Source organism: Urtica dioica, chromosome 2, assembly GCF_054948205.1.
Source record: "Urtica dioica subsp. dioica isolate 48M chromosome 2, U.dioica_male_clone48M_v1_H2, whole genome shotgun sequence".
NCBI classification, from domain to species: domain Eukaryota; kingdom Viridiplantae; phylum Streptophyta; class Magnoliopsida; order Rosales; family Urticaceae; genus Urtica; species Urtica dioica.
The window spans coordinates 37287713-37348660 of NC_142757.1; the positions used below are offsets into that span (position 1 = coordinate 37287713).

At 41.5% G+C, this 60948-nt stretch overlaps 2 protein-coding genes and 2 long non-coding RNA genes across 10 annotated transcripts; 1 reads left to right on the top strand and 3 right to left on the bottom strand.

Moving 5' to 3' along the window:
* Nucleotides 1-35416: 35416 nt before the first annotated feature.
* Nucleotides 35417-35842, top strand: LOC149404585 (uncharacterized). Its single transcript, XM_089607597.1, has one exon. The coding sequence runs from the start codon at nt 35417-35419 to the stop codon at nt 35840-35842; it is 426 nt and encodes a 141-aa protein (XP_089463723.1).
* A 3310-nt stretch (nt 35843-39152) lies between these two features.
* Nucleotides 39153-42109, bottom strand: LOC149404586 (uncharacterized). 4 transcript variants are annotated; one of them, XR_016295504.1, is made up of 5 exons: nt 41664-42086; nt 41098-41149; nt 40889-40998; nt 40395-40504; nt 39153-39398 (listed from the first exon to the last, which is right to left on the bottom strand). It is a non-coding gene; the product is annotated as an uncharacterized LOC149404586 (long non-coding RNA). The 4 variants fall into 4 exon arrangements; XR_016295502.1 differs by having other exon boundaries at nt 40395-40998; nt 41664-42109; XR_016295505.1 differs by lacking the exon at nt 41098-41149 and having other exon boundaries at nt 41664-42071.
* A 473-nt stretch (nt 42110-42582) lies between these two features.
* LOC149404587 (uncharacterized) lies at nt 42583-53432 on the bottom strand. The gene is made up of 3 exons (XM_089607598.1): nt 53395-53432; nt 52935-53286; nt 42583-42834 (listed from the first exon to the last, which is right to left on the bottom strand). Exons 1-3 carry the CDS (start codon nt 53430-53432, stop codon nt 42583-42585), a joined length of 642 nt encoding a protein of 213 aa, XP_089463724.1.
* Nucleotides 53433-57208: 3776 nt separating this feature from the next.
* Nucleotides 57209-60521, bottom strand: LOC149404588 (uncharacterized). Of its 4 annotated transcripts, XR_016295459.1 has the most exons (5): nt 59720-60514; nt 59154-59205; nt 58945-59054; nt 58451-58560; nt 57209-57454 (listed from the first exon to the last, which is right to left on the bottom strand). It is a non-coding gene; the product is annotated as an uncharacterized LOC149404588 (long non-coding RNA). The 4 variants fall into 4 exon arrangements; XR_016295457.1 differs by having other exon boundaries at nt 58451-59054; nt 59720-60521; XR_016295460.1 differs by lacking the exon at nt 59154-59205 and having other exon boundaries at nt 59720-60508.
* Between the last annotated feature and the right edge of the window lie 427 nt (nt 60522-60948).

Sequence of the window (60948 nt, forward strand, 5' to 3'; positions counted from 1 at the left end):
CTGGGGGATGGCGCTGAGTACTCATATCTCGGGGAGTCGACCAAGAGTTGTACCCGACTTTGTTGCCAGGCTATGAAGGCCTGAAGAATGCACCTTGACGGGCTATGAGGGCCTGGGGGTGGCGCCGACGTCGAATGAAGTGGTACCATTAGGATCCCAGACAGATGTTAAAACTCTTAGGCCGCCGGACGACTGCTGCTCGAAGTCTAAGGTTGATCTCTTGTCGTTCTAGAGGTTATAGCGGGGGATGTGTGTAACCTTAAAGACGACAAGTATTAGTTAGAGTATGCGCGCATCAGTCATGCTCTAGAACTTGTTAGATTTACATCATTGCATTCTTATGTGCCTGTTTGCACGTCACATGTTATAACATGGCATTAGTCGCTTTATTTTCTAGGTTAGACTCCCACTTACTGAGTCAATCGACTCATAGTTTTATGACCCTTGGTAATGTAGAGAAGGGCAAGACGCCGATGTGAACAAGGAAGTTGAAGATGAAGACCAGACGTGTATCTCTTGACCTTTGGGCTAATGGGAACTCACCCGGGTTCAAACCCTTCTATAATAATATCTATATTTTGTTGAACCCATTCCGTAAACTATGATCCCCAAACTATCCCTCGTATATATACTTAAAATTCGGGAGCTTGTGTATAAACAAGAGTCGCTATAAGGCGCTCTAATTCCTAAACTCTAAACGCGAAAAATTTACCCAGCTTTTCGTATAACCACTTGTAACACTTATATATCATCGTAATATGTTTAATATAAGCGTTATGAGTATTATGGGTATTTATTCTGATTATGTTGATATGAGATATATTGTTATATATATATGTTGATGTTGAGATCTGAGAGGTAATCCCACCGTCTCGGCCCGTGAGCCGCCTTTTCTCGCATTCTCGATGTTGTGACTTGGATTTTAACCGTGCCCTCTTCCATGTATAGAATTGAGCATGCATGGGCCCTAGATGAAACCCGTCTAATGCTGAGAATGTTACAGCGGCGGATCTCACGGAGATCAGACGCGCGCTGGAGAGACAAGCTGCCGACGCGACCCAGAGAGATGAGATGAATCAGAGGTTCGCGCACCAGCTAGAGGAACAGAACCGCACGATCGCAGAACTCTTAACGAGGCTGAGTGCGCCGCCTCAACCGCACCCAGCGCCTCCAGTTCCAGGAGAATGACTAGATAATCCACCGCCAGTGCCTGTGGATCCTCTTGAGGAGCTCAACTTCCATATTCCTGACGTCGTTCCTCCTGTGAGCGAGCCGGTATACGAGAGGTTTCGTGTCACGACCCGCGACCTCTCGTCGGCGGCTCAAGGGCCGAGACGGTTGGGGTTACGTCTCAGATCTCAACATCAGCATATATATATATATATATAACAATATATATCATATCAACATAATCAGAATAAATACCCATAATACTCATAACGCTTATACTAAACATGTTACGATGATATATAAGTGTTATAAGTGGTTATACGAAAAGCTGGGTAAATTTTTCGCGTTTAGAGTTTAGGAATTAGAGCCTTATAGCGACTCTTATTTGTACACAAGCTCCCGAATTTTAAGTATATATACGAGGGATAGTTTGGGGATCATAGTTTACGGAAGGAGTTCAACAAAATATAGATATTATTATAGAAGGGTTTGAACCCGGGTGAGTTCCCATTAGCCCAAAGGTCAAGAGATACACGTCTGGTCTTCATCTTCAACTTCCTTGTTCACATCGGCATCTTGCACTTCTCTACATTACCAAGGGTCATAAACTATGAGTCGATTGACTCAGTAAGTGGGAGTCTAACCTAGAAAATAAAGCGACTAATGCCATGTGATAACATGTGACGTGCAAACAGACACATAAGAATGCAAGGATGCAAATCTAACAAGTTCTAGAGCATGACTGATGCGCGCATACTCTAACTAATACTTGTCGTCTTTAAGGTTACACACATCTCCCGCTATAACCTCTAGAACGACAAGAGACCAACCTTAGACTTCGAGCAGCAGTCGTCCAGCGGCCTAAGAGTTTTAACATCTGTCTGGGATCCACTAATGGTACCACTTCATTCGACGTCGGCGCCACCCCCAGGCCCTCATAGCCCGTCAAGGTGCATTCTTCAGACCTTCATAGCCTGGCAACAAAGTCGGGTACAACTCTTGGTCGACTCCCCGAGATATGAGTACTCAGCGCCATCCCCCAGGCCCTCATAGCCCGTCAGGGTTCATTTCCTTTTGGTACCATCGACACATCAATTCTTTAGGGTTCGGGTACTTTGTAGCACTCAGAGTACACACCTATGCTACTTACAGGAGAGCGACTCGGGTTAAATCCCGAAAGAATTATCATTTCCATTTTATTCTCGTTAGTGTTTAAGTTGAAGACTCGGGATATGACTCCCGGTACTTCTACCCTCGGCTCGAATCCGAGAGTCTAACATGCTCTCCTGTCACCTCAGATCTAGCTAAACTCTACGGTTAGCAGAGAGATCTAACTACAACAAATTAGCAACGTGGATGGTTCAAGTTAGCATTTGAACATATGGGTATAAACCCAACTAAATTTTCCAAAAAGAGTGGCCGAAGCGTTAATCTTTGGTGTTTGTGTCTTTTAAGGCTTTTCATACTCTTTATTATTATTAACACGTAAATGCACGTAAACAAGATTATTCCCTTGGTAAGTAGTTGACTTATGTCTCCACACTTACCTGAAATAACTCGACAGAAAGTTCGACGACTTTAACGATGTCTTGCTTTTCACGTTCTCCGTGATACTTGACACTTGTCGAAACGTCAAAAGAAGAGTTAATCGAGCTTTAATTTCGATAACTCTATTCTTGAAAACTTCAAAATCCGGCTTCGTCGCCTTTGACTCGTCCGGTTCCCGCTAGTCTGTCCAAATCTGTCATCAAGCTACGGAATCCGACATCGAGTTAATTCCTTAAATCCAACTCCTATAAATTTCCAAAATTCCAAATCCGACATCTCGACTCAAAAATCCGAGCCCAACCAAGTCGACAACCGAACATGAAACCAAACTAACTTGTCACAAAATCCTTAGGCTTGTCATTAAATCCACATTTCAAATTCAATTCTCAAATCAATTCTCACGTCTCAAACAAGTCCAACATAAGCTCCGATTCGAAATCTAAAGCGTGGCAAATAATACCAAACCAAAACAATTCCGGAGATACAACGAGCAATCCTACAACCAAACGAGCTCAAACGCTCATAGCCATATTCAAACACAAGGCACATAATCGGGCTGGTTTGGACAGCGACTGAAAAATGCATCATAACTCGAGCTATACAACTCGAAATCCAACGATTCCAGTTTCAGAACGTAACTAACTTCCGTACCTTTCTAACGATATATTATAAGCACCTACATATGACCAGAATAGCTATCTCAAAAAACAGCCCGCAATATTGGGTCACTGTTCTGGAATTCAGCGGTCTACAGCTTTGAATACCAAATTTCAAAAATTCATAACTCTTTCAATACTCCACGGATTATTACGTTCTTGGTCATTTTAGAAAGCCCATAACATATACTTTCCAGGAAAAATACTAACAAAAATAAACTCATAACTTATCGGACTGCCCTTGTCCGTTTTATCACCCTATCTGAAACATATTCATTGTCGTCCAAAATCAAACCCAATCCAAGAATTTCATGCTCAATCATCAAATTCATCTCATAATCAACAAAAACCAAGCTCAAAGAACAATCAAAAAACCAAAATCTCAGATTTCATCTCGGATAAAAAACCCCCAATTTTTTACTCTATGAACCCTAGAATCAAATCAAACCAAGGAGATGAAATCATCACCTCAATCCGTGATATAAGCTTCCCCGGTGCGTCACCACGCCTTCCCCGACGTTTTCTCTTGCTCCGGCGTCACCGTGGCTTTCGGCGACCTCGATCTTCTCCTCGGTGGCGCGCGCGGAGATGGAGACTAGGCTGGAGACGGCTGGACGAGCGCAAGCAAGGATGAAGAGAGATGCAAGGGTGGTGTTGGGGTTGATCAGCCGAGAGAGCTAGCTTGGAGGAGATTAGATTTTTTATTTGTTTTCCTTTGTTACTTTTTGCAGGTGGAGCTCGCGTGAAGAAGGAGAAGAGAAGATATAGACGTGAAGAAGATAAGGAATCCTTGATGATGTGGCAACCTAATACTTATCCTCTTATCTACAAGCCAACCTCTTTTCCTTGTTTTCTTTCAAATGGGTCCCTTAAAAATCATTACAACCAAGTCTTCTTCATATATTTATTTAATTAAACCCATAACCGAAAGGATTATAATTATATGATTCGAACCGAGAATTTTCTTGTTCGTTCTAAATTAATTAAAATATAATTAAGGTTTCTCAGAATTAATTCTCGTTCTTGAGAATTTATTTCTTAAATTAATTTCCGAAATATTTCCTCGGAAATAATTTATTAGTCGAGATAAACTCGATAATTCTTTTATTTATTCCGAGATTTCTTCTTACCTTAATATATTTTAAATTAACTCGAGAAACTTATACGTCCATCATTCACTCAAAACATAATTGTAACAAACGGGAGCTCGTTTATTTTATTCAAATCCACAAGTCGAGCGTTACAAAATTTTGTATATTACAATTCGTAAGCAGAAGCCTCCGACGTTTGATGGCCATGTTGATCTAGCTGCAGCTGAGAACTGGGTAAAGAAGATGCAACAGATCTTCAATTACATGCAGCTGTCTGATAGCGAGAGAGTGGCTTGCGCTGTGAATCAACTGGAGGATGAGGCTAGGGGATGGTGGGAAGTGGTGGCGTCGTCTGAGGATGTCCATTCAATGACGTGGGTCCATTTCCTCAATCTGTTCCATGGGAAGTACCTGAGTGAAGCTAACTTGTCGAACAAGGTGCGCGAGTTTATGAGTCTTCAACAAGGTTCAATGTCAGTATCAGAATATACGACAAAGTTCGACACGTTAGCAAGGTTCGCTCCTTCCCTAGTCGCTACTGATCAGGCTAGGAAGATGAAAAGTACATGCATGGGCTCAACGTGGATATCGTGAGCCAAGTGGATAGCGGCGATGATGGACCTCGCTCTTACGCCAACGCCGTGCAAAGAGCTTTACGGATTGCTGGTTGGCGCGAGCGTGATCGAACTCCTGCACCGAAACCAATTGCTGCAACACCTTCTGAAGCTACTAGCCTAAAGCAGAGTGAATCAAGGAACAGATTCAGATCCCAATCAAGATGGGAGAGTCGGCCGCAGCGAGGAGATGGAATGAGGTCCCAACAAGGCTCGAGTTATCGACCTCAGGGAAGTTCTGGAAATCGATCACAGTCGGTGAACCGGAACAGAGGCCGTGAAGATAGCGGACGGTCAGGGCCGCCTAGTAAGAAGCCTAGGACCTCTGGAAGCAATCAGTCGCCCGTGTGCCGAAGGTGTGGCAGATCGCACGAGGGAGAGTGTTATGCTCGTGCGCTGGTATGTTTCAAATGCGGGAAAGAAGGTCATCTGTCTCGGGTATGTGAGAATCCAGAAACAAAGACCCCTGCACCCAAAGAGCAGCCGAGAGCCAATGCCAAAGTCTTCTCCATCCGTGAAGATAATGTGCGAGCAGGGTCGTCCACCGCTTTCACAGGTCAGATTTTCGTGGATTCCTTCTCTGCATATACATTGATAGATTCACGAGCCACGCATTCATTCATCGCATCTAAGAAGTCTGGTCAGTTAGCTGAGTATCAGAAGGAATTCTCGTACCCGTTCGTCACGGCTACGCCTTCTGGGGAAAAGTACCAGTCATTATACTGGTATAGAGATGTGCCAATCCGAGTTCATGATCGGATAATGAAAGCAGACTTGATAGAACTGGAAATGGTGGACTATGACGTAATCCTCGGAATTGATTGGTTAAGTACCCACCATGCAATCATAGATTGCCAAAAGAAGTCGGTTCTGTTCCAGAACCCAGGACTTTGGACCGCTGCAGTTCCAAGGTTCCTCTCGGAAATCGAGTTTTCCGATCGTATCGGCGCTGAAGGCCATGAAGATGATGCATCAGGGATGCGCTGGTTACCTTGCAAGCGTGGTAGACGTCATGAAGACGGTCAAGTCGCAGCTGCAGGAGATTCCAGTTGCTAGAAATTTCCTTGATATTTTTCCAGAAGATCTTCCAGGGCCACCTCCTCATCGAGAAGTTGAGTTCAACATAGAACTCATTCCAGGCACAGCTTCGATATCGAAAGCTCCATATCGTATGGCTCCAGCAGAATTGAAAGAACTCAAGACGCAGCTACAAGAGTTGCTTGACACAGGATTCACACGACCCAGCCATTCACCTTGGGGAGCGCCAGTCTTGTTCGTTAAGAAAGCAGATGGTTCTTTACGGCTCTGTATTAACTACTGTGGATTGAACCAAGTAACGATCAAGAACAAGTATCCGTTGCCGCGGATCGACGATCTTTTTGATCAACTGTCAGGAGCGACAGTGTTCTCGAAGATTGACTTGCGTTCGGGATACCATCAGCTGAAGGTTCGAGATGAAGACATCCCGAAAACTGCTTTTCGTACCCGATATGGTCATTACGAGTTCTTAGTTATGTCGTTTGGATTGACTTACGCGCCGGCAGCGTTCATGAACCTGATGAACCGAGTATTTGAGGACTTTCTGGATAAGTTCGTGATCGTGTTCATCGACGACATTCTAATCTACTCGAAAACTAACGAAGAGCATGAGCAGCATCTGGAACTAGCGCTAAGCAGGCTAAGGGAAAAACAACTATACGCCAAGTTCTCGAAGTGTGAATTTTGGCTGGAGCGTGTAGTATTCCTTGGTCATGTTGTCAACAGCGCTGGTATCATGGTAGATCCTGCTAAAGTGGAAGCCGTGAGGCAGTGGAGTCAGCCAAAGACAGTCACTGAAATAAGGAGTTTCTTGGGTCTTGCTGGCTACTATAGGAAGTTTGTGGAAGGATTCTCTAAGTTGGCCATGCCCCTTACCCAACTAACCCGTAAAGGACAGAAGTTCCTTTGGACCGAGACCTGTGAGAAGAGCTTCCAAGAGCTCAAGAACAGGCTGACAACCGCTCCAGTGCTCACCATTCCACAAGGAGTTGATGGATTCGCTATTTACTGCGACGCGTCTAAGCAAGGTTTGGGCGCTGTTTTGATGCAACATGGGAATGTCATTGCTTATGCCTCGTGACAGCTGAAGGATTACGAGACCCGGTATCCTACCCATGATCTAGAGCTTGCTGCTGTAGTGTTTGCACTCAAGATATGGAGACACTACCTGTACGGAGTCCATTGTGACATCTATACAGACCACAAAACGTTAAAGTATCTCTTCACTCAGAAGGAGTTGAATATGCGCCAAGGACATTGGATGGAACTCCTGAATGATTATGACTTTGATTTACATTATCATCCTGGTAAGGCAAATAAAGTCGCAGATGCGCTTAGCCGGAAATCTGTAGCGTCCTTAGCAAGTTTGGTTGAAACATCTCTTCACCTCAAGGATGATGTTCAGCAGCTAGAACTTCAGCTGATCACTGGGAGATTAGCTGCTCTCGGCGTACGTCCGATGTTGCTGGAACAGATCAAAGATGGTCAGTACGCAGACGAATATCTTCTTGGGAAGATGTTTGAGGCTCAAAATGGTAAAGAAGGTGACTTCAAGTTGGATGAGAACGAGGTTCTAAGGTGCAACGGAAGAGTTTGTGTACCATCCAACGAGGAAGTCAGAAAGAAGTTGATGGTAGAAGCTCACGAGACACCATATTCGGTACATCCAGGTGTGACAAAGATGTATCAAGACTTGAAAAATGTATATTGGTGGCCAGGAATGAAGAGAGATGTAGCTGAGTTTGTTCAGAAGTGCCTAACTTGTCAACAAGTTAAGGCAGAGCATCAAAAACCAGCTGGACTGCTGCAACCACTTGAGATTCCACAGTGGAAGTGGGAGCAGATAACGATGGATTTCGTGTCAGGTTTGCCAAAAACCACCGCTGGTCACGACTCAGTCTGGGTCATTGTCGACAAGTTGACCAAATCAGCTCATTTTCTGTCCATCAAGACTACTCATACCGTGGATAAACTCGCTGAACTCTACATCAAAGAGATTGTCCGTCTACATGGAGTTCCTAGCTCAATCGTCTCTGACCGTGATGGTCGTTTTACGTCCAAATTTTGGAAGAGTGTACAACAACATTTGGGGACGCGACTGAAATTCAGCACTGCATTTCATCCCCAAACCGACGGCCAAAGTGAACGCACGATCCAAGTGTTAGAAGATATGCTCCGAGCGTGTGTTTTGGAATTCCACAACTTGTGGATTCATTATCTTCCCTTGGTAGAGTTCTCGTACAATAATAGTTACCAAGCGACGATTGGGATGGCACCCTATGAAGCTCTTTATCGGCGAAAGTGTCGCTCTCCAGTTCATTGGGATGAAGATGGTGAGAGCGAGTTCATCGGGCCTGAGTTGCTCGAGCAGACCATCGAAGCGATCAAGAAAATTCAAGCCCGGATGAAGACATCACAAAATCGTCAGAAGAGCTACGCATATAAGCGTAGAAGACCTCTAGAGTTTGAGGCAGGAGAGAAAGTCTTTTTCAAAGTCTCTCCGATGCGTGGTGTCATGAGATTCGGGAAGAAATGAAAGCTCAGCCCGAGATATATTGGACCTTTTGAGATTCTGGAACGAGTAGGCAAGGCAGCGTATCGCCTAGCCCTACCGCCGTCTATGTCCGACCTTCATGATGTGTTTCATGTATTGATGTTGCGGAAATACATGTCCGATCCTTCACATGTACTGCAAGATCAAGAGGCTGAGATTTCGCCTGACATCAAATACGAAGAACCAGCTGTTGCAATCGTAGATCGTAAGGAGAAAGTCTTGAGGAATAAGACTATAACTCTAGTCAAAGTACTGTGGAAGAAACACTCCGCAGAAGAAGCTACTTGGGAGCTTGAGAGCGAAATGCAAAAGAAATACCCTGCCTTGTTCCAAGTTTCAAGGACGAAACTCTTCTAAGGGGGTAGAGATTGTAATACACAAACTTTTGTAACGCTTGACTTGTGAATTTGAATGAAATAAACGAGCTCCCGTTTGTTACAATTATGTTATTGAGTGAATGATGGACGTATAAGTTTCTCGAGTTAATTTAAAATATATTAAGGTAAGGAGAAATCTCGGAATAAATAAAAGAATTATCGAGTTTATCTCGACTAATAAATTATTTCCGAGGAAATATTCCGGAAATTAATTTAAGAAATATATTCTCAAGAACGAGAATTAATTCCGAGAAACCTTAAATATATTTTAATTAATTTAGAACGAACGAGAAAATTCTCGGTTCGAATCATATAATTATAATCCCTTCGGTTATGGGTTTAATTAAATAATTATATGAAGATGACTTGGTTGTAATGATTCTTAAGGGACCCATTTGAAAGAAAACAAAGAAAATAGGTTAATTTGTAGATAAGAGGATAAGTATTAGGTTGCCATATCATCAAGGATTCCTTAGCTTCTCCACGTCCTTATCTTCTTCTTCCTCTTCTCCCACGCGAAACCTGCAAAGAGTAACAAAGAAAAAAAATATAATCTCCTCCAAGCTAGCTCTCTCGGCCGATCAACCCCAGCACCACCCTTGCATCTCTCTTCTTCCTTGCTTGCGCTCGTCCAGCCGTCTCCAGCCGAGTCTCCATCTCCGCGCGCGCCACCGAGGAGAAGATCGAGGTCGCCGAGAGCCACGGTGACGCCGGAGCAAGAGAAAACGCCGGGGAAGGCGTGGTGACGCACCGGGGAAGCTTATATCACGGGTTGAGGTAATGATTTCATCTCCTTGGTTTGACTTGATTCTAGGGTTCATAGAGTAAAAAATTGGGGGTTTTTGATCCGAGATGAAATCTGAGATTTTGGTTGGTTATGATTGTTCTTTGAGCTTGGTTGTTGTTGATTATGAGATGAATTTGATGATTGAGCATAAAATTCTTGGATTGGGTTTGATTTTGGACGAAAATGAATATGTTTCAGATAGGGTGATAAAACGGACGTGAGCAGTCCGATGTGTTATGAGTTTATTTTTGTTAGTATTTTTCTTGGAAAGTAGATGTTATGGGCTTTCTAAAATGACCAAGAACGTAATAATCCGAGCAGTATTGAAAGAGTTATGAATTTTTGAAATCTGGTATTCAAAGCTGTGAACTGCTGAATTCCAGAACAGCGACCCAATATTGCGGGCTGTTTTTGGGATAACTATTCTGGTCATATGTAGGCTTATAATATATCGTTAGAAAGGTACGGAAGTTAGTTACGTTCTGAAACTGGAATCGTTGGATTTCGAGTTGTATAGCTCGAGTTATGATGCATTTTTCAGTCGCTTTCCAAACCAGCCCGATTATGTGCCTTGTGTTTGAATATGGATATGAGCGTTTGAGCTCGTTTGGTTGTAGGATTGCTCGTTGTATTTCCGGAATTGTTTTGGTTTGGAATTCTTTGCCATGCTTTAGATTTCGAATCGGAGCTTATGTTGGACTTGTTTGAGACGTGAGATTTGATTTGAGGAATTAATTTGGAAATGGTTTTGAGTGGGTGATTTATTTTATTGGTTGATTTGAGAATTGAATTTGAAATTGGTGAAATGTGATTTGAGATGTGATATGTGGGCTCGGTTTTTGTTAGTTGATTTTGTAGATAGAAATGTGGATTTAAGGACAAGGTTACGAATTTTGTGACAAGTTAGTTGGATTCGTGTTGGTTGTGTGACTTGTTTGGGTTCGGGTTGTTGAGTCGAGACGTCGGATTTGGAATTTTGGAAATTTGTAAGAGTTTGGATTTAAGGAATTAACCCTTCATCAGAATGCGCTATTTGATGACAGTTTTGGACGGACGAGCGGAAACCAGAAGAGTCGAAGGCGACGAACTCAGGAATTAACTCTTCTTTTGACGTTTCGACAAGTGTCAAGTATCACGGAGAGCGTGAAAATCAAGACATCGTCAGAAGTCGTCAAACTTTCTGTCGAGCTATTTCAGGTAAGTGTTGAGACATAATTCAACTACTTACCAAGGGAATAATCCTGTTTACGTGCATTTACGTGTTAATAATAAAGAGTAGGAAAAGCCTAAAAGACACAAACACCAAAGATTAAGGCTTCAGCCACTCTTTTTGGAAAATTTAGTTGGGTTTATACCCATAGGTTCAAATGTTAACTTGAACCAGCCACGGTGCTACTTTGTTGTAGTTAGATCCCTCTGCTAACCATAAAGTTTAGCTAGATCTGAGGTGACAGGAGAGCATGTTGGACTCTCGGATTCGAGCCGAGGGTAGAAGTACCGGAAGTCATATCTCGAGTCTTCAACTTAAAACACTAACGAGCATAAAAGGGAAATGATAATTCTTTCGGGATTTAACCCGAGTCGCTCTCCTGTAAGTAGCATAGGTGTGTACTCTGAGTGCTACAGAGTACCCGAACCCTAAAGAATTGATGTGTCGATGGTACCAAAAGGAAATGAACCCTGACGGGCTATGAGTAGAAGCAATGTATTGACAATGAGTTAACAAGTCACGTTGATTCATCCAAAAGAATCATGACTCAATTTGGACACTGGCCAGTTCATTTATTCACATTCTAAGGAACAAAGCATGAGGTGATGTACATTGCATTTCAGCAATCTTGTACATGAATTCCATATCTATGAGATCTTCACAAAGTTACTCATGAGATCTTCATAACTTAATACTTTACGAATAGGTCTTGTCTATATCACATAGTGAATCTAGAACTCTGACTTTCTCAAATGACAATACGTAAGCTATGAAATGACATGTCTCATTTTAGGATTGAGGTAAGCACGATGCAATTCATACGTACTGACTTTGACACATAAGAGGTTCAATGGTTTATTGTTATTTTGTCTCTAGAAGTGCACGGGTCAATTTAATACCTTCATAAGATACCTAGGAAGAACTATAGAGTCTTCAACTCACAATGTCCCATAACCAGACATCATAGATTCTCCTAACAATCATATTGAGATCAATAGACCTTTGATGCTTAGATTGTGAATATACTGTTTTAAGCAAACCATGAAGAATTTATTCATCCAAATCTATATTTAACTCTTCATTTGTTGTTAGGTTTGTTTAAGGACTAAAGACTATAGTTTATCATAAAGCTTCAAACAGACAAGGATGAATGAATGAACGTTTCAACTTTTATTAATTATTCAGTAGTTACAAGCTAGAGTCTTCGTGAGACATTATTACATCAAATGTACATAAATAAAGAATACTACTATTTTTGTAGGCACCATTGATAACACTTTTCACACGTCTCGGTCCAGAGGAACTTCTGTCCCTTACGAGTTAGTTGAGTCAAAGGCATGGCCAACTTAGAGAATCCTTCCACAAACTTCCTGTGGTAGCCAGCAAGACCCAAGAAACTCCTTATTTCAGTGACCGTCTTTGGCTGACTCCACTGCCTCACAACTTCCACTTTGGCGGGATCTACCATAATACCAGCACTACTGACGACATGACCGAGGAATACAACTTGTTCCAGCTAAAATTCACACTTCGAGAACTTAGCGTGCAACCGCTTTTCCCTCGGCCTGCTTAGCGCTAGCTCCAGATGCTGCTCATGCTCTTCATTAGTCTTTGAGTATATTTGAATGTCGTCGATGAGCACGATAACGAACTCATCCAGAAAGTCCTCAAATACTCAGTTCATCAAGTTCATGAACGCTGCTGGCGCATTAGTCAATCCAAACGACATAACTAAGAACTCTTAATGACCATATCGTGTACGAAAAGCAGTTTTCGGGATGTCTTCGTCTCGAACTTTTCGCTGATGGTACCCAGAACGCAAGTCGATCTTCGAGAAAATAGTTGCTCCAGCGAGCTGATCGAAGAGGTCATCAATGCACGGCGACAGATATTTGTTCTTGATCGTCACTTGGTTCAGACCACGATAATCAATACAGAGCCGTAATGAACCGTTTGCCTTTCTGACGAACAAGATTGGCGCTCCCCACGGTGAATGGCTCGGTCGAATGAACCCTCTATCAAGCAAGTCCTGAAGCTGTGTCTTGAGTTCTTTCAATTCTGATGGAGCCATACGTTATGGGGTTTTAGATATTGGAACTATGCATGGGATGACTTCAATATTCAACTCCACCTCGCGATCAAGAGGTAGGCCGGGAAGATCTCCTGGAAAAACGACAAAAAAATCTCTAACGATTCGAATGTCTTACGGCTGTGGCTTAACCGTCTTTATGATGTCTACCACACTAGCAAGATATCCAATGCATCCTTGATGCATCATCTTCACAGCCTTTAGCGCCGACATAACCGCGGAGTTTGATTTTTGAGATGAACCTTGGAACTGGAATTGTTCAAGTCTTGGGTTTTATGAAAAAAATCGACTTTCTCTGACAATCGATAAGTGCATGGTAGTTACTTAGCCAATCCATTCCAAGGATCACATCATAATCTGCCATCTCCAGTTCGATCAAGTTTGCTTTTAGTTTTTAATTTTGGACCTAAATCAGCACATTCTCATACGAGTACATCGACTGATATTTATCTCCGAAAGGCGTAACCGTCACAAACCGATACGAGAACTTCTTCATGCGATGACGGTAGATGATCCAGCTTGAACTTCCTCTTCACGGATAGAGAATACCCGTGCATTGGCCTTCGGTTGTTCTTTCGATATTGGAGGCTTTTTTGACAAGTGACCCACCTTACCACAACGGTAGCACATCAATGTGCGAGTATAACAGTCGCCCTCATGAGTTCCGCCACACCTTCGCCATGATTACGGGGTCCAGTATCACCGATATCAATGTGGCTCACAATATTCACGTTAAGTCTGTGTATATATTTCATCTTGCGAGCCTAATCTATAGGTACCGGGGAAGGAGCGAACCTTGCCAATGAATCGAACTTCGCAGTGTACTCTGAGATAGACATCAAACCTTGACGAAGAGTCATGAACTCACGTACCTTGTTCAATAAGTTAGCTTCGCTTAAATACTTCCATGAAACAGGTTCAGAAAGTGCACCCATGTTATTGCGTTGATATCCTCGTATTAAGCCATTTCCCACAAACTCCTCGCCTTGTCCTCAAACTGATTAACGGCACACGCCACTTTCTCGGTGTCTGACAGCTGTATATAATTACAGATCTGCTAGATCTTCTTTAGCCATTTCTCGGCCGCAGCAGGTTCAACGTCGCTGTCAAAAGTTGAAGACTTCTGCTTCCGAAACCTCTCGTACACCGACTCACCTACCGGAGGAACGACGTCTGGTATCTAAAAGTTCAATTCTTCCGGAGGAACCACATGCCCTTGTGGTGGCTTTTTGCGTCGTTCATCCTGAGCTAGAGGTTCAGGGTTTGGCTGGGGTGGCGCATTTAATCTCTTCAAGACATCCGCGATCTTGCGGTTATGCTGCTCTATCCGTTAAGCAGAGCTTGATTTTGATGCTCTTTATGCTCGTCTCATCGAGCAGCGTCAACTCATATTTTTCAGGATGCGTCTAATCTCTGTGAGATCTGCAGCTGGAACATTCTCGGCATTATACGTATCTCATCTAGACCCTACTTCCTTTTTATTTTCACATATAAAAGGATGGGCATGGTTGAGCGTCACAATCCACCATAACAAGAATGCATACCAATATGAACTAGCCTCCCAAGGCCTAGTCAAACGAGATACTTAAACACAAAACGCTAGTTCTCTTGTTACACACACAAAGCAACCACTCTCGTGGTTGACAAGAAAACGTCTATGCAACTGAGTTGGTCAGAGACTCGGCGGGATCCTCTTCGGAATCTCCCTCGTCATAGTCAACCTTCTCGTCATCATGCGGAACAACCACCGAAAAAGCAATAATCGGAGGTAAGGTACTCATATACCACATCGCTTCATGACGATGAACTCAGTCTGCAATTGCGAGACAACGTACAAGGGACAATCAGATACCAGCATCGAATATCGAAGCTCTGTGCAGCCCCCAAAAGTCGATACTTGGCTAGAATCTGTCGTTGAGCATAATGGAAATCGTTTCAAATTTTTTTGACAAAGCGGTCTCTATATTAGACAACCGATTCAAAGTCGAGCTGGTAGAATCCGTAAGATTGTTCCTCTCATTCGTCCCTCTCCCCTGGTCCGAACATGTATTGTATCACCTTCTAGAGCATCTCCCAATCTCGGTTGACATTGCCATCAGCGGTGAAACGAGTCCATCGACTCAACGTTTGGCCAATAAGGACGGGTCAACGCGATACCCGCACGGGAGCAGTGAAGCGTCGAGACGACACTCATCCACACACAAATCAGACCGGTCCACCGGCCCCTAAGTGATGGTCCCTCTCACGGATCTCATCGGGGAGGAGAGATCTAACTCCTAGCAACTCATCATGCATCATGTCGAACCTAACTCTAGACAGGTTGACTCTAAGTACAACACTATCACATGACAAACTCGTGACCTATACCGAGAACACGTATCCCAAGTCTACAGAAACGGCTAAACATGGGGCTATGATACCACAAAATCTGTCATGACTCGCGAGCGACAGCTCGCCCACGAGCCATAACCGATAGAATCTCAAACAATACATATTAAACAAGATATCAGAATACTTATATATGTTAAAATAATTTGCGAAAATCCGGGGAAATTTTTCGCTTTTATAACTTAGAGTCTTATAGCGACTCATATACAAATACGTTCCGGAATGTTTTAACAAAAGACACTAACCCCCGGTTAAGAAACCCCATAGCCCATAGGTCAAGCCAATACGCGCTCGGTCTCGGTCTTCAATCTCTTTTCTCGCTTACGAGCTTTTCCCTTATCAACATTACCAAGAATCGTAAAACTATTAGTCGATTGTCTCAGTAAGTGGGAGTCTAATCTATACAATAAAACGACTAATGCCATGTAACGTGCAAACAAACACATAAGAATTTAGAATGAGCACTAGATGCATCTAGATTCTAGGACTAGAGCATGACTTACGCGTGACGTCACACTCTATCTACATACTTGCCATCCCGCAAGGTTATACACTCTTCATTGTTATAACCTTCAGTCCGACAAGAGACCGGCATCAGACCTTGAGCAGCGGTCTTACGACGGCCTAAGTGTTTTAGAACAGTCTGGGATCCACTAGTGGTACCATCTCCGTTCTGACGTAAGCGCCGCTGATCTCTGGCGCAGTTAACTCGTGAATCGCGACCTTCACCCACTGCGCCCCGGGGCACCCAATGCAGCTCTCGTAGAGTCCCCCAGCCAGCAATGAGCTCACGATGCGCGACCTTCACCCATTTCTTCGAGTACTCGGTGCACGGACCGGCATGGCCCTCCAAACCCAAGTCGTTGACTTATGGGTACCACCGACATCAGTTTGTTTCGGGTTTGGGTATTCTGCAGCTAGCAGAGTACACGCTTATCTCATATACGGAAGAGCATGTCGGGATAAACCCTTAAATAACTTATTGTTTCCCTTTTTATGCTCGTTAAATATTTAAGGCTGAAGACTCGGGATGTGACTCTCGATTCTTCTACTCTCGATTGAATTCAAGAGTTTAGTGCTCTTACGTCACCTTTATTGTAACCTACTCCATAGAGTTAGAAGAGGAGTCTAACTATGCACATTGTAAACGTGGTTGGTTCAAGTTAGCGTTTGAACCTAACGGGCATACCTGAACTAAGTTTTCAAGCAAGAGTGACCAAAGTCTTAATCTTTAAGTTTATAAATTTTAGAGCTTTCACCTACCCTTGTTTACTAAGAAGTAAATATGCAGACAAACAGGGTTATCCCGTTGGCAAGTAGTTGACTTATGTCTCCTCACTTACCCAGAATAGTAAAACTGCTTGACTTGTGCGTCCCAACGCTTCGCCTCCACACGCTCCTCGAAAGAACTTGACACGTCGTTTTACTCGAGATTGGTAGCTCGTCTTTGATTTTTGTTATTCCTCGCATGTCGTCCCGGTTCTTTCACGTCGTTCTTGATGAAGGAGACGAAGAACAACGACTCAGCTTTCTTTTCCCGGCGATCTCTTCTTGGTCCGGCGTCTCGATGGCTCACGGCGGTGGTTGTGCATCTCGGTCAGAGCGCGCACACAAGATGGAGGCTCGGTGGTCACGCAAGGAAGAGGTTCAGTGTCTGGCTCGTGGTGGATGGTGAGGAAGACGATGATCAGAGGTGGTTTTTGGTTGCTTGGTTCGGTTGTTCGTTTGTTTTTTTTTTTCTGTTCGCAGGTTGGCTAGCGCACGGGAAGAAGTAGGAAGGAAGAAGATTGGAGAAGAAGAAAATTCATAAATTTATACAAGCCCAACTTTTTAGAATTTATGTTTCTGGCCCAAAAATCACCTTTTATATCATTTACGTCCTTCAACTTTTGTTACTTTTTAACATAATTATTTAATTAAATCAGTAGTCGAACGGATATTAATTATATTATTAAACCGAGAATTCTCTCGTTCTTTCTCGATTAATTTAAATATATTTAAGGTTTCTCGAAAATAATTCTCGTCCTTGTGAATTTATTTCTTAAATTAAATTCCGGAATATTTATTCGGTAAATAATTTAGCACTCAAGACGAACTCGATAATTCCTTTATTTATTCCGATATTTTCCATTACTTTAAAATATTTTAAATTAATTCGGTAAACTTATATGACCATAATTTGCTCGAGAATTTAATTGTAACAAACAGATGCTCGTTTATTAAACTTGAATTTACAAGTCGAGTGATTCAAAAGTTTATCCTTTACAATTTTGATGAAATTTTCGCTCCAATTTCCCATCTCAAAGTCATCAGATTATAAATGAAGAAGTGTATGCTGAATAGCGTAAAGGGGTTTATGGATTTGACTCTCCCAGGTCATGTGTACAAGCTAAGAAAGCCTCTTTATGGTCTAAAACAAGCACCTAGAGCTTGGTACGAAAGACTCACTGAATTTTTTGTTCTTAATAGCTATGTTCGTGGAACAGTCCGTTATTTATGAAGAAGCATGATTTAAGTGTTTGGACTACTCAAATCTATGTTGATGACATAGTTTTTGGAGGAATTTCTACCGATATGGTGGATAATTTTGTCCAACAAATCAATTCAAGTTCGGTTCGAAATGAGGCTGGTTGGAGAACTTACCTACTTCCTTGGTTTTCAAGTCAAGCAATTGGAAGATGGGATCTTTATTTCGCAAAGCAAGTATGCGAAAAATAATGTTAAATAATTGGTCTTAAAAATGCTCGTCACAAACGCACTTTGTCTGCTACTCATGTCAAGCTCTCCAAAGACGATAAAGGTGATGTTGTTGATCAAAGCTTGCACGTAAGCATAATCAATAGCCTTTTGTATCTCACTGCCAGCCTACTTAACACAACCTTCTATGTTGGAGTGATAGATATCAAGCAAATTCAAAAGTTAGTCATCTCACTCAGGTGAAGCGTATTATGAAATACATTGGAGGAACATGTGATTATGAATTACTATACTCCTTTGATAAGCATCTCCACATAAGTGTTATCAATATTTCCAAAAATTCTGCCCAGCATAGCAGGACGAACCACATTGATATACATAATCATTTTATGCGTGAGCTTCTTGAAGAGAAGAATATAAGCCTCGAGCATGTGCATACTGAAGAACAAGTTGCAGATATCTTTACGAAAGATCTCAGTGCGAATCAATTTGAAACTCTTCGATCTGCTTTTGGCCTTTGTGTGATCAACTTATAGAAATTACTAGATATGTTCAGTTTTATTCTTCATGAACCCATTTTTCTTGTTGTCCCATTCAATTGTACGACAACATTTTATATGTAACTCAGTTTTATTCATGGGCCCATTTTTTGGGTCACCCATTCGATTGTACTGCTACGCATATCACTTGTCTCATTTAGATTTGGGCTCATTCTTCTGGTTGGCCAAAGAAGCTATGTGACATCGTGTTAAGCTATTAGTCAGCTCATGCGAGAGACAGATTATTTTTCGAGGAGGTTAATTGCGGCTTCTTTCATGTTGAAATTTACACCTCAATTTCTCGATTTTACGCTTCCAGATTATGTGAATTTTCCGATTGTTTCTTTGCATATGTTTTCCTTTTTTATTCTTCTTTCCTTTCAGTTGTGCTTGTTGAGAGTGTTTGGAACACGACGAGGAATCAGACCTTCTCTTCCTGTGAAAAAGTTGAGGATAATGCAAAGAATGTCATTGAGGGCAAGACTAATGTCCATGGTGTTCAAATGAAGGGAATCGCCATTTGAAAAAGTGTTGATGGTAAGTCCCGAGGTGTTTCCTATAAAGATAAACCCTCTCGAGTCTCAAATCTCTTCGCGCGAAAGACTACAACGAAAAATTCTAAGAGAATGCCAATTTCAATCCCAAAACTGATCCGACAACCCTCATCGAGTGAGTCTTCTGAGAAGGATAATGCGCGTAATTTTCTTCCGGTGATTGTTGGGGTCCCCTTGCTCTTACCAAGGATTAGTCCACCATCTCTCCAATAGAGGTACCGCGTCTTAGGATTCGAGGTATTTCTTTTCCTATTATCTTTGATTCTGGTGATGTGATAGAAGAGAATTTAGAGAATATGAATGTTGGTGATGTTGATGCGGAAAACCTAGTGAATAGATATGAGAATGTTTGAAGATGTGACCAAGGATTCTAAGAACTTAGGATCGTTGATTGAGTTTTCCTAAGTGCGATAATTCATTAATGAGAATGCAATTGATGCCATACTCAATTTTTCTAATCATGTGGTTGGTCGCTCAGTTGAGAATCCCCATCAGTCTGTCTATCCTAATGTTGAGAAGGATGCCCCTACTTCTTCTTATCATCTTGCTTTTGAGGATGGTGTTGTGAATAATACTGTAAAGGTATTATTGAGACTGTGCATGTTTCTACTTCAAATGCTCGAAGATATTAGAGGAAGAGAAAATGTGTTTCTGAAGATGATGTTATGTTGTCTCCTCTCGTGGCTTCAAATAAGAAAAATAAGAAGATAGTTGGGAAAGAAAAGAGGAAGGATTTTGTGAAGAAGACTCATGTGGCCGAGTCTCCTAGGGATGATGTCGAGTAGGATTTTGCCGAAATTTTAGGAGACATTGAGGAAGAAGAATATGAAGATGAGTGTGCTGTCAAGCGCTCCAAGTTGAGCAAACAGTAAGCTTCAAAGAGATGTGTCAATGTAATCAAGTGGAAGTTTTTACCATCAACATCTTGTTCCTCAGAGAGAGCTGTCTAAAAAATCGTAGGCATGTAGTGAGACAACATAATAATATATTGGGTGCAGAAGGGTATTAGGTGCGACATGTCGCACCTAATAGTCGCACCTAAGCCCATATTAGGTGCGACGTGTCGCACCGGATACTCATCCGGATGACTAAAAATTTCACTAATGTTTAGTGTTATCGGTGCGACAATGTCGCACCTAATATGAATTTGTCGCACCCAATACCTTTAGGTGCGACAAAAGTGGCACCCAATGGGTTTCAAATTTAAACTTGTCCCCCGAATACCTCCGAAATTTTTCGGATCCGGTATTTCATATTGGGTGCGACTTAGTCGCACCCAATATGATTATTAGGTGCGACAATGTCGCACCCAATAGTTTTAGGGGTTTTAACCCCGAGCCTCTTCTTCTCTTTCACTCATTCGCTCTATCTCTCGCAGCCAGCCCCGCCCCGCGCTCTCTCTCTCTCAGCCAGCCCCCCGCCCGCGCCCCACCGGCCGTGACTAGCCTCCCCCGCCCCGCCGCCTGGACCAGCCCGCCGCCCGCTCCGGTACGTCCCCCTCTTTCTCTCTCTCTCTCCGTCTCACCGTCTCTCTCTCTCTCTCTCTCTCTCTCTCTCTCTCTCTCTCAGCCAGCCCCGTGCCCCGCCGGCCGTGACCAGCCTCCCCCGCCCCGCGCTCTCTTTCTCAGCCAGCCTCCCGCCCCGCGCCCCGCCGGCCGTGACTAGCCTCCCCCGCCCCGCCGCCTGGACCAGCCCCCCGCCCGCTCCAGTACGTCCCTCTCTCTCTCTCTCTCTCTCTCTCTCTCTCTCTCTCCGTCTCACCGTCTCTCAATCTCACTCACTCTCTCTCTCAGCCAGCCCACCGCCCCGCGCCCCGCCGGCCGTGACCAGCCTCCCCCGCCCCGCCGCCGCCTACATCTCACACTCTCTCTCTCTCTCTCCCTCTTTCTAATTTTTTTAATTAAAATAACCTATTACGTGCGACAAAGTCGCACCTGATATGAAATGATCCGCTTGGGCATTAGGTGCGACATGTCGCACCTAAAAGTGTCGCACCTAAAGGTATACATATTAGGTGCGACATGTCGCACCTAATACCTTTAGCGACGGACTTTTAGGTGCGACTTTGTCGCACCTAAAGTCGCACCTAATAAACTATTATGTGCGACTTTTGAGGTATTTGGTGCGACAAATAAGCGCTGGAAAATTTTCGCGGATTTTTGTGAATTTGGGTGCGACTTGTTGCACCCATAAGTTTGTTAATACTTTTGGGTGCGACTTAGTCGCACCCAATACTTTCTCCAACGTATTAGGTGCGACTAAGTCGCACCTAAATGACCTAAATTTTTCCGCGGCCAACTTTCCCTCTTTTTTTTACAAATATCATTGGGTGCGACTTTGTCGCACCCGAAATCACTGACACAAGTCATTGGGTGCGACTTTGTCGCACCCAAAGGTGTCATTGGATGCGACAAATTCGCACCCAAATTCAAATTTCTATATAAAAAGCTGCTCGGTTTTCATTCTACCCGAGCCAAACACCAAAACCCTTATTCTCTCTCTCTCTCCGAAACTCTTCTGCAATTTCTCCGACCACCACTAAACCCGTCGCCGCCACCACTCGGACCAGTCCTCCTCGGACTCTGAACCTCTTCCTCGCGCGACCCCCTCGAGCCAGACTCTGACCGAGACGAACAACCACCGCCGTGAGCCACCGAGACGCCGTGAGCCACCGAGATGCCCTGAGCCACCGAGCCACCGCCGTGTTCTTCGTCTCCTTCATCAAGGTAAGGATTCAAAATCCGAAATTAGGGTTTATGAAGTGGATTTGGGGCTTTGTGATTCTGAGATTAAATTGATGATTTTTGGATTGGTTTTATGCTCGGAATTGTGACCAGCCGCCCCTCCACGACCAACACCGAGCCGGCCAGTCCCGCTGCAGCCCCTCCGACGACCAGCTCCTCCGTGACCAGCACCGAGCCTCCGCTGCAGCCCCTCCGACCAGTCCCGAGCCTCCGCTGCAGCCCCTCCGACGATCGGTATTTTTCATAATTTGTTTAGTATTTTGATTAGAAGTTTAGTTTATAATTAGTTAGTTAGTTTATAATTGATTTGTAATGAATTAATTAGTTAGTTTGTAATTAATTTATTAATTGAAATTTGTGCTAATTAGTTTTAGGTTGTATAGTTTAATATTTACATGTTTAGGTTGTTTAGTTTTGATTAGTTTAGGTTAATTGAAATTGTAATTAGTTTAATAATATGTTTAGGTTGTTTAGTCTTGATTAGTTTAGGTTAATTGAAATTGTCAAATTAGTTTAATGATATGTGTTAAATTGTTAATCATGAAATTAAAATTAGTTATGTTATTGTATAATTTAGTTTTATTTCACACATTTTTTTTATAAATGAGTTGAGATTATTGTATTTTTGTTGTAAACGAGCCACGGAGGTTCTGTTTAGGGATTAGTTGATTACTAGGATAGTTTTGGATGATTTGTATATGCCCCAGACGTTGGCTGCTATTTTGAGCGCACTTCATTCCGAGTTCAGATTTGTGTACACGGATCCTGACACCGGCGAGGATCTGCCTGCGGATTGCTATCAGAATACGATTGATCAGGCTATCATTCGGAATGCCAAGATCAGGCGACGCAACCAGAAGTCCAAGCTATCAGAGAAGTTCAGGTTGGAGTTTTGTGGGAGCAAAGAAAACGCTAAGGCGGAATTACTAACCGGGATATAAGAAAGAGGATTGGGAGGCGGTGGTAGACGAGTTCGTAACTGACGATTGGAAGGTACGTAATGTATGATTGTAATAAATCAAAATATCTTTATCAGATTGAATAATGACAAAATTAATTATTTGCAGAAAAATTCTAATCGCAACAAGGAGAATTCGAAGAAGAAGAAGACGAGGTCGACTCAAGGATCTCTTTCTTTCTTGGCTCATCGTCATTTGAACGTAAGTTATTCTAATTTTGAAATACTTAATTTGAAATAAATTCAATACTTATATTTTCATAACAATTGCAGAGTAAGGATGACGGGACTTTGGGCTCCGCGTTAACGACGTGGGAGCAAAAACACCATAATAGAAAAAGTGAATGGACGACAAATTGGGCGAGAGGAGCACATGTAAGTCATATATGATAATTACGATTACGTTACTTACATAATAATTAATTTTTAATAATTTTTCTTATGTGTAAAGGCGCGGATAATTACTCTACTGGCGGATCTTCAGCGACAAGCAGAAGAGCAAGGCGTAGTCTTTAACCAGGAGAGCACGCGACGCTAGAAATTCTTTGGAACCGTCAAGATTGGTACGTTGGAATAGGTCCAGCGGTCCCGAGATCATCTTGGGCTATTGCTCAGGATCAGGTTGAAAGCTCGTCGTCAGGCTCAGGCTCGTCGCGGCGCCGTGTTCCATATCCAGTGGTTGGCGAGCTCCAAGCTCAGGTGGCGGCACAACAACTCGCTATGGATGAGATGAGGCGAGCCCAACAACAGCAGATGGAGGAGATGCAGCGACAACTGTTCGCATTCACGCAGCAGTTTTCGCCCTTGCCTCAGATGTCGTCCGGCACGATGCCACAGATGCCTCAGATGTCGCCCGGCATGTTGCCACGGATGCCTCAGACGACGCCGTCGCCTCAAATGAACTCGTCGCCTCAGACAATGCCGCCATCAGTTTCAATGGCAGATGCTCAGACGACGCCGCCAGCTTCAGCAGAATTCCAGCGAGAGCGTACGAGCGGCAGTGCACGAGGAAGTAGCAGGAGTTCCGGAGGAAGATTTGGCGGAAGAATGAGTAAATCACTCAAGGAGTGGTTTACAAACCGAGGAAAAGGAAAGGGAAAATAATGAACATTTTTTTTAATTATTTGTCGTACATTATACTAATTATTGTAATCGAACAACAAATGTTTAGTTTTTATTATTATTATGAATATTAATTAATGAATTTTCTAATTAATAAACTATTTAGTAAGTATTATTTGATTAATAAACCAAAAAAAAACTATCGGGTGCGACTATCCGCACCCGAAAACCAATAGTTTCGCGGGAAAGCCATTGGGTGCGACTTGTCGCACCCAAAAATTTGGCAGGTAGGCCAATGGGTGTGACTAGTCGCACCCAGAGGTTTGGCGGGTAGGCCTTTGGGTGCGAAAAGTCGCACCCAAAAGCCTTCCCGCGGACTTTTTCGCACATCTTTTCTGACTTATGGGTGCGAATTTGGGTGCGGAAAACCGCACCTAAAAGTCATGACCATCGGGTGCGACTTTTCGCACCCATCACCTTTAGGTGCGAACTTTCGGGTGCGAAAAAGTCGCACTTAAAGTCGCACCTAAAGGTATCATTGGGTGCCACTTTTGACTTTTAGGTGCGAAATAAGTCGCACCCAATGATGTTTTTTGTAGTAGTGGAAGCTTGAACGTTGAGAAGCCTGAGGAAGGTTGAAACGTTCGTCTCCCAACACAACACGTCTCTCTTCTTTCCTCGGGAACTCGAGCAACCACGAAAGTTTCTATCACAATAATCACTCGAGAAAGAAAGGAATTAGTGTGTGGGCACTTTTAAACACGACGACTCAAGAGCATCTAGAAGGAGCTTTTAGATGTTTCTTTATTTGCTCATGACAACATAAGAAAGGCCCATTAAGAATTTTCAAGTAAAATTCTATGAAATGAAATTAATCCACAAGGCCCAAATTATTCAACTTGGCCGAGTGGTTTAAGTCATCATATGACAATGTCAAAAAATTTATTGACATTTGTTTCATCTTATGTCTAGAAAGACAAAATTAGCCTTTAGACAATTATCGTAAAACTTGTCTCGTTCTTGTTTTGACTTAGCTTCTAGTTTAACTATTCATACTCGATATGATTTGTGACAGTGACCTCTTGGATCTAAATGAACAAAGCTTGAGCTAAAATACTTGGACTCAAAAGTTCACAAACATTTTCCAAGTTTAGCTTAATGTCAACTGACTCCACTAAAGAGTTGACACTGAGAATCTCTCGGTTCAAATGAATTTATTTTCTACTCAAGAATTCAACTAAATTGTGATGAGTGGATCCACTAAATATTATCTATTTTTACCCTTCATGAATATCATCAGCTAGTAGGGATTTACAAAAGTACCATTTTATCCTTCTATCTGTTATTTCCTCAACTCCTTTGTCGCTTGTGAATAAGTCAGAAACAATGTATTGACGAGGAGCTAACAAGTCACATTGTTTCATCCAAAAGAGTCATGACTCAATTTGGACACTGGCCAGTTCATTTATTCACATTCCAAGGAACAAAGCATGAGGTGATATACATTGCATTTCAGTAATCTTGTACATGAATTCCATATCTATGAGATCTTCACAAAGTTACTCATGACATCTTCATAACTTAGTACTTCACCAATAGGTCCTGTTCAGAATCACATAGTGAGTCCGAACTCTGACTTTCTCAAATGAGAATACGTAAGCTATGAAATGACATGTCTCATTTCAGGATTGAGGTAAGCATAATGCAATTCATACGTAGTGACTTCGAGATATAAGAGGTTAAATGGTTTGTTCTTATCTTGTCTCTAGAAGTGCACTGGTTAATTCAGTACCTTCAAAAGATACCTAGAAGAACTATAGAGTCTCCAACTCTCAATGTCCCTTAACTAGACATCATAGATTCTCATAACAATCGTACTGGGATCAATAGTCCTTTGATCTTTAGATTGCGAATATATTGTTTTAAGCAAACCATGAAGAGTTTGTTCATGCAAATCTACATTTGTCTCTTTATATGTTGTTAGGTTTGTTTATGGACTAAAGACTAAGGTTTTATCATAAAGCTTCAGACAAGGAAGAATGAATGAACGTGTCAACTTTTATTAATAAATAAGAAGTTACAAGCAAGAGTCTTTGTGAGACTATATTACATCAAATGTATACAAATAGACACTACTACCCTTCTTGTGGGCACCACTGACAACACTCTCTCCTTGATCGCTAGTATCCTTCTGTCTCAAAAGAAGGACATTATTTGTGTTGATGATGTGGTTGGTGCCCCTCCCGTTAAGTTGAACTTCATTTACAAGTTGTTTCATGGAAAACATAACCCTAACATTGTTAGACCATCTGGTGGGCCTTCTGTCGATGTTGATATGAGATATAGTGATGAGATGATTGTTGTTGCCCCTATGTATGGGGCTATGCGTAATCACCTCTTGAAGACTTTGATTCATGGGGCTCGCGTATCTTTCAAGAGATCATTACTACCTCTATAAACCAGAAGACCGTGTGTAAAGGCTTGATCAAGCTCATGACTACTAGTACTTGCACTGATGGTGCCTTTTTTTCCCAGCATGCCACTCCTGCTGATAACTTTGCCCTTGTTTATGATGAAGAAATTGTTGCTAACTTCGGCTCGTCCAATGACACTGAAGAAGGTGGTGCTACTGACTCTTAGTCTCCACTTATTATATTTGAATGATTATGGCATGTACTTTCTGGATATTTGCTTTTCTCTAGGTTGCTTGTGTTCCGAATTTATGTTTATGGATCTATACTTATGTTGCTTCAGGATTCTCTTCTGTGTATTCATACATGTGTATCCATCTGAATTGGTTTATCTTTGCTTTTGGACTGTTTTTGAGGCAATCACAAGGATAGGTAATTAATCTTGTCATTTATTTTTGAATTTTGAGTTACTAGTCTCGTGTGGCTTGTCAATTAATTTTTAACTAAGACTTTGGCTACTGAGTACTGCTCTGTAAGTGATTTACCTAAAATATATCGCCGGGGGGGGGGGGGGGGGGGGGGAGTTTATTTTTACATGTGTTATTGGCTTATTATATTAGCGGAAAATATGTCTTGCCAAGATATCTTGCAACATGCTCCGTGATATGTTGAGACATCTTGGTTGTTGTTTTTATAATCTATATTTCTGGGAAGTTAATTTCCTATTTTGCCAAGATTCTCTGCATAAGGCCTTCTTCGAATATTTTCTACGCGTGAATGGGTATGAAATCCCTAATTCGATTTCCAGAGATTGTGATCACTAGAAAAGAAACGCTATGCTCTTGGTGATTTTTGGTGCATTCTTTTATACAATCCGGGTTCTTAGACGTGTAAAACCGACGAACTGAGAAATGGATTGTGTGGTGTGTTGTGTATAACTCTATATGCTATTACTCATTTCATTGAGTGCTAGAGTTTTGGCCTTGAAGTGTGGATTAAGACCGTTGTGTACTATTGACTACTTTTCATACAATGAATTTCTTTTTCATGGGCAAACTACCACTAGAGTAAGTTACATTGCACTGAACTACGTTATCATTGTTTGTGTCATTTACTTTACGCATCGCTTTATACTATCTATTTATTGCATCAGAACAGATTGTCACATACATTGCATCAACAGTGTGACATTGTCTCTCTCTAAACATAATATCATTGTATATTTGTGTGTGGGCATAACTGAATCAGTGTCATTTAAAATGGATTTCCAAACCACAAGACTATTTGAAATGTATCAGTATTGAATCACAAAGATCAATACTGAGTGCCAACAGAGAAGATATAGTGTTTTAAGCAAAAAAAAAACTTGAGGGAAAACATGTGGTTTGGCCGGCCGATCCATGGGAAAGCCATTCATAGCCTTGATTTGGGAGATTGGCTATTAGATCATAGGCCACAAAATGTGGACGATGATCTCCACCACTTGAGCCTTCAGCCCCTACTATTTTTTTCTTGTCACTCACGGCTACACTTAAAATTTAAATGCTCACTATTATTATTTATTATTATTATTATTATTCGTTGAATTATTTATATTCCAATTTTAACAAAAATTACAAATTGTCTTTTGTTTTCCGTTATCTAATTAATCCAGAACTATTAATTCCCCCCTTGTGAACTTGTTTGCGCATAAACAGAGTGTTTTAGTATAAGAATAAAAGTTATGTAAGTCGCACTTGAGATGCACTTGAGATCAACATTATGTAAATAAAAATATTTAACTACAAATTTGGCAAAAGTGTCTTCTGTGTCACATTTCAAAGTTCAACCATGTCGGTGTAAAAAAAATAAACTATAGGGACTAATATATTGAAACATTATAAATTCAGAGAAGAGAAATGCAAATAATTATAACAATGCTCAGGTATTAGTAGTGTTCCCTTAGTCTTTCATGTCTGCTTTAGGCAATCTTGTTAGGTGTTTTAGGTATTTCCTTTTTTCTGTTACATACTCATTTTTTGATGATTGGTACTATATTTGTTTGTCCATTCGCTACCTTAGTTATAGAAACGCTTTCTATTACACGTGTGAATAATGTGGGGGAATAAAGAGAAAATATAATTTGGGGACACGTTTTCTTCATAGTAATAAGAACCTTTTGAGACTATAATGCAAGTCACATATCTAGTAAGCATAAATACAATGGAACAAAATGTAATGAGCAGTCTTATCTTCTTTTTCTTTCGTCCAAAAAGCAATAAAAATTCTTTGAGTTCAGCTAAAGTTATATTAGTATTGTAGGAAAAGTAACTTAGATATTTAGATTCCAAACAAAAGAAAAAAAACGAAAAAAGAAAAAGGCGAGAGAATACATATGGCTAATTAGAAACGAATGGTCCTACAAATTCTCAAAGAACATTAAGGATCGAATCAGCATTACGTGTAGTTTCGGCAAATGTTTGTCCAATTGTTTTAGACTTGGACTATAGCGAACATTATCTCCAATACTTTACCTCGCCAGATTAACAAAAGAGTCCGATCTATGTATACTTGGGTATGGATTAGGAAACGGTTTTAAGAAAAGTATGGATAAAGAAACCGTCATTTTAGCTTTATCTATAATACATTAGAATACAAGACATGAATATCAACGTAATCAACATAATTTAACGATAAAATATATTTTTCCTGATTGAATATACGTTAATTACTTAAACTTTAAATAATTATAGTTATTTATAACCATTACAAAAGGCGCATAAGTTATAAATAAGGAAAAATATCGAAACACCAATCAACTTAAGTATTTTTTTATTTATCTCTCTCAATTATCGATTATATTTGTTTCAAATGACAACAAATATTAGCAATTTTACAATTTATTATGTACACTTCGTGTAAAAATATGTAGTATTTATATATAGTGTATATAAATATATATATATATATATACATTATATATAGTGTGTATATATATATATACACACACTAAGTGCTATAGAATTTGTAGTATGAGAAAGTTGATGCTATCTTGTTTGGTAATTATGTCGATAATGATTATGGCTATTATAAGTTTATTTCTTGTTTGATAAAAATGATATAAATCCGAAAAACTAGTTTTTGGTAAGCTAATTTATTGTTTGGTATATTATTTTTATAACAATCAGTGCTGATAATAGCTACTCTTATTTATTGATATTGATATTGATATTGTCCAGCAAAAGTTAAAAATTTCAAGCCTAATTTAAATAAATATATTATAAAAAATTATTAAAAAAAGAACTCACTTAAAAATCAAATAAAACTTGTGTATTTGTTTTGGTTTTGGGTTTTAGCAACAATGTTCTTGATGATTTTCAGTCAAAACTAATTAACTTGCATTAAAAAAATCAAAAAATTGGCCGCTTAAGCCACGGAATGTGTAGCAATTTAAAATTGGTCAACCTCTCGTTAATATGCTGTAAATAGTCATATTGCTTACGTGACAGCTTATTAATTAAATTATGTTTACACTTTTGCCCTTATTTAATTCGCAGAAACCGAATAGGGAAGTTTTCAAATTTGAAATTTGAAATTTCTTGCAGATTTTGAAAATTAATAGCCCATTTATTGTTATGTTTTTGGAAGTTTTTAGCGTTGACTTTAGGTAATTAGTATCTATTTTCGTGGCAATTTATATGGATAAACTCTGTAAATATATTCTTCATTTATTGATATTATTTTGTCTTCCATATATTTATAATTTCCAGAATTTTCGTGCTCAAAATATTTTCAGAATTTTTTTCAGTTCAAATACACGATTATACTGTAAATAAGCTTCGTATTTACACGAATATACTGTAAATAAGCTTCGTATTTACACGAATATACTGTAAATAAGCTTCGTATTTACACGAATATACTGTAAATATGATTTCTATTTACACGAACACACTGAAAAAAAAAAAAAAAAAAAAAAAAAAAAAAACTGTTCTTCGCAGAGTCCATAATATCGATCGGGACCTTTGGACGCAGATTCTTCTGTTGGAATTGATCTAGGGTTTAAGAAAAAGATTAAACGCTTCGGGAAGCGGCGGAATTTTAAAAAATTTCTTTTCAAGTAAAAACAGTTTTTACTAACCTAGACAAAGAAGCAAGTACATGTAATTAAAAACCAATATGAGCTAAGAGTTTACTAACCTTTCTTGAAGCTTGAACTTTGAAGAAGCTTTTGGAAAGTTTGCAACGCTCGTCTCCCCTCGCAGCACGTCTCTCTTTCTTTCCTCGGCACCTCGAGCAACCACGAAAGTTTCTATCACTAAATCACTCGAAAAGAAGGAATCAGTGAGTGGGCACTTTTAAACACTACGACTTAAGAACGAGTCTCGAAGTCGCAGAGCTAAACTCTAGGTCAAGTGAGGACCTAGGTGCCAAAGCAAGAAAAAACGAAAATAAACTAGAGAGAGAGAGAGAGGATTTTCGGCCAAAGTTCTAGAGAGAGAGTCTCTCAAATCTCTTAAACTTGGATGAATGAAATGTGAGGAAATGAGGCTCCTATTTATAGGAGAGGTCTCACCTTCAATAAGGTAGTTTCCTCTTCTATAGAATATCACATATTCATGAGCAAAAATCCTTTATTTCCCATTCCATCTTGGGCGCCCAAGGCTGCCTCCTAGAGGCTTGGATTTGTTTCCTTTTTTGTTCCTTGGCTTGCCCTTTTCTCACTTGGCCGAAATTCCCCATGCATGTGTGGGAAATTTGTTTCCTCTTTTTCTTTTGGCAAGTATCTAAATACATTTATGCACAAAATAAACTCTCCTATTTCTCTATAGGGTAGGCGCCCATAATCTTCTAGAAAAGGCTTCTAGAATTTTCTTCACTTGTTCATGACAACATAAGAAAAGGCCCATTTAGAATTTTCAATAAAATTCTTATGAAATGAAATTAATTCACAAGGCCCAATGATCAAGTCATGGCCGAGTGACATTAAGTCATCAAATGAACTTGTCAAAAAATTTATTGACATTCATTTCATCCTTTGTCTCAAAAGACAAAAATACCCTTTTGACTATTTTCGTTCTTGTTTTGACTTAGCTTCCAGTTTAACTATTCCTATCGATGTGATTCGTGACAGTGACCTCATGGACCCAAATGAACAAAGCTTTAGCTAAACACTTGGACTCAAAAGTTCACAAACCTTTTCCAAGTTTAGCTTAATGCCAACTGACTCCACTAAAGAGCTGACACTGAAAATCTCTCGGTTCAAATGAATTTATTTTCTACTCAAGAATTCGACCTAATTATGATGAGCGGATCCACTGAATATTATCTATGTTTACCCTTCATGAATGTCATCAGCTAGTCGGGATTTACTAAAATACCATTTTACCCTTCTAGCTGTTATTTCCCCAACTCCTTTGTCGCTTGTGAATAAGTTGGAAACAATGTATTGACGAGGAGCTAACAAGTCACATTGTTTCATCCAAAAGAGTCAGGACTCAATTTGGACACTGGCCAGTTCATTTATTCACACTCCAAGGAACAAAGCATGAGGTGACATACATTGCATTTCAGCAATCTTGTACATGAATTCCATATCTATGAGAACTTCACAAAGTTACTCATGACAGACTCACAACTTAGTACTTCACCAATAGGCCTTGTTCGGAATCACATAGTGAGTCTGAACTTTGACTTTCTCAAATGAGAATACTAAGGTGTGAAATGGCATGTCTCATTTCAGGATTAAGGTAAGCATGATGCAATTCATACATAGTGACTTCGAGACATAAGAGGTTAAATGGTTTGTTCTTATATTGTCTCTAGAAGTGCACTGGTCAATTCAGTACCTTCGGAAGATACCTAGAAGAACTATAGAGTCCCCAACTCTCAATGCCTCATAACCAGACATCATAGATTCTTCTAACAATCATACTGAGGTCAATAGTCCTTTGACCCTAAGATTGCGAATATATCGTTTTAATCAAACTACGAAGAGTTTGTTCATGTAAATCTACATTTGTCTCTTCGTAAGTTGTTAAGTTTGTTTATGGACTAAAAGACTAAGGTTTTATCATAAAGCTTCAAACAAAGAAAGAATGAATGAACGTTTCAACTTTATATTAATGAATAAGCAATTACAAGCAAGAGTCTTCGTAAGACTATATGACATCAAATGTACATAAATAGACACTACTACTCTTCTTGTGGGCACCATTGACAACATCTTCTCTTCTCGAAAAATTCAAACAGGGAGCACGAGAGAAAAAAAATCAATCTCTTGATTTCCGACGGTTCTCTTTGATGAATACCTTCTCAATTTGATGAATTTTCACGGGAAATACCTTCTCAATTTGATGAATTCCGACGGTCCTCTTTGATTCCAGCCGAACTCCTCGTCAATCTCTTCTCGGCAACTCCTGGCGACTCCCCGGTCCGAGCGCGCGCGGTTTTTTGGTCCGCTCATGACAGGGTGTTTGGTGGTGGTCCGGTCGAGCGTTCTCTTCTTCCTCGAGCTCTCACTCCCTTGATCTCTCTCTCGGCTCTCTCTCTCTCTCTCGGCTCTCTTTCATCTTTCTTCTTTTTTTTTTTTGAAAAACTATAAATGTGAGCGGTTGTGGTTAAGTGTGAACGCAACTACACGATTATAATTACCTCCTTGATATTCGCGAGCATTAATAACAAAATATTTGACTTGATTACGTGTAAATAGCCGATAGAAACTGGGCGGGAAAACAAAAGGGTAGTCTAGTCATATTTTGGCTGTAAATAAATCTTCCTGGCTATTTACCATTTATTAACAAAATGTGGGCTAAAAATAAATTGCCTATTAATATATTTTTAGCAAAATAGTTATTTTGAAAAATAGACAATGTACGATGTCAATATTGATGATCGCAATACAAATAATGATATATATATATATATATATATATATATGTGTGTGTATATATATATGCATATATATGTATATATATGTGTATATATATGTATATATATAAAAGATAATGCCTCGCGTAAAAAGAGTTAGAAAATTATTTTCATCTCGCACTTGCTAATTGCTTTAAATTATGACTATTTTTCTAATTTTAGAGCAACATCGTTATTTTTCAAATTCAATAGTTTCAGTTGATCTATAACTAGAACACCTCAAATGAGGAGAACTACGAATTCAAAATAGGTTAAATCCTATTAAATTTAATACTATGAGCTCAAAAACTAGACTGGTAAACTTGTATATCTCTAAAGGCTTCTTCCAACTCCCGCGGCCAAAGACTGGTAAACTACACTAGTAAATTACAAAAATCATAATAAAGTTTATCTTAAACATTGCTTCCTACTCCTGCACATCAAACAACTGCTTGGCGTCACGGCCATGAACTACTCAGTTTCATGGGCGCCTATTGGAGCTACAACCAGATTCGCATGCACGAGCCCAATCAAATTAAAACGTCATTCGTCACTGATCGATGTCTCTACTGTTATTAGGGTATGCCTTTCGACCCTAAAGAACGCAGTAGCTACTTACCAACGGCTGGTGAACCGGATCTTTCGCCAATCAAATTGGAAAAACTATGGAAGTATACGTGGACAACATGCTCGTTAAGAGCCTACAGGCAACCGATCACGTATATGACCTAAGGGAGATGTTCACAATCCTTCTCCACCACAAAATGATACTCAACCCCAACAACTACGTGTTCGAGATTGAATCCGAAAAATTCCTAGGGTACATCGTCAGCCGACGAGGGATAGAAGCGAATCCCGAAAAGATCAAGGCACTTCTTGAAATGAAGTTTCCAAGATGATTCAAAGAGGTGCAAAGCGTGATTGGTCGAATTGCTTCTTTGAAACGCTTCGTGTTGAAAGCAACCAACAAGTTTCGACCGTTCTTCAAAGCTCTAAAGAAAATAGATGGCTTTGAGTGAACTGACTACTATGAGAAAGGCTTCCAAGAGACGAAGGCCTACTTCAAGTCTTCACCATTCCTCTCCATACTGAAAGAAGGCGAGATGCTCTACATTTACCTCACCGTCTCAAAAAGAGCAGTAAGGGCTGCTCTGATCCGCAAAAAAGATAAGGCCCAGTGGCCGATCTACTACGTGAGCAAGGCCTTACTTGACGTTGAAACGCGATGTACTGAAATTGATAAACTTTCTCTAGCTCTCGTAATGGCAGCCAAAAAGCTACTCCGTATTTCAAGGCTCACCCTATCGCGGTCCGAGCTGAGCACCCGATCGGTAAAGCTCTTTAAAAGGGAACATCGACTCGCATGGAAATCTAGTCCCAAGAATTGAGTGAGTATGGGATTGAGTTCCACACATGGATGGTTATAGAGGATCAGGCCTTAGCCGAATTATGGCAGAATTCTCCTACACTCTTGATATGGGAAGAGCGGAATACGACTCGACGAACAACTTGTTGGTTCAAAAGAGAAAGGTCGACCCAACGAGGAGAAGTTAGACAGAGCATCTAGTGCCAGGGGGACTGGCACCGGCATCATATTAACTAATCTCGATGGGGAGAAGTTATGGTACGCCCTGCACTACGGATTCCAAGCCTCTAACAATAATGCCGAATATGAAGCCTTCGTCATAGGGGTAGAGCTAACACAAAAGCTCGGTGCAAAAACCAGCTACTACACTGCGACTCGAAGTTGATCGTAAACCAAGTTAAAGGCGATTATACCGCCAAGGAGCCCAACATGATAGCCTATCTGGCGAAGAAAAACTCAAAACTTGATGCCTTCTCTTGGTTCGAGATCCTTCAGATCCTGAGAGAACAAAACTTTGAGGTTGACGTTCTTGCTCGCCTCGGATCTGGCATCGACGAAGATGGATTGGGGCATGTCCTGATCGAATATCTACCATAAGCGTCTGTCTCATGAGACAAGGTCAGAACAATAGAGCATAGGTCTCAGCCAACATGGATGAGCCCGATTACCAAATTTATGCGAAGAGGGGGACTCCCCAAAGATCGCAAGGAAGCCGATAAATCGAGAGCATTAGCATCCAAGTATACGCTTCGAAATGGCATACTCTACAAGCACGGTTACTCAACGTTGTTGCTCCGATCCCTCGATGGTGTACTCTACAAGCACGGTTACTCAACGCCGCTGCTCCGATGCCTCGATATCGCCGAGTTGACCAAGGTCCTCTGCGAAATCCGTGAAGGCATCTGCGAGAACCACTCTACTGGAGTCTCCCTAGCGCTCAAATCGCTCAAGCAAGACTATTTTTGGCCTACTATGAAGAAAGATGCCTACGAATGGGCGAAGCACTGCGACAAGTGCCAACGCTTCTCCGACATCCCAAGAAAGTTACCAACTCCGCTAAGCAACATCATCATTCTGGCCCTTTGCCAAATGGGGAGTTGACATCATTGGCAAGCTCCCGAGAGTGCAAAGATAGTACAAAATGTCATCATCACCATCGACTACTACACCAAGTGGGTGGAAGCTGAGACACTTGCCATAATCACCGAGGCAGATACCATGAACTTCATCTGGAAGAACATCATCTGCTGACACGGCAGCCCTGCCTCAATTGTGACCAGAAATGGCACACAATTCCACAACGCGCGAATAAGAGATATCTACGATCGATTAAAGATCAGCACGACGTTCTCCTTGCCACATCATTCACAGGCCAACAGCCAAGTCGAAGAAGTCAACAAGACGATAAAGGGCAACCTAAAAAAGAAGCTTGAAGACAAGAAAAGGGCCTGGGCCGAAGAGCTACCATTAATGCTATAGACTTACCGGACGACCGCTCGGAATGCCACCGGGGAAACCCCATTCTCCCTCGAATACGGATCAAAGTAGTTGTGCCGATCAAAACCGAGATCCCCACATTCCAAGCTAAGACTTTCAACGATGAAAACAATGACGAGGCCATGGGCCTAGAGTTGGACCTAATAGACGAAAAAAGGTCAGGGGCACTTACCCGCCTCGCTGCGTAAAAGCGCAAAGTCAAAAAGTACTACAACTCCAAGATCAAGAGACAAACCTTCACCATCAGAAGCCTTCTACTCAGGTGAGTGTTTCAAAACACCCAAGTAAAGGCACCGACGTCCTCGACCCAAACAAGAAAGGACCCTACATAGTCCACCAAGTCAAACATGACGGGACCTACTACATCTAGTACACGGACGGGACCCCACTCTATTGCCCTTGGAACGTGGAACACTTGAGGCAGTACTACCAATAGCCAGTGCTTCCCCCCATTTTATTACTTTATTTTTCCAAATTCAATAAGGCCTACGAGCTAATGTTTTAGGGTTTCAAATTCTTTGCAACATTAATAAAAGTTCAATGTTTTTTTTTAAATCCACTTTATCAAAGTTTTTAAGTCATCAAGACAACGCTTGTAAACTCAAAAACTTGTGGGGCTAGTGGCATAGGCAACGAACAAGGAGATCCTCGAGAAATCATGCTCCAACAAAACAAAAACTTAAGTCTCAACCCGAACACAAACGGGAATAAGAACTTAGGTCACCATACACGGTGTAGCCTAAGAGCCTCCACGGTACACTGTAAAACATCCAAGAGATGCAAGCAAAGACGCCAAAAGGCGTACTCAAAGCCGTCATAAGGCGCACTGTAAGACATCCAAGAGATGCAAGGAAAGCCACCATAAGGGATTTGCTACGAGCTGAGAGTCACAAAAAGCTTGTACTTGCTTAGCTCCGACAACTGTAACCAATCTTAGTCCGGCTGCCCTCGTCTTCGGTCACGGCTAGATCTTCTCTTGGGAGTTCGACGAGGAAGTCCGCTAAAACCTAAGATTTAGAGCACGTCCTAATTCGATACTTGATGTCATATTTGCTCAGTTCTACGGCCCATTTGGTCAATCTCCCTGATTGATTAGGGCTGTGTAAGAAACTTCTCAGCGGTTGGGTCGTCATTACTATTCTGGAGTGGGATTGGAAGTACGACCGGAGCTTTTGTGCCGCGAAGACAATAGCTAAGGCCAATTTTTCCATAATAGGATATCGAGTTTCTGCATCGACTAACGACTTACTCACGTAGAATATGGGTCGTTGGTCCCCTTGTTCTTCTCGAACGAGTACTCCACTAACCGCCGCTTGGGAAACAGCGACGTATAGGTAGAGTGGCTCTCCTGCCACGGGCTTTGCAACGATCGGGGGTGTTGATAGATATTCTTTTAGTTCTTTAAACGTTTTTTTTCACATTTTTCGTCCCATTCGAACTTTTTATTCCCTTTGAGGATTCGGTAGAACGGGAGGCATTTGAACGTGGACCGCGAGATGAAGCGATTGAGTGTGGCGATTCGGCCTGTCAACCTCTGCACCTCGCGTCTGTTACGAGGTGAGGGCATCTCTCGTAGGGCATTCAACTGGTCCGGGTTCGCTTCAATTCCTCGCTGGACTAAGTACCTGAGGAATTTCCCGGAGGACACTCCGAATGAACATTTGGTAGGGTTCAGTTTCATTTGATACTTATTCAGTACCTCGAAACATTCCTCCAAGTGTCGTACATGGTCATTTTCTTTTAGGGACTTGACGACCATATCATCGATATACACCTCCATCGTTTTTCCTATTTTTTCTTTGAACATTTCGTCGACTAACCTTTGGTAGGTTGCGCCAGCGTTCTTTAGTCCAAATGGCATGACCTTGTAGCAATATGTGCCTCGGTCGGTTATGAATGCCATTTTTTTCTTGATTGTCCGGATGCATTAGGATTTGGTTATACCCTGAGAATGCGTCCATGAACGAGAGTACCTTATGTCCCGCGGTTGCCTCGACCAGTTGGTCCATATGCGGCAAGGGGAAGCTGTCTTTGGGGCATGCTTTGTTCAGGTCCGTGAAATCGATGCATACCCTCCATTTTCCATTTTTTTTCTTTACGACGACGGTGTTTGCTAACCAATCTGGATATTTGACTTCGCAGATTGAATTGGCTTTGAGGAGTCTTTCGACTTCATCGTTGAAGCCTGTTAGTTGGGTCTGTTCCCTTTCAATCTCAGATTCATCGATTCCCAACGTTAAGCTGGTGAGACGTAACATCGATACTAATCCCTGGCATATCTTCCGTCGTCCAGGCGAAGGTAGATTTGTTTCTTTTCAAGAAACGAATCAGCTCTCGCCGTATACTTCCCTTGAGCTCGGCTCCGATTCCTACGCACTTGGAGGGATCGAGGCCGTCGAGCTGTATTTGTACTGTCATCTCAGTACTTGGGGAATCCGATTCTTCTAGTTTAGAGCTTTCGTTTTTAGTTGGCTCTACATTCATTAATTGCTATTGTTTCTCATTAGCCTCATTAATATTCTGCTTGTGGCTAGTGAGATAGAAACTACGGGAGGTTGCCTGGTTTCCTCTGATCTCTCCTATCCCTCTGAGCATGGGAAATCGAATACATTGATGGAAGGTTGATGGAACGGCCCTCATCCGGTGTATCCATGGTCGTCCAAGGATGATGTTATAGAGGAGAGACACTCCAGAACCTGGAATTCGACTATTTTGTTTATCCCGTTTGTTTTCACAGGCAGCTTAATGGTTCCTAATGATGGAGTAATCGACCCGTTGAAGCCTGTTAGTTGGGTCTGTTCCCTTTCAATCTCAGATTCATCGATTCCCATTCTCTTGAGTGTCACGACCCGCGAGCGATAGCTCGCCCACGAACCGCGACTGATCAACTCAAATCTGTACTTAACTCATAATATAAACACATAAATTAAACATAATATTTCATAAGATTATATAATAAAATAGTTTGCGAAAATTCGGGGAAATTTTTTCGCTTTTATAACTTAGAGTCTTATAGCGACTCATATACAAATATGTTCCGGAACGTTTTATCATAAGATACTAACCCCCGATTAAGAAACCCCATAGCCCATAGGTCAAGGCAATACGCGCTCGGTCTCGGTCTTCAATCTCGTTTCCCGCTTACGAGCTTTTCCCTTATCTACATTACCAAGGGACATAAAACTATGAGTCGAATGACTCAGTAAGTGGGAGTCTATCTATAAAGTAAAACAACTAATGCCATGTGACGTGCAAACAAATACACAAGAATGCAAAATGATTGCTAGATGCAGCTAGATTATATGACTAGAGCATGACTGACGCGTGACGTCACACTCTATCTACACACTGGCCGTCCCGCAAGGTTATACACTCCTCACTGCTATAACCTCCGGTCCGACTAGAGACCAGCTTCAGACTTCGAGCAGCAGTCGTCAGCTGATCTAAGTTTTAACATCTGTCTGGGATCCACTAGTGGTACTTTCTTCATCATGACGTCAGCGCCACTGGTCTCTGGCATAGTGAGCTCGCGAATCGCGACCTTCACCCACTACGCCCCGGGGCGCTCAAGGCAGCCTCCGGTGAGTCTTCCAGCTAACAATGAGCTCGCGATGCGCGACCTTCACCCATTGTTTCGAGTACTCGGCGCACGGACCGGCATGGCCCGCCAAGCACAAGTCAGGGACTTGTGAGTACCACCGACACGAGTTTTAATGTTTGGGTACGCTGCAGCTAGCAGCGTACACGTTAAACTTATATACAGAAGAGCGTAACGGGATAAACCCCGAAAGAAATTATTGTTTCCCTTTGAAGCTCGTTAAGTGTTTTAAGTTGAAAGCTCGAAATGCGACTTCCGAACTCTCTACTCTCGATTGAATTTGAGAGTCTATCGCTCTTCCGTCCTCTCGATTCTAACTTACTTCCTAGAGTTAGAAGAGAAGTCTAACTATGCACAAAGCAAACGTGTCTGGTTCAAGTTAGCGTTTGAACCTACCGGGCGTACCCGAACTAAGTTTTCAAGCAAGAGTGGCCGAAGCCTTAACTTTCGAGTTTATTCATTTTAGGCTTTTACCTACTCTTGTTTACTAGCAAGCAAATGCACAAACAAACAGGGTTATACCCTTGGTAAGTAGTTGACTTATGTCTCCTCACTTACCCGGAAAAGATCGTCTGGAAATTTGTTGACTTCAGGAGTTTCCTTGCTTCTCACGTTTTACGAGACTCTACACGTCCTGAAGCGTTAACACGTCCTGAAGCGTCGAGAAACTAAAACCCAAAGTTGAAAACTCATTAGTCAATGATCCGAAAGGTGATGACAAGCTTAAGATTCGTTATCGGGATTCACTGCGAGTCGGTTCAGGGGTTCGAGAATTTAATTCACTTATTTCTCGGCTTTTCGGAATTTAAACTTATTCAAGACTCGTGCGAGTTCGTACCAGAGAACGAGTACGAAATAAAATCCAAATCATTATTTTGACGAGTCTTAAATAATTAAATAATCCGAAACCATACAACCGAGAATTCTAAATGAATTAACCAACAATTAAATTCTCGAACATCTCTTAATTAAATAATTAACAATTCTTGAATACAATCTCAAATTACTAAAGATAACTCGAGTCTAACGCTATAAAGCGATAAACGACTCACGAGTGAGATCGAGCTTTACAAATCCTTTTTTTCTGAATTGTCAACTTTCAGGGCTTCAACGCGTTCAGTTCCGCCGGCTCTTCCTCGATTCTATCTGATCCGTGACTGAGCTGCGAAATTCAGAAAACGAACATCGAATCAATTTATAACATCCAACTCCCGACTCGAAACTTAGAACCCGAAAACGAGCAACTAGCACGAATCTCAACTTGTCACAAAATCCACGGCCCGACCGTTCGGCTCGTACTATTCAGACAGCGACTGCAAAATGAATCATAACTTTAGCTACACAAACCCAAATCAAACGATTCCAATTCCATGAGAAAGACAACTTCCGTAGCTTTCTAAAAACATATTATAAGACCAATTTCAAGAATCATAGCTATCTGAAAAACTATCTGAAATTTCCGGTCGCTGTTCTGGAAATTCACATTTCACAGCTTTGAATACCAGATTTCAAAAATTCATAACTCTTTCAATACTCCACGGATTATTACGTTCTTGGTCATTTTAGAAAACCCATAACGTCTACTTTCAAGGAAAAATACTAACAAAAATAATAGCAAAGTATATCGGACTGTCCACGTCCGTTTACTCTCAGATTTCGTCCAAAATCAAACCACACAAGTAAACGAGTTCAAACCTTCAATTCAACACTCAAGAAACACCCTTGGACATAAAATGAGAGGTTCAAACCGAGTTCAACACCAAATCCCCAATTCCAAAATTCGAAACCCTAGCCCAGATTCAAGATTGGGGGAAACCGAAACCTCACCTCAATTTCGTGAAATCTCTTCTCTTTGGTGTTCTCTGCCTCGTTTCCCGGCGTCGCCTCTCGGTCCGGCGTCCTCGGCGTGCTCGCGGCGGCGCTCGCTCTCTCTCGGCCGTGCGCGGGTGGCGCTAAGGCTCAGTGGCTGTCGGCCGAGCCTCCTCACCTTCAGTCGCTCGGTCTCCTTCTCTCTCTCGCTCTCCCGGCTTCTCCATCTCCCTCGATCTCTCTTTCTCTCTATCGGCCTTCTCTTCTTCTTCTTTTCTCTTTTCCTTTCCTTTCTTTTTTTTTTCTTCTCGCGTGGGCTGGTACATTTTGGCCGACCAGGTGATACATATCACTTGAAGAAGATTCTAGGATTCTACTCATTGATGACGTGGCAAGCTAAAAAAAAAATTATCCCTTTAATTATCAACTAACCTCTTTTCCTTGTTTTCTTTCAAATGGGTCCCTTAAAATTGTTACAGCCACATCCTTTCCATATAATTATTTAATTAAATCCATAACCGAGCGGATTATAATTATATGATTCAAACCGAGAATTTTTTCGTTCGTTCTCGATTAATTTAAATATATTCAAGGTTTCTCGGAAATAATTCTCGTCCTTGAGAATTTATTTCTTAAATTAAATTCCGACATATATCCTCGGAAAATAATTTATTATTCGAGGCGAACTCGATAAATCCTTTATTTATTCCGAGATTTTCCATTACCTTAAAATAATTTAAATTAACTCGATAAACTTATACGTCCATCATTCACTCATTAATTTAATTGTAACAAACGGAAGCTCGTTTATTCAACGTAAATTACAAACGGCGAGATTCAAAAGTTATCCTTTACAATCCCTACCCCCTTAAAAGAGTTTCGTCCTCGAAACTTAAAACAGAGCAGGGTACTTCTTTTGCATCTCACTCTCGAGCTCTCAGGTAGCTTTTCCTACAACATGCCTCTTCCACAAAATCCTTACCAAAGGGATGGTTTTCTTCCTTAAAACTTCATCCTTGCGATCAAGAATCGCAACGGCTGGCTCTTCATATCTGACTTCAGGAGAGATCTCAACCTCTTGCTCTTGCAGAACATGCAAAGGGTCAGACACGTACTTCCGTAACATGAACATGTGGAACACATCGTGCAGGTTTGACATAGACGGCGGTAACGCCAAGCGATAAGCTGTCTGGCTTACATGCTCAAGGATCTCAAAAGGTCCAATATACCTTGGACTGAGTTTTCCCTTTCTTTCCAAACCTCATAACTCCTCGCATAGGTGAGATCTTCAGAAAAACTTTATTTCCTGTTTCAAACTCTAGAGGCCTCCTATGTCAGCGTAGTTTTTCCCGATAACTCTGGGACGATTTTGTTGTCAATGGTGCCCACAAGAAGAGTAGTAGTGTCTTTTTATGTACATTTGATGTCATATAGTCTTACGAAGACTCTTGCTTGTAATTGCTTATTCATTAATAATAAAGTTGAAACGTTCATTCAATCTTCCTTGTCTGAAGCTTTATGATAAAACCTTAGTCTTTTAGTCCATAAACAAACTTAACAACTTACGAAGAGACAAATGTAGATTTGCATGAACAAACTCTTCGTAGTTTGCTTAAAACGATATATTCGCAATCTTAGGGTCAAAGGACTATTGACCTCAGTATGATTGTTAGAAGAATCTATGATGTCTGGTTATGAGGCATTGAGAGTTAGGAACTCTATAGTTCTTCTAGGTATCTTCCGAAGGTACTGAATTGACCAGTGCACTTCTAGAGACAATATAAGAACAAACCATTTAACCTCTTATGTCTCGAAGTCACTATGTATGAATTGCATCATGCTTACCTTAATCCTGAAATGAGACATGCCATTTCACACCTTATTATTCTCATTTGAGAAAGTCAGAGTTCGGACTCACTATGTCATTCCGAACAGGGCCTATTGGTGAAATACTAAGTTGTGAGTATGTCATGAGTAACTTTGTGAAGTTCTCATAGATATGGAATTCATGTACAAGATTGCTGAAATGCAATGTATGTCACCTCATGCTTTGTTCCTTGGAGTGTGAATAAATGAACTGGCCAGTGTCCAAATTGAGTCCTGACTCTTTTGGATGAAACAATGTGACTTGTTAGCTCCTCGTCAATACATTGTTTCTAACTTATTCACAAGCGACAAAGGAGTTGAGGAAATAACAGCTAGAAGGGTAAAATGGTAATTTAGTAAATCCCGACTAGCTGATGACATTCATGAAGGGTAGCATAGATAATATTCAGTGGATCCGCTCATTATAATTAGGTCGAATTCTTGAGTAGAAAACAAATTCATTTGAACCGAGAGATTTTCAGTGTCAGCTCTTTAGTGGAGTCAGCCGGCATTAAGCTAAACTTGGAAAAGGTTTGTGAACTTTTGAGTCCAAGTGTTTAGCTAAAGCTTTGTTCATTTGGGTCCATGAGGTCACTGTCACGAATCACATCGATAGGAATAGTTAAACTGGAAGCTAAGTCAAAACAAGAACGAAAATAGTGAAAAGGGTATTTTTGTCTTTTGAGACAAACGATGAAATGAATGTCAATAAATTTTTGACAAGGTCATTTTATGACATGTTTCACTCGGCCATGACTTGATCATTGGGCCTCGTGAATTGATTTCATTTCATGAGAATTTTATGGAAAATTCTTAATGGGCTTTTCTTATGTTGTTATGAACAAATGAAGAAAAATCTAGAAGGCTTTCTAGAAGTCATAGGCGCCCAAATACCCAAAGAGAGAGAATTTATTTTGTGCATAAATGTATTTAGATACTTGCCAAAAGAAAAAGAGGAAACAAATTGCATAAGGATGCATATAGAATTTCGGCCATAAGAGTAAAAGGCAAGCCAAGGAACAAAAAAGAAAACAAATCCTAGCCTTCTAGAAGGCTGCCTTGGGCGCCTAAGAGGAATGGGAAATAAGGGTTATTTTGCTCATGAATATGTGATATTCTATAGAAGAGGAAACTACCTTATTGAAGGTGAGACCTCTCCTATAAATAGGAGCCTCATTTCCTCACAATTCATTCATCCAAGTTTAAGAGATTTGAGAGACTCTCTCTCTAGAACTTGGCCGAAGTCCTCTTCTCTCTCTCTCTAGTTTATTTTCGGTTTTCTCTTGTCTTGGCACCTAGGTCCTCACTCGACCTAGTCTTTAGCTCTGCGACTTTGAGACTCGTTCTCAAGTCGTAGTGTTTAAAAGTGCCCACTCACTGATTCCTTCTTTTCGAGTGATTTAGTGATAGAAACTTTCGTGGTTGCTCGAGGTGCCGAGGAAAGAAAGAGAGACGTGCTGCGTGGGGAGACGAGCGTTGCAACTTTCCAAAAGCTTCTACAAGGTTCAAGCTTCAAGAAAGGTTAGTAACTTCCATAGCTCATATTAGTTTTTATTTACATGCATATGCTCTTGTCTAGGTTAGTAAAAACTAGTTTTACTTAAAAAGAAATTTTTTAAAATTCCGCCGCTTAACGAAGCGTTAAACTTTTTCTTAAACCCTAGATCGATTCCAACAAATGGTATCAGAGCTATGGTCAAAGGAATGCATGTGCATGTTTTTAAATTATGAGCTTGAAAATCGTTTTCGAAAGTTTACTAATTTTGTGACAAGTTAGAATTGTAATCTTAGATTTTTTTTAATTTATTGCTCTTGTCTCTAAATTAAAAACCATGTTGATTTTCTATGAGTTTGGGATGATGTTAAAACACATTAGAATCAGTTCTAAAATTTTTTAATTTTTTATATTGAAAAACGTGTTTTAAAGGTTTGAGAATTTTCGAGTAAATTTTGTGACTAGTTTTTTTTTCTTGCTAGTTTCGTTTATTTACTTGAATCGTTTTATGCATGTTGTTATTTCTTTTATTCTATGTTATTACCCTGCTAATAAAACACAAATAAAAGCTTTAAACAACATCTTAAAACGTTCCGTTACACTCGATTCTTTTTCGCACCTAAAAGGACGAAGCTTTAATTTATTTCTTTTTCTTCGAGCTGGAATGTAAACCCGCATTAAAAGCGGCATAACTCTCTGCTCAGAAATCTAAATTTAATGATTCTTGAATCAAATTAAATCTCTGTCTGTCCTCTGTCCAATGCCACCGGTTTCGGCTCAAAAGGACATCGGAGCCGCCAGATATGGCGATTTTACTCCAAGGTGCGCGGCTGTCTGAAACTCCAGTTTTTTAAAAATCCGGATTTTCAAACCCCACTACCATGAGTTATAGAACTCTAATGAGAAAATTTTCTTGAGCAAAAATGTTTTTCATATGATTATAAACATGATGTGTAAAGATTAAAAGTTTTGATTTTTGAAAGATTAATTGAAATTGAATTTTTACAAAACTAGTTTGAATTTTGAAAAACCGTTTTCACTTTCAAACTTGAAAATATTTTGTCATCCAAATCAAATAAGTTTTCAAAATGTTTTCAAAACTATATCTATATCACATATGTTCAAAATCTATATGCTCTTGAAATTTTGAGTGGGAGGTCTCTTTTAGACAAAGCCGAAAAATAAAAAGATGTGTAATCTCAAACTTTCAAGTGTTCGAGTGAGTTGAAGTTCACACTTCCCTCACGCACTTTCCCGAAATAGAAAATAGGAAAAGATCGAGTATGTCCCTTGTGCCTTTATGCACTAATACTGCTCTGAACATGTCGATCTAGGATTCTCTTCTAGTTGTCCGCTCTGTCGCTCTCTAACTAGGAAATTTGTTTCCAAACTTAAAAGAGTCGATGAACCAACTCCAAAAACTAAGTGGGAGGGTTATACTTGTTGTTTGTAACCCACGATCCCCAACACTAATGAAAAGTGCAAGTGTCGCCGGACTAAGAGTCACCCTCGTGGCCCTCTCTTAAATGAGAGTACTCAAGGGCGCTTTGCTCTGATCATTGCTCAATGAGCTACGTCCGAGAGTGAGACGATGATGACAAGACCTCCCCTCGGCGGATTGTTTTTCAAAGTCAATCTTTTGGACTAAGTGGTTGGTTACACACTTAGACTCAATCCCTAGTAATCCTCCCTCGAGGCCCTGCGAAAGGATGTGAGTGATCAAACCAATTTACAAGGTGGCTAGTCAAAATTGATGTATTGACATCTTGGCTATGCATTAATGATGAGTCATTTACTTATGAAAGGAGACTCGTTGCGGCCTTCCCTCGAAGGAGTAAAGTGTCATTTCGTTCATAACACCTTTGGATTTTACAAAAGTCTTAATGAAACTTAAATCCTAAACCAAAGACTAATCATAAACTTGTTTCAACTTATATAGGCAATATGTCTCTCATTCCTCTCTCTATCTTTCTTTCCTCGAACCAACTCGAAAACGAAAACTACATAGATTCGAAACATAACCTCGACATAATACCTACCGTTAACAAGCACAAATGGGTACTCACCACCCCGTGTCCTCCTCTGACGAATGATGATTCAACTCAAGAGGACAATGACGCCTTAGCAGCCTGGCTTCGATCCGATGAGATTGTGAGGTGCTATATCTTAGCATCTATGAACAATATGCTGAACAAGCAACATCGTGACATCGAGACTGCCGCTGACATGCTCTACAATCTCCTTGAGAGTTTTGGAGGGCAAAGGCGTCAAGCAAGGCAAAAAGCAGTCCGACAGTTTATGAACTGTCATATGAAGGCTAGGACTCCTGTTAGAGACTTTATGATACTGATCATTAGTTTTCTAAATAAAATGGAAATCCTAGGATCTGAGACTGATGGGAAGAATCTCATAGATATGATCTTAGAAACTCTCCCCGCGTCTCTTGATACCTCCAAGATGAACTACTCCATAAACAAGCTAGAGTACACTGCTACCAAGCTTATGGAGGAACTTCACACTGCTGTAGGTTTCACTAAGAGAAAGAGGAATCAAGGAGAGGCACATGCTACTGAGCGAAAAGCCTCCGCCTCTGAAACTGTGAAGAGACCTTACAAGGCCGACAAAAAGAACTGTCCCGCCTATCTCAAAGCAAAGGAACATGGTATTGTACTAGTTACCGAAGCATGCTTAGTAGCTGATAATGTATCAACGTGGATTCTTGACTCCGTTGCTACTAACCATATTTGCTGTTCCTTGAATGGTTTCAAGAAAACCGAAAGCTTAGAGGAAGGCGAGTTCTGTTTCAAATGGGGTGATGGGAGCCTGGTGTCTGCAAAGGCTGTGGGATCTGTGACGCTGTCTTTTGAAGACCGCACTTTAAACTTGAATAATGTATATTTTGTTCCTACCTTTGGGAAGAACTTAATATCCGTTGCTCGTCTTCGTGAGCAAGATTATTGTTTAAAGTTCATTAAGAATGGAATTCGTATTTCGTTTCCTGATAATTCTTTTGTCACTGATGCATGTATGAAGAATGCTCTTTTCTACATCTATCCCACTCAACCTTCTCTTTTAGACACCGAAATAGATAACGATCTAATTAGGGAGCCAAAGAGGATCAAACTTTCTGAATCCTCCGATCTAACAAAATCAACACACCTATGGCACTTAAGACTTGGTCATGTCAGTCTAGAAAGGATTAAGAGACTTGTGAGGGATGGTCCACTCCAAGCCTCTGCAATAGGTTCACTACCTACTTGTGAATCCTGCATAGAAGGAAAAATGACTAAGCGACCTTTCTCTGATAAAGGTCGAAGAGCCACTGAGTTGCTGGAACTAATACATTCTGATGTATGTGGTCCGCTCAGCCAACAGGCACGTGGAGGATACGAATACTTCGTTACCTTCACTGATGATTACTCACGATATGGGTTTGTCTATTTGCTCAAACACAAATCTGAGACCTTTAACGTATTTAAGGTCTTTAGGGCTTTAGTGGAAAAGCAAACTGGCAAAGTGATCAAAACCCTTCGATCTGATCGAGGTGGTGAGTATATGTCTGGAGAGTTCGATGACTTTCTTAAAGAAGAAGGTATCGCTTCTCAGCTTACCGCACCTGGCACACCTCAACAAAACGGAGTGTCAAAGAGAAGAAACCGAACTCTTATGGAGATGGTTAGATCAATGATGAGTTACTCATCACTCCCGCTTTCCTTTTGGGGATATGCCCTCGAAACAGCCGCTTACATTCTGAGCCAAGTTCCGTCTAAAACGGTTCCTGGTACTCCTTATGAACGATGGACTGGCCGTAAAGTGAATCTTAGCCGCATCCGAATTTGGGGTTGCCCTGCACACGTGCTGAGGCAAAAGACTAGCAAGTTGGCTAGTAGGTCAGAATTGTGCCTGTTTGTAGGATATCCGAAGGAAACCAAAGGTTTTACTTTCTATAGTCCCGAGGACGATAAGACTTTCGTTAGCACGAATGCTCGTTTCCTTGAGGAGGACTTTATGAAGGATGCGAAACCTAGAAGCAAAATTGTGCTTGAAGAAAAGTTGGGTGAGGAAGCTTCTACCTCATCTGTAAGAACCGTTCTTACCCCAACTGAAACACAACCTAACTCATCAGAATCTCGTCAAGTAGTACTTCGACGTAGTGGGAGGGCTACTCAAAAGCCTGACAGGTACATGTCTTATGGAGACTCTCTTGTAGCCGTCTCTGACATGGATGATCCTGTTTCCTATAGCCAAGCGATGGCTTGTTCTGAATCAAACCTTTGGCTTGACGCCATGAAAGTTGAAATGCACTCGATGTATGTCAACAAAGTCTGGAAACTTGTAGACCTTCCTGAAGGGATTAAACCCGTAGGGTGTAAGTGGATATACAAGAAGAAAAGGGTTATACCCAACAAGAAGGGATTGACTATGAAGAAACCTTCTCGCCAGTCGCGATGCTTAAATCCATCCGCATACTCCTATCCATAGCTGCAGCTCTCGACTATGAGATCTGGCAAATGGATGTCAAGATAGCCTTTCTGAATGGCAATCTTGACGAGCGCATTTACATGGCTCAACCAGACGGTTTCGTGGATAAAGGTCAAGAGACCAAGGTTTGTGAGTTGCTTAAATCCATTTATGGACTAAAGCAAGCATCTAGGTCATGGAATATTAGATTCGATGAAACTGTAAAGAGCTTCGGCTTTGAACAGTCAATAGATGAGCCTTGTGTTTACAAGTTAATACACGAAGGCAAAGTTGTGTTTCTGGTACTATATGTCGATGATATACTACTCATTGGTAATGACGTGGGTAAGTTATCTGAGGTTAAGGTCTGGCTGGCAAAGCAATTCGATATGAAGGATCTAGGAGAAGCTGCATACATTCTGGGAATCCAAATCTTTCGAGATAGGAAAAACCGGACCCTGTCGCTCTCTCAAGCATCTTATATTGATAAGGTGATGGATCGCTTCTCGATGCAAGACTGCAAGAGGGGTCAAACACCCTTTAGGCATGGAGTTTCACTCTCTAAGGACCAGTCTCCCAAGACTGCACAAGAGATTGAAGACATGAGGAAAATTCCTTACGCCTCTGCCGTAGGAAGCCTTATGTATGCTATGCTTTGCACTAGACCTGACATCTGTTTCGCCGTTGGCGTAGTTAGCCGTTTCCAATCCAACCCTGGACCCGAGCACTGGATTGCTGTTAAGCATGTTCTTAAGTATCTTCGAAGAACTAGGAACTTGATGCTTACATACTCAGGTACTGACCTGACTATGACGGGATATACCGACTCCGATTTTCAAGCGGATAAGGATTCCAGGAAATCCACTTCGGGATCTGTGTTCATCCTTAATGGTGGAGCTGTTGTGTGGAGAAGTATTAAGCAATCTTGCATTGCTGACTCCACAATGGAAGCAGAATATGTGGCTGCTTGTGAAGCATCCAAAGAGGCTGTATGGCTTAGAAAGTTCCTTAAGTATTTGGAAATTGTTCCAAACGTCGACGAGCCCATGACCCTTTATTGTGATAATAGTGGGGCTGTCGCTAACTCAAAGAAACCTAGAAGCCATAAGCGCTCTAAGCATATTGAGAGGAAATACCATTTGATTCGAGAGATCGCGCAACGCGGAGACGTGGAGGTGAAGTAGATCTCTGGAAGATCCATTCACCAAGGCCCTAGCGAACATGGTCTTCGACCAACTTCGAGAGGGATTAGGCATGTAGGACTACTCACATCTTCTTTGAGTCAAGTGGGAGTTTGTTGTCAATGGTGCCCACAAGAAGAGTAGTAGTGTCTTTTTATGTACATTTGATGTCATATAGTCTTACGAAGACTCTTGCTTGTAATTGCTTATTCATTAATAATAAAGTTGAAACGTTCATTCAATCTTCCTTGTCTGAAGCTTTATGATAAAACCTTAGTCTTTTAGTCCATAAACAAACTTAACAACTTACGAAGAGACAAATGTAGATTTGCATGAACAAACTCTTCGTAGTTTGCTTAAAACGATATATTCGCAATCTTAGGGTCAAAGGACTATTGACCTCAGTATGATTGTTAGAAGAATCTATGATGTCTGGTTATGAGGCATTGAGAGTTAGGAACTCTATAGTTCTTCTAGGTATCTTCCGAAGGTACTGAATTGACCAGTGCACTTCTAGAGACAATATAAGAACAAACCATTTAACCTCTTATGTCTCGAAGTCACTATGTATGAATTGCATCATGCTTACCTTAATCCTGAAATGAGACATGCCATTTCACACCTTATTATTCTCATTTGAGAAAGTCAGAGTTCGGACTCACTATGTCATTCCGAACAGGGCCTATTGGTGAAATACTAAGTTGTGAGTATGTCATGAGTAACTTTGTGAAGTTCTCATAGATATGGAATTCATGTACAAGATTGCTGAAATGCAATGTATGTCACCTCATGCTTTGTTCCTTGGAGTGTGAATAAATGAACTGGCCAGTGTCCAAATTGAGTCCCGACTCTTTTGGATGAAACAATGTGACTTGTTAGCTCCTCGTCAATACATTGTTTCTAACTTATTCACAAGCGACAAAGGAGTTGAGGAAATAACAGCTAGAAGGGTAAAATGGTAATTTAGTAAATCCCGACTAGCTGATGACATTCATGAAGGGTAGCATAGATAATATTCAGTGGATCCGCTCATTATAATTAGGTCGAATTCTTGAGTAGAAAACAAATTCATTTGAACCGAGAGATTTTCAGTGTCAGCTCTTTAGTGGAGTCAGCCGGCATTAAGCTAAACTTGGAAAAGGTTTGTGAACTTTTGAGTCCAAGTGTTTAGCTAAAGCTTTGTTCATTTGGGTCCATGAGGTCACTGTCACGAATCACATCGATAGGAATAGTTAAACTGGAAGCTAAGTCAAAACAAGAACGAAAATAGTGAAAAGGGTATTTTTGTCTTTTGAGACAAACGATGAAATGAATGTCAATAAATTTTTGACAAGGTCATTTTATGACATGTTTCACTCGGCCATGACTTGATCATTGGGCCTCGTGAATTGATTTCATTTCATGAGAATTTTATGGAAAATTCTTAATGGGCTTTTCTTATGTTGTTATGAACAAATGAAGAAAAATCTAGAAGGCTTTCTAGAAGTCATAGGCGCCCAAATACCCAAAGAGAGAGAATTTATTTTGTGCATAAATGTATTTAGATACTTGCCAAAAGAAAAAGAGGAAACAAATTGCATAAGGATGCATATAGAATTTCGGCCATAAGAGTAAAAGGCAAGCCAAGGAACAAAAAAGGAAACAAATCCTAGCCTTCTAGAAGGCTGCCTTGGGCGCCTAAGAGGAATGGGAAATAAGGGTTATTTTGCTCATGAATATGTGATATTCTATAGAAGAGGAAACTACCTTATTGAAGGTGAGACCTCTCCTATAAATAGGAGCCTCATTTCCTCACAATTCATTCATCCAAGTTTAAGAGATTTGAGAGACTCTCTCTCTAGAACTTGGCCGAAGTCCTCTTCTCTCTCTCTCTAGTTTATTTTCGGTTTTCTCTTGTCTTGGCACCTAGGTCCTCACTCGACCTAGTCTTTAGCTCTGCGACTTTGAGACTCGTTCTCAAGTCGTAGTGTTTAAAAGTGCCCACTCACTGATTCCTTCTTTTCGAGTGATTTAGTGATAGAAACTTTCGTGGTTGCTCGAGGTGCCGAGGAAAGAAAGAGAGACGTGCTGCGTGGGGAGACGAGCGTTGCAACTTTCCAAAAGCTTCTACAAGGTTCAAGCTTCAAGAAAGGTTAGTAACTTCCATAGCTCATATTAGTTTTTATTTACATGCATATGCTCTTGTCTAGGTTAGTAAAAACTAGTTTTACTTAAAAAGAAATTTTTTAAAATTCCGCCGCTTAACGAAGCGTTAAACTTTTTCTTAAACCCTAGATCGATTCCAACAGATTTCATTCGAGCTTGGATTTTCTTAACTGCTTCTGTGGTCTGCTCTAGTATTTCAGGTCCAACAAACTTGCTCTCACCAGTTTCATCCCAATGAACTGAAGAGAGACACTTCCGCCCATAAAGAGCTTCATACGGCGCCATGTCAATCGACGCCTGATAGCTATTGTTGTACGAGAACTCAACTAGCGGAAGGTAACGACTCCATGAGCCCTGGAAGTCTAGAACACAAGCTCGGAGCATGTCCTCCAACACTTGGATCGTTCGTTCGCTTTGACCATCGGTTTGCAGGTGAAAAACAGTACTAAACTTCAGGCGAGTCCCCAGGTTCTCTTGTAATCCCTTCCAGAACCTAGATCCACGGTGTGAGTGGTTTTGATGGGCAGGAAATGAGCTGATATGGTCAATCTATCGACAATGACCCAGATTGAGTCGTGACCAGCTGTGGTTTTTGGAAAACCTGACACGAAATCCATCTTTATCTGCTCCCACTTCCATTGTGGAATCTCAAGTGGTTGCAGCATTTCAGCTGGCTTCTAATGCTCTGCCTTAACTTGTTGACAAGTTAGGCACTTTTGGACGAACTCAGCTACGTCTTCCTTCATTCCCGGCCACCAATACACCTTTCTCAACTCTTGATACATCTTTGTCACACTTGGATGTACCGAATATGGTGTCCCGTGAGCTTCTTTCATCAACTGCTTCCTGACTTCCTCGTTGGACGGCACACAAACTCTTTCGTTGCACCGTAGAACCTCATTCTTATCCAACTCGAAGTCACCATCTTTACCGTTTTGTGGCATGTATAGATGTCTCAATGGACTCCGTACAGGTAGTGTCGCCATATCTTGAGTGCAAACACTACTACAGCAAGCTCTTGGAAGCTCTTTTCACACGTCTCGGTCCAAAGGAACTTCTGTCCTTTACGGGTTAATTGAGTCAGAAGCATGGCAAACTTAAAGAATCCTTCTACAAACTTCCTATAGTAGCCAGCAAGACCCAAGAAACTTCTTATTTTAGTGACCGTCTTTGGCTGACTCCACTGCCTCACGGCTTCCACTTTAGCAGGATCTACCATAATACCAGCGCTACTGACAACATGACCGAGGAATACTACACGTTCCAGCCAAAATTCACACTTTGAGAACTTTGCGCACAGTTGTTTTTCCCTCAGTTTGCCTAGTGCTAGCTTTAGATGCTGCCCATGCTCTTCGTTAGTTTTCGAGTAGATTAGAATGTCGTCGATGAACACGATCATGAACTTATCCAGAACTTCTCAAATACTCGGTTCATCAGGTTCATGAACGCTGCTGACGCGTTAGTCAATCCAAACGACATAACTAAGAACTCGTAATGACCATATCGAATACGGAAAGCAGCTTTCGAGATGTCTTCATCTCGAACCTTCAGCGGACGGTATCCTAAACGCAAGTCAATCTTCGAGAACACTGTCGCTCCTGACAGTTGATCAAAGGGATCGTCGATCCGCACAACGGATACTTGTTCTTGATCGTTCTTGGTCCAATCCACGGTAGTCAATACAGAGCCGTAAGGAATTAACTGCCTTCTTAACGAACAAGACAGGCGCTCCCCAAGGCTAATGGCTTGGTCGTATGAACCCTTTGTCAAGCAACTCTTGTAGCTGCGTCTTGAGTTCCTTCAATTCTGCTGGAGCCATACGATATCGAGCTTTCGATATCGGAGTTGTGCCTGGAATGAGCTCTATATTGAATCCACTTCCTAATCAGGAAGTAGGTCTGGAAGATATTCTGAGAAAATATCAAGGAAATCTCTAGCAACTGGAATCTCATGCGGTTGCGGCTTGACCGTCTTCGTGACGTTTACCACGCTTGCAAGGTAACCAGCGCATCCCTGATGCATCATCTTCACGGCCTTCAGCGCCGATACGATCGAAATACTCGATTTCCGAGAGGAACCTTAGAACTGCAGCGGTCCAAGTCCGGGGTTCTGGAACATAACTGATTTCTTTCGGCAATCTATGATTGCATGATGGGTACTTAACCAATCCACTCCGAGGATTACGTCATAGTCCACCATTTTCAATTCTACCAAGTCTGCTTTCATTATCCGATCATGAACTCGGATGGGTACATCTCTATACCAGTATAACGACTGGTACTTTTCTCCAGAAAGCGTAACCATAACAAACAGGTATGAGGATTCTTTCTGATGCTCACCTAACTGATCAGACTTCATAGATGCGATGAATGAATGCGTGGCTCCTGAATCTTTTCCTTGATTCACTCTGCTTTGGGCCAGCAGCTTCAGAAGGTGTTGTGGCAGTTGGTTTCGGTGCAGGAGTCCGACAACCTCGCACCAACCGGCAATCCGCAAAGCTCTTTGCACAACGTTGGCGAAAGAGCAAGGTCAATCATCGCCGATATCCACCTGGCTCACGGTATCCACGTTAAGCCCATGCATGTACTTCATCTTCATAGCCTGATCAGTTGGGACTAAGAAAGAAGCGAACCTTGCTAATCGTGTCGAACTTTGTCGTATATTCTAATACTGACATTGAACCTTGTCGTAGGCTCATAAACTCGCGTACCTTGTCCGACAAGTTAGCTTCACTCAGGTACTTCCCATGGAATAGATTGAGGAAATGGATCCACGTCATCGAGTGGACATCCTCAGACGCCGCCACCACCTCCCATCAACGCCTAGCCTCATCTTCCAGCTGATTACGGCGCAAGCCACTCTCTCTGTATCAGATAGCTGCATAAAGTTGAGGATTTGCTGCATCTTCTTGATCCAATTCTCAACTGCATCTGGATCAACACTGCCCCCAAACGTCGGAGGCTTTTACTTACGAAACCTCTCGTACACCGGCTCGCTCACAGGAGGAACGACGTCAGGGATCTGGAAGTTGAGCTCCTCGGGAGAATCCACATGCACTCGTGGTGGCTTCTCGCGTCGTTCTTCCTGAGCTGGAGGTTCAGGGTTTGGCTGGGGTGGCGCGTTCAATTTCATCAAGACATCCGCAATCGTGCGGCTATGCTGCTCTATCCGTTGAGCAAAGCTTGATAATTATGACGTTCTTTATGCTCGTCTCATCGAGCAGCGTCAACTCAAATTTTTTTTTTTTCAGGATGCGTCTAATCTCTGAGAGATCCGCAGCTGAAACATTCTCGGCATTAGACGTATCTTGTATAGACCCCACTTCCTCCTTATTTTCACATATAAGAGGATGGGCATGGTTGAATATCACAATCAACCATAACAAGAATGCGTAACCAACATGGACTAGCCTCTCAAGGCCTAGTCAAACGAGATTTAAACACAAAATGTTAGTTCTCTCGTTACACACACAAAGCAACCACTCTCGTGGTTGACACGCAAACATCTACGCAGCTGGGTCGTCCGAAGGCTCAGCGGGATCCTCCTCGGAATCTCCCTCGTCACAGTCAACCTTCTCGTCATCACGCGGAACAACCACCGGAAAAGCAATATATCATCGGGGGTAAGGTACTCATATACCACAACGCGTCACGACGAGGAACTCAGTCTGCATTCGCAAGACAGCGAACGAGGGACAATCAGATCCCAGCGTTAGATATTGGAGCTCTACACATAACTCCCAATACTTGATACCTCGCTGGAATCTATCCTTGAGCACATCGGACACCGGTCCGCAATCTTCTGGACAATCGATTTCCATATCGGACAACCGATTCCATCCCGAGCTGGTAGAATTCGTAAGCTTACTCCTCCCACTCGTCCCTCTCCCCTGGTCCCAAACGTGTATTGTATCACCTTCTAGAACATCTCACAATTTCGGCTGATATTGCCGTCAGCGGTGAAATGAGTCCATCGACTCAACGTTGGCCACTAAGGAGGGGTCATCGCGATACTCGTACGGGAGCAGTAAGGCGTCGAGATAACACTCATCCACTCACAAGTCAGACTAATTCACCGGCCTCTAAGCGATGATGCCTCACACGACACTGAACGTACTTGCGGTCGAAGGAATTCACGTGATCGCATCGCGGTACATCCGAATCTCATCGGGGAGGAGAGATCTAACTCTTCGCAATTCATTCTGCATCATGTCGAACCTATCTCTAGACAAGTCGACTCTAAGCACAACATTATCACATGGCATACTCGCGACCTATACCGAGAACACGTATCCCAAGTCTACAGAAACGGCTAAACCTGGGGCTCTGATACCACAAAATCTGTCACGACCCGCGAGCGATAGCTCGCCCACGAACCGCGACTGATCAACTCAAATCTGTACTTAACTCATAATATAAACACATAAATTAAACATAATATTTCATAAGATTATATAATAAAATAGTTTGCGAAAATTCGGGGAAATTTTTTCGCTTTTATAACTTAGAGTCTTATAGCGACTCATATACAAATATGTTCCGGAACGTTTTATCATAAGATACTAACCCCCGATTAAGAAACCCCATAGCCCATAGGTCAAGGCAATACGCGCTCGGTCTCGGTCTTCAATCTCGTTTCCCGCTTACGAGCTTTTCCCTTATCTACATTACCAAGGGACATAAAACTATGAGTCGAATGACTCAGTAAGTGGGAGTCTATCTATAAAGTAAAACAACTAATGCCATGTGACGTGCAAACAAATACACAAGAATGCAAAATGATTGCTAGATGCAGCTAGATTATATGACTAGAGCATGACTGACGCGTGACGTCACACTCTATCTACACACTGGCCGTCCCGCAAGGTTATACACTCCTCACTGCTATAACCTCCGGTCCGACTAGAGACCAGCTTCAGACTTCGAGCAGCAGTCGTCAGCTGATCTAAGTTTTAACATCTGTCTGGGATCCACTAGTGGTACTTTCTTCATCATGACGTCAGCGCCACTGGTCTCTGGCATAGTGAGCTCGCGAATCGCGACCTTCACCCACTACGCCCCGGGGCGCTCAAGGCAGCCTCCGGTGAGTCTTCCAGCTAACAATGAGCTCGCGATGCGCGACCTTCACCCATTGTTTCGAGTACTCGGCGCACGGACCGGCATGGCCCGCCAAGCATAAGTCAGGGACTTGTGAGTACCACCGACACGAGTTTTAATGTTTGGGTACGCTGCAGCTAGCAGCGTACACGTTAAACTTATATACAGAAGAGCGTAACGGGATAAACCCCGAAAGAAATTATTGTTTCCCTTTGAAGCTCGTTAAGTGTTTTAAGTTGAAAGCTCGAAATGCGACTTCCGAACTCTCTACTCTCGATTGAATTTGAGAGTCTATCGCTCTTCCGTCCTCTCGATTCTAACTTACTTCCTAGAGTTAGAAGAGAAGTCTAACTATGCACAAAGCAAACGTGTCTGGTTCAAGTTAGCGTTTGAACCTACCGGGCGTACCCGAACTAAGTTTTCAAGCAAGAGTGGCCGAAGCCTTAACTTTCGAGTTTATTCATTTTAGGCTTTTACCTACTCTTGTTTACTAGCAAGCAAATGCACAAACAAACAGGGTTATACCCTTGGTAAGTAGTTGACTTATGTCTCCTCACTTACCCGGAAAAGATCGTCTGGAAATTTGTTGACTTCAGGAGTTTCCTTGCTTCTCACGTTTTACGAGACTCTACACGTCCTGAAGCGTTAACACGTCCTGAAGCGTCGAGAAACTAAAACCCAAAGTTGAAAACTCATTAGTCAATGATCCGAAAGGTGATGACAAGCTTAAGATTCGTTATCGGGATTCACTGCGAGTCGGTTCAGGGGTTCGAGAATTTAATTCACTTATTTCTCGGCTTTTCGGAATTTAAACTTATTCAAGACTCGTGCGAGTTCGTACCAGAGAACGAGTACGAAATAAAATCCAAATCATTATTTTGACGAGTCTTAAATAATTAAATAATCCGAAACCATACAACCGAGAATTCTAAATGAATTAACCAACAATTAAATTCTCGAACATCTCTTAATTAAATAATTAACAATTCTTGAATACAATCTCAAATTACTAAAGATAACTCGAGTCTAACGCTATAAAGCGATAAACGACTCACGAGTGAGATCGAGCTTTACAAATCCTTTTTTTCTGAATTGTCAACTTTCAGGGCTTCAACGCGTTCAGTTCCGCCGGCTCTTCCTCGATTCTATCTGATCCGTGACTGAGCTGCGAAATTCAGAAAACGAACATCGAATCAATTTATAACATCCAACTCCCGACTCGAAACTTAGAACCCGAAAACGAGCAACTAGCACGAATCTCAACTTGTCACAAAATCCACGGCCCGACCGTTCGGCTCGTACTATTCAGACAGCGACTGCAAAATGAATCATAACTTTAGCTACACAAACCCAAATCAAACGATTCCAATTCCATGAGAAAGACAACTTCCGTAGCTTTCTAAAAACATATTATAAGACCAATTTCAAGAATCATAGCTATCTGAAAAACTATCTGAAATTTCCGGTCGCTGTTCTGGAAATTCACATTTCACAGCTTTGAATACCAGATTTCAAAAATTCATAACTCTTTCAATACTCCACGGATTATTACGTTCTTGGTCATTTTAGAAAACCCATAACGTCTACTTTCAAGGAAAAATACTAACAAAAATAATATCAAAGTATATCGGACTGTCCACGTCCGTTTACTCTCAGATTTCGTCCAAAATCAAACCACACAAGTAAACGAGTTCAAACCTTCAATTCAACACTCAAGAAACACCCTTGGACATAAAATGAGAGGTTCAAACCGAGTTCAACACCAAATCCCCAATTCCAAAATTCGAAACCCTAGCCCAGATTCAAGATTGGGGGAAACCGAAACCTCACCTCAATTTCGTGAAATCTCTTCTCTTTGGTGTTCTCTGCCTCGTTTCCCGGCGTCGCCTCTCGGTCCGGCGTCCTCGGCGTGCTCGCGGCGGCGCTCGCTCTCTCTCGGCCGTGCGCGGGTGGCGCTAAGGCTCAGTGGCTGTCGGCCGAGCCTCCTCACCTTCAGTCGCTCGGTCTCCTTCTCTCTCTCGCTCTCCCGGCTTCTCCATCTCCCTCGATCTCTCTTTCTCTCTATCGGCCTTCTCTTCTTCTTCTTTTCTCTTTTCCTTTCCTTTCTTTTTTTTTTCTTCTCGCGTGGGCTGGTACATTTTGGCCGACCAGGTGATACATATCACTTGAAGAAGATTCTAGGATTCTACTCATTGATGACGTGGCAAGCTAAAAAAAAAATTATCCCTTTAATTATCAACTAACCTCTTTTCCTTGTTTTCTTTCAAATGGGTCCCTTAAAATTGTTACAGCCACATCCTTTCCATATAATTATTTAATTAAATCCATAACCGAGCGGATTATAATTATATGATTCAAACCGAGAATTTTCTCGTTCGTTCTCGATTAATTTAAATATATTCAAGGTTTCTCGGAAATAATTCTCGTCCTTGAGAATTTATTTCTTAAATTAAATTCCGACATATATCCTCGGAAAATAATTTATTATTCGAGGCGAACTCGATAAATCCTTTATTTATTCCGAGATTTTCCATTACCTTAAAATAATTTAAATTAACTCGATAAACTTATACGTCCATCATTCACTCATTAATTTAATTGTAACAAACGGAAGCTCGTTTATTCAACGTAAATTACAAACGGCGAGATTCAAAAGTTATCCTTTACATTGAGGGTGTCTTTAAAAATGAGATCTACGGAGCTTCCTCCATCGATCAGGATTCGAGCAACCTTGCAGTTGGACACGTCGATCGTTATCACGAGCGAATCGTCATACGGGTCTGTTTCCCCGGAGGCTTCGTTTTCGGAGAATGAGATTTAAACATCCCGTTCTGCTCCAATCTTGGTGGTCTTATTCATCAGCTGACGTTGATGAGCTTTGAACGAGTTGACTGAGCTGTTGTAAAATTTTGAACCGCCCATTATGAAGTGGACTCGATGTTTTGTCATGGTCGTCGGGGATTCTGGTTCCCCTTCGTCGGTGGGCCTAGACCTCTTGGGTGAGGGGTTTCCTCTCCCTCGGCTATTGTTGAAGGCCTTCTTTTTGGGCGGGGGACCCA

Bases quoted from the DNA above. Each gene is read 5' to 3' on its own strand.
- LOC149404587 (XM_089607598.1), bottom strand. From the start codon at position 53,432: ATGGAAGTGGGAGCAGATAAAGATGGATTTCGTGTCAG. The intron at 53,287-53,394 runs GTTTTCCAAAAA...CCGTGGATCTAG, and splicing joins AAAGATGGATTTCGTGTCAG to GTTCTGGAAGGGATTACAAG. The intron at 42,835-52,934 runs GTTGGAATCGAT...CATGTAAGCCAG, and splicing joins TCCAAGCTCGAATGAAATCT to ACAGCTTATCGCTTGGCGTT.
- LOC149404585 (XM_089607597.1), top strand. From the start codon at position 35,417: ATGCGAAGAGGGGGACTCCCCAAAGATCGCAAGGAAGCCGATAAATCG.